Genomic DNA, 60,948 nt, shown 5'->3' with positions numbered 1-60,948 from the left:
AATTCGTTCTAAAATAAATCATATTAAATCTAAACGGCCATTAACTTAATTAAATTTTATTTTAGGGGTAATATTCGATTTATTAACTTTTAGTCGTGTTTTAAAATTTCGGAATATAACATCTACCATATACCATATAGGTACTGTGTCAAAGTCCATAATTCAATGGGAAATTTATTGTGTATTAATTTCATCTAGGACGACCCAGTCAAAGTCTTAGAAAATTGAAATGATCATGTGACTATCAATTTCGTGGGTCAGTTTTTCCCTAACTCAAAAGGGATACGACAAGTTCTTACGTTGAAACATGTACAGAGCTCCAACCAACTGATGTGATATGGCAGCTAGAAACCCTGTGCGGATATGATTTTTTCAATTTTGTTTTGCACGCGCAATCCGTTCCTTGCCAAAGTTGATTAAGTCAGTGCATACCAACTTCTATCTCATATTTATGTGAGCTTAATTAATTACAGCAATTATGGCTTGGCTTCAGTCCTTCGCAGAATATAATTTAGCTGAATAGTGAAAACCACCAATTATGGCTTGGCTTCTTTTATTCCCCCTTCTTCTAACAATGCTGTTAGTTCCCAATTCACTTGCCCAAGCACCCCAACCGCTTGGTTGCCAAACGATATGTGGCGATCTCAATATCCCATATCCATTTGGAATAAGCCAGGGCTGTGCGCTATCCAAAGAGTTCGAGCTGAATTGTACCAACGAAAATGGCATCTACAAACCTTATTTTTCCAATGCGGAGGTGGTCAGTATCTCACCGTTTCAAAGCCAAGCTCGGATAAAAACCCCGATTTCCCGGCAGTGTTACAACAGCACGGCCAATAATAATTGGTCTCTCAATTTGACTGGAACACCATTTAGATTCTCAAATACCAAGAATAAGTTTACAGCAATTGGTGCCAATACACTTGCTTATTTCGACCTCTGTCAAAATGGTACCATTGCATATACAACAGGGTGTGTCTCTGTGTTCTCAAATTTGCAGGGCCTATTTAATGATTCTTGCACAGGAATTGGTTGCTGCCAGATTCCTATTCCTCTGGGAATGAACTATTACGGAGTTCGCTTTGATCGTAACAACAATTCTTTTGTCTCGGGCGTCCGTGGGTGTAGCTATGCGGTGCTTATTGAAGCAGAAAGCTTCAATTTTAGCACCGCATACATCACAACCACTAACTTCTGGGATGAAAACAATGGCACAGTTCCTGTTGTGCTGGATTGGGCCATAGGCAATGAGACCTGCATGGTGGCACAACATAAGAGCACCATCTATGCATGTGTTAGCAGAAACAGTAGATGTGTCAATTCCCCCAATGGTCCAGGCTATTTCTGCAGCTGTGAGGATGGATACGAAGGAAACCCTTATCTCGATGGTGGTTGCACAGGTACTATTATCTGTTTTATTTTATTATTATTTTTTTAAATTAGGCACTAAATTGCTTGCTATAGTAATACTGATACATATGTTTACTTGTTTGCTATCAGTTCCCATGCAATCTTAGGATTTTATGAATCCTCTTAATTTCCGTCTTCTGATTGTCTAAGATATTGGTTAGCTGGTATGATAGGCAAAGGATAGTACATAATTCATTGCCAGAATCACGTAATACACCGGTAACATTCAGTAAGGTTTGATATACTGAATTAACAGGCAGATTCTGACAAATCCATCTCATTTTATCCGTCTAAAGTTGAAAAAGTCAAAGTGGTAGCCTCATGTTATATTCACGTCATGTTATACGTCATTCATGGTCCAAATTGTTTGAGTGTTCCATGCCATCTGCATCTTTTCAGTTCATAAAATTATCGGTTCATGCAGTTCTGGCTGGGGTTCTGGTTAGGTTTTGAGTCGGTGCAAGTGTTTCAAATTTACAAACTTTCAGGGTGGTCTGATTAGGATTTGTGGTGTGTGGGGTTGAAATTGCCAACTTCAGGTTCATTCATAATTTCTGTGATGATTGTTTTGCATTCCGAATCAGGTTAATTGTCAAATGTGTCAGCAGTCAAGATTTTCATACTTCTTGAGTTCAGGATGTAAAGATAGGTCCTGTAGAATGTAGATCATGTCGCAGGATTGTCAGAAAAGTCCACAAGCCTCCTTGGCCCAAACAACGTACACATCACAATTACTGAACATTTTTCGTAGCAATTAATATGTTCAGAGAAAAGGTTTAATAGTAATTACTATCATTCTGTCATCTGTGGGATTATTATTGGTACACGTCAAAATTCGGACTTGCCAGGCACAGCGAAGTACCCTGATTTATTGTTAAGACCAACCAAGATTATTCTCTCATCTGATGCGGAGAGTCGGAGGCTAATTTGATAATTTCCCATTTGTAATGATTCTTTTTTTTTTTCTCATTTGGCAGATATAGATGAATGTCAACAAAATAAATCAACTTGTACTGGGATTTGTGAAAATACACAAGGATCATTCATATGTTCATGTCCTCGAGGTATGCATGCGGTTAATAACAGCAGTCAAGTTTGTAACCATGACACGAGACTTCCATTGTGGGTCAAGCTGGTTATAGGTAATGTTCTCAAATATTACTATATATGTCATCTTGAATTTAATCTTCAAGAACTTTACTAATTGGTTCAGTAGAACTAATGTCTTTAATTGCTTGTTTACTTTTACAGGTATTAGCAGCTCCATCATGGTTATAGTAATTTTGAGCTCAATTTTTTATTTGGTGCACCAAAGAAGAAAAATTGCTACACTTAAGGAGAAATACTTTGAAGAGTACGGCGGTCAGTTGTTGTTTCAAGAGATGAAGTCGAAACAGGGGTTTGCTTTCACGATATTCAAGGAAAACGAACTGAAAGAGGTTACCAACAACTTCGACGAAAAAAATGTACTAGGACAAGGAGGAAATGGTACAGTATACAAAGGAACTCTCATTAATAATGAAGTTGTAGCAATCAAAAAGTGCAAGACAATTGATGAGAGGCAAAAGAAAGAATTTGGCAAAGAGATTCTTATCCTTTCTCAAATCAACCACAAAAATATTGTTAGAATCATTGGTTGCTGTCTAGAAGTAGAAATACCTATCTTGGTGTACGAGTTAATTCCTAATGGAACCCTTTTTGACCTTATTCATGTTAAGCATGCAATATGCATTTCGTTAAGGATGCGCCTAACAGTTGCTCAAGAGGCAGCCGAAGCACTTGCCTATTTGCACTCCGGGGTGTCCGCTCCAATTGTTCACCGTGATGTAAAATCTTCTAACATACTTTTGGATAAGAATTTTATGGCCAAGGTGTCGGATTTTGGAGCTTCCGTTTTAGCACCAATGGACGAAGACCAATTCATGACACTTGTGCAAGGGACGCGTGGTTACCTAGATCCAGACTACATGCAGACTGGTCAATTGACGGTCAAAAGTGATGTGTACAGCTTCGGTGTCATTCTTCTTGAGCTTCTAACTCGTAAAAAGGCATTCTACTTGGATGGACCCGAAGAGAGAAGTCTATCAGCAGCCTTTTTATCTGCTATGAAAGAGAACAAACTCAGGGAAATTTTGGATGTTCAAATTATGGATGAAGAGAGCATGGATCTGATCAATGGGGTCGCTGAGCTAGCAAAAGAATGCTTAAATATGGAAGGAGAAAAGAGGCCTGAAATGAGAGATGTTGCTGAAGGTCTTGATAGGTTGAGGAAAACCATGAAGCATCCTTGGGTACAGGATAACCGGGATATTGAGATTGAGCACCTACTTGGTGAACCCTCTAACAATCATTTGGAAATGACTTCATACCATAGTTTGGAAGAAGAGACAATGCTGGCTATTGATTCTGGACGATGATATATAATGCATCATTCTGCCTTTTTATTTACCATTTTATTTTATTTTCAATTATATATGTTCTATTGGGAGATAGGCAGAGCAACTTTGTGCGTTAAATTTATTGTTCTAGTTGTTTTTTTTCACTTTTTTTATGTGCTTAGTGTGGGATGAAGAGAGAGAGTATCGTATCTTATATTAATTTGTACTACAATAACGTGTTGACCGTTCTTGTTTATAAAATTTAGCTTCACAAGATTGGTCTTAAAGTAATAAAATTATTGTTGAACAAGTAAAATAGATCTCAGATTCCATTTTCATCATGGATCAAGGGTCTAGATCAAATGTAATAAGATAGGCAACGGTACAGTAAAATAGGTATCTACACATACCATAATTGTAGTAGGTACCAACAGTACGTGGCTAGTCCAAAGTCATATAATATAAATATAAAGATACAAACTGTACAGTAGGGGTGGCAACGAGCTGGCTTATGCTGGGTCCAGCTTGAACTCGTCACGAGCGAGCGACTCCGATGTGAGTCACGATGAGCCACGAGTTACGAGCTTTTTTGCCAGTCCTACTGTACAGACACACAAGAAAATACAATCAAATTTCATTATCTCCTTATTGTCGGTATACCCTCGTAAATAAACATGTCGCTAATAGAAAAAGCATCTTTCTGTTGGTATACCCTCACAGCAAGTCACTTTTAACCCTCGCGGATAGTGTCCCATTTTTGTAGTCGATCAGATTTTTTATATTCAATGATTATCTCTTTAGATGTTGACCAGAGAAATAGAAGTGATGATATTGTCCTGGATTGGAAAATCCCCCGCGAAACCTTGATGAACTTCGATTATTTGCCATGTACGAATCTCAAAATAATTATCTATTTTTCTGAATTGCTTATGACCAAATTTTAAGATAAACTGAACAGAATCAGTCAGGCCGGACAATCGAGTTAACGGATGAATGGATGATGTGAACCAAATAATCTGTATTAACTTTGATTTTGATTTTAGTTAAAATATAAGTATAAGAATTTGGCTCCCTGTTTATATCTTCAAAAAATTGTATTCGTATTATGGCATTTCTTTTGTGGATTTTCAAAACAGATCGACCGAATAATCCAAGACTACTGAATTAAATTCACCGTGGTTTGGTCAATTTGTTGGCAATATCATTTATGATATTTACCAGCACCAAACTTGATCATTTTTTTTTTCTTAATAGCTAAAGAGGTAGTGTCCCCATAGACAATACTTCAATTGTGTTATATGGTGTCTTTTAAGTTGTGCATCACGTGCCTACATTAGGAGAAAGAACTGAACGATTGCGGATTAAAATATATAGGATGCGGATAACTATTTTTGCACCTCTGTTCGCACTGTTCTTGTATGAAGGTCAATATGAAGGAAATAAATCTGCTGTGATTCTAAATGGATCGCAGGACCCTGTGATTCCAAATCTAGCCTTTTACTTTTTGGAATGCACAAATCTCAACAACATTTATTTTTTATGCACGAATCTCTAGACAGATAAATGGATGGATTTGAAATAACAGGTCCTGTGATCCCTTTAGAATCACAGCAGATTTATTTCCCAATATCAAGTATTAATAATTTAATATTTCATTTTGCAAGTATTGATATATATGAATTTACTGAAGAAATTAGATAAAGCATTATTTTCATCATTAATGATCTGTACTTTCTCCCCGGCCTACAAGATATTTAAAATTAGGTACCAGGTGCAGCATTATATGGCCGACATTTTTATTTTTACACCATTAAAAAATTATCTTAATAATAATAACCAAAGTTTAGTAATAATTTTAGAAATACTCCACCCGTAGAATTTTTTCACGGGTTGGAATTTTAATTCCAATTTTTTTTTTTATAAAACAGAAATTTATTTTTATTTTTTATTTTTTGTATTGAAATATTAGAAATATTGGATATATTTCTTTGAAAATAGATGGAATACAATATAATTTGATTTATTAGAAAGACTGTAATAAATAACCCAGATCAATATTTTTCAGGTCGGATTTTTCGCGGCTGTAAGAAAAATTAATATATTTCTTTATGTGTTATTGGAAAAAAATAAAAATGCTTAGATTCTGAGTTATTGATCCCGGTTCAAAAGTTACTTCTACGTAATCTAGAAAATATTGTGATCCTGTAGAACATTTAATTTATGAAAAGAAAGGTAAAAACCCCACAATATTTTTCAGGCATGTCAACTAATTGACAAGAGTGACGTGTACAGTTTTGGTGCGGTTCATCTAGAACTTCTTACCAGTAAGCCAGTAATTAATTTTGATGTCTCAGAGGAAAAAAAAGGTCTTTCTTGGCGATTTCTCTCTGCTATGAAAGAGAACAAAATGGCTTGATCCAGCCCAAATGGCTTGTGGGGTTTTTACCTTTCTTTTCTTTGGTGTGTTTTTTTGGGATTTCCATTTATTTTTCCTTTTTTTTTGTATTGTGGGTAGTTTAATGACAAAGAAACTGATACATCAACAAGAAGAAAGAAAAATCAAAGTCTTCCTCAAGACATGGAAAACTTCGTTTTCGTGTTACTAGAATTCAAAGTTGAGGCTCAATTGCATAATTAAGGACTTTACTGGAATCCAGTTTCTAACGCTCCCATATATAGGTTCCATCAATATATGAGATTTTTCAGATATGTTGAAGATATTTAATTTGGATCGGACTCCTTGATTGTCTGTGGCTTAGAATCTTACGGCAAATTTGAAAATTTTGTGAAATGAAAAAAAAAAAATATATATATATATATATATAGTGTGACTAATATGCATTCGGTAGCACTTCGGTCGAAGTGCTACCGATTCATTTTCTGATTTTTAAAGTCCAAATGATCGATCCAAACCGTTAAATGTCATCTCCATATTAAAATGTGCTTGGAGACCAAATTTTATATTTTTTGAAATTTTTTTACTATTTATTAAGCCACTTTGAAAATCGTTGATCCAACGGTAGTTCTGCTATTTACTGTTTGGTAAGCCACCGTTGGATCAGCGATTTTCAAACCAGCTTAATAAATAGTAAAAAAATTCCAAAAAATATAAAATTTCGCCTCCAAGTAGATCTTAATATAGATTAAACATCTAACGGTTTGGATCGATCATTTGGACTTTAAAAATCGGAAAATGAATCGGTAGCACTTCGGCCAAAGTGCTACCGAATGCATATTAGTTACACTCTATATATATATATATCAGCAGCATTTCAACCATGTACTACCGGTGCTATATTTTATTCTGTGATATTCAAACAACAAATCCAAACCGTTAGATGTTTAATCTATATTAAGATCTACTTGGAGGCCAAATTTTATATTTTTTGGAATTTTTTTACTATTTATTAAGCTGGTTTGAAAATGGCTTTTTTCAATGCTGTAGAAATTTACTGAAAACAACGGTTTTCAAACCAGCTTAATAAATAGTAAAAAACTTCCAAAATATATAAAATTTGATCTCCAAGTAGATTTTAATATAGATTAAGTATCTAATGGTTTGGATTTGTTGTTTGAATTTCATAAAATAAGATATAGCCCCGGCAGTACTTGGCTGAAATGTTGCCGGTAGCAATTTAGCCGAACTATATATATTGGATCAGGATCATTGAATCTGATCTAAATATTTGGATTGCAAGCGTTGGTCCTAATATTTATATAAATATTGTAAATCATACATTTTTTATATTTTCGGAATGTCTTATTTTATTAATTTCTATAATAAAAATATCCGCAAGACGTGTCCACTCCACACTATTCGTTGCACTAGATCTCATGCGGCAACTGTGTTGAAAAACATAAAAGTTATTCGATAAACACAAATATGCAGAGATTAATTGAGTAGAACTAGGGTGTTCGTAAGTTTATCAAGCTCTTTGGTGAATTCAAATTTAAAAGAGAAAAGGTAACGTCCTCGGACTACAGTCTCCCGAAAATCCCTGCGTATAAAAGCCTTTCTTTTTTAACTTAGTTCCAATGCGCTTTCAACTGCTATAATTTCAAGTACAATATGTATGTTCACAGGATAATATGTGTATGTTTACATGATAATATGTGTATGTTCACAGGATACTATGTGTATGTTCACAGAAGATGGTCCCCAACAGCTGTCACGCGTTTTTAACAGCTTTCACGCATTTTCATCTGGGACCACGCGGTTTTATCTGTAGAACATCCATTGAACTTGTTTATAGGATTGTTTTCATAGTATTACAGGATCTAATGAACTTGTTTATAGAATTAGTGTAAAATGTCCGGGGATTTTCGGGGGAGGGGACTGAGAGCCAGGGACTGTTAGCTGCTTCCAATTTAAAATCTATTGAATCGGTTTTATATGATGAATCTGAACCGTTGAAATTCTCATACTTTACAATTGATGCATCTACATGTAAAAATATTTAATTTTAAAATTAATTTTGCATAGTCTAGTTGTAAAAAAAACATTCAAAAAATGAATGCATTAAAATTAATTTATTAACCTGTATATTTAGACCGCTTACTTTATACTAAATTAATTTGAATGTTTAAAATTTTCATATGTAGACACATCACTTGTAAGATAAGCGGATTTCAATAGTTCAAATTTGTAATTTGAAGCTGATTTGATGAGTTTTAGACTTGAGTTCACCAAAAAACTTGGTGAACTTAAGAACACCCTAGTTCTACTCGAGATTGAGCACATCTATCTTCTAGTCAAAAGACATGAAGAGCAAATTTTGAGATAAAATCACTTCTATTCTTAAGATCGAACATCCTATTTCTATTCTTCAAATGTAGTACGCTTTTCGAAAAATCAGTTCAAATCCAATTTTCAGTCCTATCCGGACAAAAAATTGGATAAATCGGTCGATTCACACTAATTCCTTGGATTTTCACTTGCAATATTGTATGTACACCGGGGTGGCCGGGCCCGTTGTCAACCGATCCGACTTGGCCAATTTTACAGGATGTCTAAATATGGATGTGTTTTGAAGGTAGATATTATAGTATTGTCAAAAAATTTAAAGATTAATATATTGTTGTTAATGATTTTAAAAATCGTAATAAAAACAAAAAAAAATGTGAGCTTTGATCCTCTGTACTTACGTGTAGTTTTTATTTGTTACATCGATCTCACACCTTTTTGACTTGAAGATCAAATCCTACTCAAGCCTTCTCCTAATAAAGACGGTTAAGATCGAATTGATTCGAGGCAGCACTGTGGTGGCAGCGTTGAGCAAGTCAAATCCTAATTACGTCTATAAGACGAAGAAAAACTCAATTAAATGTCCTCTATTAACTATTTATTGAATTGGTAAACTTTTTAGTTAGAATTGACTTGTAGACGTATAGTTGAATATTCCTCTCTTCCATGATTCCATCACCGGTTCTTGTTATATCAGCTAATATATCCCTGTCCTCTATCACATAAAATAGACATAATAATTAAAATTTAATCGTTAAATTTTTGCTAGTCAAATATTTTTGTTGACAGACTTAGTCTCTAAATCAGAAAATTCCGAATTTTTTAAATATACCATTATACAAAAAAAAAAAAAAAAAAAATCAAATCACCACTTTCTCTCAAAATTTCAAATTTTGACATGGCCACATTCCCAAAATGCGGCCACTTTTCTGCGGGCCGCATCTAGGGGATGCGGCCACCTCTTTTTTTTTTTTTTTTTTTTTTTTTTTCTCTTCTTCATGCAGTTCAATTTGAATGGGAAAAAAAAAGAGGGGTGGCCGCGCCTAGGGGATGCGGTCATGTCAAAAATCGAAATTTTCAGAAGTTGTGGTTGTTTGGTTTATTTTTTTTGAAAGTATGGTATATTTAAAAATTTCGGCAGAAAATTCGAGTGGTGCATATAAATTAAAGAAGAAAAGGGTTTAAATGTCTTTATTTTTTATATCTTTGTCATGTCTTCATTTTTATAAACTTTAATAATTTAAAAATTGAAATTTAAAAGTAAAATAAAAACTGTTAGTTATGATCTATATTATTTTTTCTATACACGTGTAAAAAATTATGACATTTCAATTTTGTTTTGATTGTAATCAAGAGCTTGTAAAAATATACTAATGTAAATAATTTCTAAACTTTGACTTTTTCACTTATTGATTCACATAAAAACAAAATCGAAATATGATAATTTTTTATTAGCACATTGAAAAAATAATATAGATCACATCTAACTAGGGGTGTAAACGGAGCGGAAAAAAATGAAGAGGGAAGAAATAGAGGTAAAAAGGAAAGAAAATTGCGCTATGGTAGTACCATCATCAGCGAAAAATATATTAAATTGGAAACCATATCGTATTATCATTTATCACACAACCAAGACTGAAATGAATATGAAATAATATATAACAACTTCTATCCGGAGAAGTAAAGTTAGAGCCGGTTGGGAGCAATTTCGGATCCGGATAATTACAGATACGGATACAGATATTCACCTTCATAAAATTATCTGTATCCGTATCCATCATTATTTCACCATATACAAAAATTATCCGTATCTGTATCCGCAATTATCAGTATCTGTTTAATCCAGTTTCAGATGATCTCCGGATACGGAGCGGATTATCCGTATCCATTTACACCCCTAAATCTAACGGTTTTATTTTTCATATTTTATAATTAAAATTTTGAGTTATTAAACTTTTAAAAATAAAAATATAATAAAGTCACAAAAATAATGAAGACATTTAAACCTCCTCATTAATATGGAAATAAATCTGCTACGATTTCAAAGAATTGTAGAGACCCTGCTTTTTCAAATCCAACCACTTATTTGTTTTGAGATTCATGCATAAAAACTAACTGCTTTTGGAATTTCTGCATTCTAAAATATTAATGGTTGGATTTGGAAAAGGAAGTCCCTACAATTCTTTGGAATCGTAGCAGATTTATTTCCCATTAATATATATCGCATATACCGTATACCGGTATACGTACTATGTCAAAGTCCATTGTTCAATGGGAAATTTCTTGTGTATTTCATCGAGGACGACACAGTTCTTAGAAAATTGAAATGATCATGTGACTGCAAAATGAATATATTTTCTGCTCCTAAGCAAATTAAAGAAATTTTGGTTGACCAAAACTACATAAGTTGTACTTTCGGATTTAACTTTTTTCCCTCAATAAGGTCGGTGTATAGAAGATAGGTGTCATTAATTAATTTCTTATTTGTTCATTTCTACGGTGATAATATATAGTCGTCTCCCAGAACCTTATAAGGTTGTGCACCAAACCTTACTGGTCAATATTTAGGTCTGAATTCTTTGATCAGTATCAAGATCGGTGCAGATCTGAGTTACGAATCACCAAGAGACTTGATGAACTGAAGACTAGTGCTACTCTAAAAATAATATATCTGGGTCCCACAAGTCATTATCATCCTCCGTGATAATTTTTTCAATTTTGTTTTGCACGCGCAATCGGTTCCTTGCCAAAGTTGATTAAGTCAGTGCATACCAACTTCTATATCATGTATATATGAGCTTAATTAGCTGAATAGCGAAAACTACCAATTATGGCTTGGCTTCTTTTATTCCCCCTTCTTCTAACCATGCTGTTAGTTCCCAATTCACTTGCCCAAGCACCCCAACCGCTTGGTTGCCAAACAACTTGTGGCGATCTCAATATCCCATATCCATTTGGAATAGGCCAGGACTGTGCGCTATCCAAAAAGTTCGAGCTCAATTGTACCAGAAACCAAAATGGCACTTACAATACATTTTTTTCCAACGTGGAGGTGGTCAATATCTCACTGTTTCAAAGCCAAGCTCGGATAAAAACCCCGATATCTTGGCAGTGTTACAACAGCACGGACAATACTGTTTCCAATGAAAATTGGCGTCTCAATTTGACCACAACACCATTTAGATTCTCAAATACCAAGAATAAGTTTACAGCAATTGGTGCCGATACACTTGCTTATTTCGACCTCCAGCAAAATGGTACGATTTCATATACAACAGGGTGTGTCTCTGTGTGCTCAAGTTTGCAGGGCCTATATAATGGTTCTTGCACAGGAATTGGTTGCTGCCAGATTCCTATTCCTCTGGGAATGAACTATTACAATGTTCGCTTTGATGGTAACTACAACAATTCTGATGTCTCGAGCTTCGGTCAGTGTAGCTATGCGGTGCTTATTGAAGAAGACAGCTTCAATTTTAGCACTTCATATATCACAACAAGTAGCTTCTTGGATGACAACAATGGCACAGTTCCTCTTGTGGTGGATTGGGCCATAGGCAATGAGACCTGCATGGTGGCACAACGTAATAGAACCAGCTATGCATGTGTTAGCAGCAATAGCAGATGTGACAACTCCACCAATGGTCCAGGCTATTTCTGCAGCTGTGAGGAGGGGTACGAAGGAAACCCCTATCTCTATGATGGTTGTATAGGTACTATAATCTGTTTTATTTTATTTTATTTTTTAAAAATAGGCACTAAAATTGGTTGCTATAGTAGTACTGATACATATGTTTACTTGTTTACTATCATTTCCCATGCAATCTTGGGATTTTATGAATCCTCTTAATTTCCGTCTTCTGATTGTCTAAGATATTGGTTAGCTGGTATGATAGGCAGAGGATAGTACATAATTCATTGCCAGAATCACGTAATACATGGTTAACATTCAGTAAGATGTGATTTACAGAATTAACAGGTAGGTTCTGACAAATCCATCTCATTTTATCTGTCCAAAGTTGAAAGAGTCAAACTGGTAGCTTCATGTTAGATAGGAATGCAGATAAGCCCATTTCCTCCATGGCCCAAACAACGTACACATCACAATAACTGAGCATTTTTCGTACCAATTAATGTGTTCAGAGAAAAGGTTTAAGAGTAATTACTACCATTCTGTTATCTCTAGGATTATTACTGGTACACGTCAAAATTCGGATTCGCCAGGCACAACGAAGTGCCCTGGTTTATTGTGAAGACCAACCAAGATTATTTTCTCTCATCTGATGCTGAGACTAATTTCCCCTTTGTAATGATTCCTTTTTCTTTTTCATTTGGCAGATATAGATGAATGTCAACAAAATAAATCAACATGTACTGGGATTTGTGAAAATACACCAGGATCATTCATATGTTCATGTCCTCGAGGTATGCATGCGGTTGGTAACAGCAGTCGAGATTGTATCCATGACACGAGACTTCCAGTGTGGGTCAAGCTGGTTATAGGTAATGTTCTCAAATATTACTATATATGTCATCTTGAATTTAATCTTTAATTGATTAAGAACTTTAGTGATTGGTTCTGTAGAACTAATGTCTTTAATTGATTGTTTACTTCTACAGGTATTGGCAGCTCCATCATGGTTATAGTAATTTTGAGCTTCTTTTTTTATTTGGTGCACGAAAGAAGAAAAATTGCTACAATTAAGGAGAAATACTTTGAAGAGTACGGAGGTCAGTTGTTGTTTCAAGAGATGAGGTCGAAGCAGGGGTTTGCTTTCACGATATTCAAGGAAAGAGAACTAAAAGAGGTTACCAACAACTTTGATGAAAAAAATGTACTAGGACAAGGAGGAAATGGTACAGTATACAGAGGAACTCTCATTAATAATGAAGTTGTGGCAATCAAAAAGTGCAAAACAATTGATGAGAGGCAAAAGAAAGAATTTGGCAAAGAGATTCTTATCCTTTCTCAAATCAACCACAAAAATATTGTTAGAATCATTGGTTGCTGTCTAGAAGTAGAAATACCTATCTTGGTTTACGAGTTTATTCCTAATGGAACCCTTTTTGACCTTATTCATGTTAAGCATGCAATATGCATTCCCTTAAGAACGCGCCTAAGAGTTGCTCAAGAGGCAGCCGAAGCACTTGCCTATTTGCACTCCGGGGTGTCCCCTCCAATTGTTCACCGTGATGTAAAATCTTCTAACATACTTTTGGATGAGAATTTTATGGCCAAGGTGTCGGATTTTGGAGCTTCCGTTTTAGCACCAACGGACGAAGACCAATTCATCACACTTGTGCAAGGGACGCGTGGTTACTTAGATCCAGAATACATGCAGACTGGTCAATTGACGGTCAAAAGTGATGTGTACAGCTTCGGTGTCATTCTTCTTGAGCTTATAACTCGTAAAAAGGCATTCTACATGGATGGACCCGAAGAGAGAAGTCTCTCATCAGCCTTTTTATCCGCTATGAAAGAGAACAAACTCAGGGAAATTTTGGATGTTCAAATTATGGATGAAGAGAGCATGGATCTGATCAAAGGCGTCGCTGAGCTAGCGAGAGATTGCTTAAATATGGAAGGAGAAAAGAGGCCTGAAATGAGAGAAGTTGCTGAAGGTCTTGATAGGTTGAGGAAAACCATGAAGCATCCTTGGGTACAGGATAACCGGGATATTGAGATTGAGCACCTCCTTGGTGAACCCTCTAACAATCATTTGGAAATGACTTCATACCATAGTTTGGAAGAAAAGGCAATGCTGGCTATTGATTCTGGACGATGATATATAATGCATCATTAATTCTGCCTTTTTTATTTACCATTCTATTTTATTTTCAATTATGTTCTATTGGGATATAGGCAGAGCAGCTTTGTGCGTTAAATTTATTCTTCTAGTGGTTTTTTTTTTTTTTTCACTTTTTTTATGTGCTTTGTGTGGGATGAAGAGAGAGAGCATCGTATCTTATATTTGTACTACAGTAATGTGTTGACCGTTCTTGTTTATAAACACTTTGTTTAGATGTCAAAATTTAGCTTCACAAGATTGGTCTTAAAGTAATACAATTATTGTTGAAAAAGTAAAATAGATCTCAGATTCTATTTTCATCACAGATCAAGGGTCTAGATCAAATGTAATCAGATAGGCAACGGTACAGTAAATAGGTAACTACACATACCATAATTACAGTAGGTACCAACGGTGGCTAGTCCAAAATAAGTCATATAATATAAATATCAAGACACACACTGTACAGTAGGGGTGGCAACGAGCTGGCTCGTGCTAGCTAAGTCCAGTTTGAACTCATCACGAGTGAGCTGATTTTAGGGATCCGATCTGAAATCTCTGTTTGAAATGATTACGAGCTGGACCGAGCTAGCTCAAAAGTTGACGAGCTTGCTCGTTGGGTCTGGATGGATCTTGATTTAAGAAGAAAATAATTAGTTCTACAAACTTTTTGAACCGAGCTGAACTGAACTAGACAGTATAAAATGCACACACATTTATACAAATTCACAAATTGAAACCTAGATGAGCTTACTCACGAGCGGGTGAACAAGCTAGGCTCCAGCTTGAACTCGTTATTTATGGACCGAGCTAGTGGCGAGCTGGCTCGTTAACAGCTCGGTCCAGTGATGAGCGAGCGTCGACTCCGATGCGATTGACAATCGAGCCAAGAGCTATGAGCTTTTTTGCTAGCCCTACTGTATAGATACATAAGAAAAAAAAGAATGATAGAATTGCTTGTCTCGGCAAATTAATTATTGCTCCTTTCAAGCATAAGTAGGATTAATTGTAGACAAGTGATTAATTAAGAAGATTTCGCTCTTGGTCCAACCACCCCACCGGGAATTCAAGATCCTTAGTTTCTTTTATTTTCTTTATCTTGCCTGGCCTGCTGCTTCTTGGGCCTCCAGCTCTCCCCTATGGATTTTACAAATGCAATCTCTACTTTGGATTCGGCTATGCAACGAGTTTTGGAAGAGGTGAAGCGTCTCCAGCCTCAAACTCAGCCCCCCAGTGTTCACCCCCCCACCGCTTCAGTAAATCCGGTCAACCCTCTTAAGGTTCACGTGTCCCCCTCTGGCCAACTCCATCTTTCAGGCGGTGTTCTCTCCTCTCAACCCACGCCATCACCAGCCGTCCAACCAAATCTTGATGGTTTCTCTTCTTGGCAGCCTTTAGGTCATACGACTAGCCTCCGCACGAATCACCTCACAACCCAACCCTCCGTTCTGGCAACGTCCAAATCCACCGTTGAAGGACTGCGATTTCCTACGACGATTCTTGGTCCATCCGAGCCGCCTTCATCTCACCCTTCAATTCCTGATCCACGCCATCGCCCTCATCCATCTGTTCAGCCCTCTACCCTAATAAACCCTTCTTCTCTAGCCCAAAAGAAACTCACCTCTATATTTTTTTCTTTAGAAATTGATGGAACCACATTTTTTGACCCTGCTCAGCTCACAAATCACGTCACTGCTTATTGTAAATCTTTACTAGGGACGACAACTGAAAGGGAATCCTAACTTATGGCCTGACTCTGAAAGACTATCGGTCTCCCAAAGTATTAGTCTAGAAGCTCCCTTTTCTCTTGAAGAGATTAAAAAAACACTTTTTTCATGTAACCCAAATAAGGCCCCTGGGCCTGATGGGTTGTCCTTTTTATTCTATCAAACCTTTTGGGATGTGCTACAAGGCGATATATTCCAATTATTTCAGGCATTTTTTGATAACACTCTTGATTTATCCAAGCTTAATCTAGCCTCTTTGTGTCTCATCCCTAAGAAAGCAGATCCTAAACTTGTCACCAATTACAGACCTATTAGTTTAATCAACTGCAGCTTCAAATTAATTACAAAGGTACTTACTGACAGATTAGGAAGGGTTATTGATTCCTTAATTAATGACTCTCAAACTGCTTTTATTAAGGGGAGATTAATAACTGATAACATTGCTACTGCACATGAGGTTCTGCACACCATCCATAAGAAAAAAATAAAAGGTGTGTTATTCAAATTGGATTATGAAAAAGCTTTCGATAGAGTGAATTGGGACTTTCTTTTAGAAATTCTCCAAGCCAGGGGTTTTGGTAATCTTTTTATCAAATGGATTGATGCAATATTACACAGTGGACAAACATGCATTAATTTTAATGGAGCTAATGGTCCTTATTTTAAATGCAAAAGAGGGTTACGCCAAGGTGATCCCTTGTCTCCTCTTTTATTTAATCTTGTTGCTGATGTCCTTAATAAATATTTGCAATAGTTACAATTGAATGGTTTTTTGTCTGGCTTAGGTAATTTTGGTTCTTTAGGACCAGTTCTAAATCTGCAATTTGCTGATGACACTTTGATTTTTTTAAAGGATGATTTTCGAATGATTGAAGCTCTTAAACTTCACTTAATAGCCTTTGAAAATCTTTCAGGTATGAAGATCAATTATGATAAATCTGAAATGATACCACTTAACATCACATCTGATGAAGGGTCTGCTTTGGCAGCCATTTTTGGTTGCAAAACATCTCACTTGCCCATCACTTACTTGGATTACCTTTACATTTTAAAAAACCCTCCCTTAGGGATTGGCAATCTGTGATTGACAAAATTGAGTCACGAATCCAAGGATAGAAGGGTAAGTTATTGTCCTATGGAGGGCGGCTTACCCTTCTTAACTCTGTCCTCTCTTCTATCCCTATTTATTGGCTTTCTGTTTTTAAAATGCCTTCTAAGGTAAGGATGAGAATAGATCAGTTGAGACGAAGATTTCTCTAGTTTGGGAGTAACACAGTGAAGAAAAAATATTGTTTAGTCTCTTGGGATACTGTTAGTAAATCTAAAGCACAAGGAGGGCTGGGGATTATAGACCTAAAATGATTGAACCAAGCTTTATTAGCCAAATGGTGGGTCAGATTTAAAGACCCGAAAGTTACTGGTATGTGGAAAACTATTCTGCTAGCTAAATATGGCATTTTAGGCTTTTGAAACATACTGATGCTATTGAACTCTGTCCTCTTTCTGCTAGCTAAATATGGCATTTATAGCCAAATGGTGGGTCAGATTTAACTCTGTCCTCTTTCTGGTCTGGTGTCTTGAAACATACTGATGCTATTGAACTAGGCTTTACTAGACATCTAGGAAATAGTTCGACTATTTCCTTTTGGAAAGATAGATGGTGTTCCGAACTCCCCCTGTCAGCTCTTTACCCTAATCTCTTTATGTATACTTTAGATCCTGACCTATTGGTTGCGGAGGCTTTTGTCAATTCCTCATGGCAACTACTTTTTACGAGACAACTTACTGGAGTTTTGACTTCTGAGTGGCATAACCTGCACACTCACCTCCAGAATTTTGTTCCCAATTTCACTACGTCTGATACACTCTATTGGAGATGGTCTTTTGTTGGTAAATTTACAGTTCATTCTTTTTACCAATGGCTTGAGTTTGGAGGTATTAAAAATACAATATTCAAAATAATTTGGCTGTCCAAAATACCCCTTAAGATAAAAATCTTTTTGTACTTACTCAAAAGGGACAAAATTCTAACTAAAGGCAACCTTATTAAGCGAGGATGGCAAGGAGACCCTTCTTGTCCCTTTTGTGGAGAAGTTGAAACAACTGACCACCTATTTGTGCAGTGTACTTTTGTTAATTCTGTTACGTTACGAACTTTTTACAATTAAATTCAAATGAATTAAAAACAAGAATCAAGTTAATTGTGCTAATAAAATGGAAGTTTAAACCTTAATTAAGGTTCCCCTAAATAAGTAGGTTAAGTGTGAATCGAAACCGCGTCGAAATTTTGAGATTTTGGAATTTTATAGGCTTAGTGCGGATGGGATTGACCCGCAGTGCGGGTGGGTGCATCCGCACTCATGCAATTCTGTGTTGGTCTGAATTTTCTAAGTACTGAGTGCGGATGGATGGACCCGCAGTGCGGGTGGAAGGCATCCGCAGTTGGCTCAGACTTTTTCTGGAATTGTGTCTAAAATTGACTAAGTAGTGAGTGCGGGTGAGGGATCCGCAGTGCGGATGGGTGCAGCCGCACTCATGAATTTCTGTGTTAAACTTCCTGAAATCGGCTAAGTACTGGGTGCGGATGAGGTTGACCCGCAGTGCGGGTGGAGTTCATCCGCACTAGGCTCAGATTTTCTGAAATTTCTGTTGACAACTTTCCAAGTCTCGAGTGCGGGTCAAGCCACCCGCAGTGCGGATGGGTGCATCCGCATTCAGGGTAATTTTAACCCTAAAACTCAAATTGAAGCTTCTCTCTCTCTCTCTCTTCACCATTTCCCCATTTTTAAGTCATTTTCGTCCAAAGAGAAGGAAAAAGAAAGAGAGAGTTTCCCGTCTAACTTAAACCCCCGATTGTTGCGAGAAATCGAAACTGGAACCGAGTCAGCAGCCGTGAATCTCTCCTAGCTCTCCTGTTCGGTATTTCTTTCTCTTCCCATTTCTCTCTAAAATCTCGGATTTCTCGATTTTCTCAGATTCTCATTTTAAACTCGAGATTTGTGTTCGAATTGCTCGAGGACTAGTTCCTCTACACTCCTTACTAGTTTGTTTGTCAATCTTTTTCCCGATTTCTTCCGATTTGTGAAATCTGATTTCTAGGGTTTCGTGCCAAAATTGAAAGTTGGCATAATCGTGATTTGATTTGTTTAACCCAACCAATTAGACTTGTAATCGGTAGGGTTGCCTCCTGATCGTGAATTTTTAGAACATTTAACGGCTGATTTGAGGTTTTGACCAAATTAGGGTTAACCAAACGGTAAATTGAAATGAACCGAGAACCAAAGTAGTGAAACGGTGATTGATGGTTACCAAATGGAGAGTTGTATGGTCCAGAGGACCTAGATGAGATTTTGTGTGGTTTTAGAGGATTTTGGTAAGAAATAATGAACCGAACGAATTGATACCAAACACATAGAAATTGATTAGGGAAGGTATAAGCCCTAGAAGTAACTCGAGTAAACCTCTCGATCCTGAACCAATGTTAAACCAAGTATATGTATAATATAGGTGTAGGCTCGGTCGAGCAAGAACTTGCGAGACAATACGAGACGTCCGATCCTTAAATTAAGCGGTACGCTCGTCATACTAAGGTGCGGGATTCTTGGACTTGTTTGATACTTTATTTTCAGGAATTAAACTGTGTATTCGTTTGTCATGTTGAATATCATTGATTGCATCACTGAATTGTGTAGAGCATTTGCATAGCCCAATCAAATTAAACTCGAATTGATCTGAATTGAATGATTTGCATGCTGGTATGGTTATAGGTTATGTTGATCTATTGTGATCTGATCTTGATTGAAAGTCACCACGATTGGATTGAATATGTGAATGTATGTGAATGGATTTACGAAGTTAAGCACTTGGATCCAATGAATTTGCCAAGTCGGGCTGTATGCTGACTTGGATTCCCAGGATCCTAAATGGCCTTAGGTGAACGGCCCTCGATATTCCCAGTACCGGTTGGGACGAGGGAAGGTGATTATGTTATGAGATGTGAATGGAACTCGTGGGTGACATGTGTAACATCTGTGACTCGGTAGCATTCTCCTACGGGTTAATGCATTTTGAAGGTCAATTGAATATTACGACTATTGGAATGATTCCAAAGAGGATTTTCTTTATATGATTTGAAACAGACCGTAATAAACTGTTAAGCCAAGCGATTGCAGATGGGTGTCAGATAAAGGGTCCAGCGGTTGGCCATCTGTAGGCGTCTGTAACCCTACAGATGTGGGTTTGATAATGGTTCAGCTCGAAAGAACATCTGTAATTGCTACAAGCCCTATTGAATTGAGTTATTGAATTGAGTTAAGCCAAAATATATGATTGTGTTTGAAATTCATCTTGGAAATTCCGTAAACTGTGTTCAGGTTGATTAAACTGTTGTCGAGCATTGGCATTCTGTTATTTATGATTATATATATCTGTTTGAACTGTTATTATTTGGGTTTCATTGTTGAATATAGAGTTTGATTGCAAGTCCAATAGTCTAAACTGTGGCAAAATTCGCACTGAGAATTTATTCTTACCCCCACCCTCCCGGTTATTTTACAGGTACTGGTGCGACTGATTCCGGAGAGGCACGAGAGTAGTAGGCCTTAGTAGCTTACCACTTGATAACCCTAGATATGTTTGGTTGTATAGATTTAGGGTAGGCCTTATGGTTAGTATCCGGATGAGATACTTATGTTGTATTATATTCTGACCAGACTGTGTACTCTGATTTGTGTATCTATAAACTTAGTTTATATTATTATCTGTTGAATTGTTGAGTAAGATTTGAATAGCCTTGTAAGTATACACGGTGTTGTATGCTTACGGCGGGGGACTGTCGCATCCCGTGGCCGCGGGGTGTGACAAATTCTATTTGGCAGTGGATTGGTTCAAATAATATTTTTTTTTTTACTGGTACCACTATGGATGATATTTGGGTTCTAAATGCTTGTATACCATTAAAACACTTCCCATTAGTAGAATTTGTTAGAGGTGTTGTTCTTTGGATTATATGGTTAGAAAGAAATAAGCTTTGTTTTCAAGACACTTGTATCCCGTCTTTGAAATCAGTAGGTTCTAAAATTATTTCCCTTGTCCGCTTTTGGTGTAACCACACCAACACAGGTTCTCTCCTCCATTTATCTCTTATTCTACCTATGGACACTAATGAACTATATTCTCAGGAGCTGCTGCCCCTGATGTCAGAGGGAGAGGTCAATCTTTTAGAGGAGCATGTTGACCACGTGGAGCTGGTAGGGGAACCCACCCCAGAGGTACCAGCCGTTTCAATCCCTATGCATCGTTTAATCCAGGATACACGGACTGATATTTCACTTCCTTGAACACAAGATCCAAAGAAGTCTGAAGATTAAATATTTTTTTTAGATGATAGTATATGCTAATTTCTACTTTTTTGTTCATTAGTTCTACTACCTCTCTTATGGCTGTTTTGTATTAGGACTCAACATTCCTTTTGTTTAGCAGTGCTTTTTGTAAACATGCTAAAAGCTCTAGTTGTTTGGAGCATTTTTAGCATTTGACAGTTATGGTTTCTAATGAAATCGGTGGGTTGCACCCACTTTCTCAAAAAAAAAAAAATAGATACATAAGAAAATACAATCAAATTTTATCATCTCCTTATTGTCGGTATGCCCTCGATAGGCAAAATTACCGTCCATCCCCATTAAAATATGTTCACTCTACTTTAAAATTCGTACTACACTGCTTTAATTTCATGCGTAAAGATCTTAATACAAATAAGACGATTTTAAATCTCATTGAACTCAAATTAAGTAGACATGACACCTACTCCGTTCTCATCTCCGAATAGACACCTGGCCTCCTGCACTATCTCCAAATAAGCACCGACACGTCGATCACGCAAAATATGAGATATAAGAGCATACGCGGTCAGCCACAATCTCGGTCTTGAGATCCTGGATCTGATGCAATGTTTGATATATGCTTCTATTTTCTAGTAAAGCACACTACAATCCGATATATATTGATTGGCCCAAAACTTGCGTCAATATTTGTGTTGAATGTCAGAAAATACAATTCTAAGTCTCTGTATTCTTCAAACGACAGCCATCGCAAGCTCAAAATACCTTCTCTTCTTTCGAAAAATCGGCTCAAATCCAATTTTTGGTCCAGACAAAAAATTGGGTGAATCGGTTGATTCTACACCCATTCCTCATATTTTCACTCGAAACATCGTATATGCACGCCCGGGCGTCCGGGCCCATCGTTAGCCGATCTGACTTGGCTGATTTTACAGACCAAGTGTCTAAATACATTAGTTCAGAATAACTTGTAAATGCATGTGTTTTGAAAGTAGGTATAATAGTATTGTCAATTTAAAAAAATATATATATATATTGTTGTTAATGATTTTAAAAATCGTAATAGACAAAAACAAAATAATTGTGAACTTTGATCCTCTGTGCGTACTCCTAGTTTTATATGTTACATGTCACACCTTTTTTTGACTTGAAACAAGGTGGTGGAGTTGTGATTTTTTTTTTCCTTGGAAGGATATGTCGGAGTCGGATGTGTGTACTTGTGATTTGTACAATAACCACACCACATGTGTCGAGTTGAGCAAGTCAAATACTAATTAAGTCTATAAGATGCGGAAAAACTCAATTAAATGTCATCTATTAACTATTTCTTGAGTAGGTAAATTTTTTTATTTAGAACTGAATTATAGACGTATAAGTCACATCAATTGAATATTCCATTCTTCCATCACCGATCCATGTTATATGAGCTAATTATATAGAAAAGGGATCTATTTACAAAAATTTTAAAGTTACAACATCTCATAACAATTTAGTTTTGCGATTTTCAAAGTCCAAATAATCGATATAAACCGTTAAACATGATCTTTATATCAAAATATATTTTAAGATCAAATTTTCCATTTTTTTTGAATTTTTTACTTTTTATTAAGTATTCTACAAGACTGTTGTTTTTAAACAATTATGGACCACTAAAAAATAGCAGTTTTATAAAATGCTTAATAAATAGTTAAAAAATTCAAAAAAAATTGCAAAATTTGATCTCCAAGCGCATTTTAATATAGATATCATGTTGAACGGTATGGATTGACTGTTTAAACTTTGAAAATTACAAATTCGTATTGCTGTAAGATGTTGTAACTTTTAAATATTGTAAGTGGATGCCTCCTTAATTATATATCCCGTCCTCCTATCAGATAAAATAGATGTAATAATAAAAATTTAATCGTTAAATTTTCTTTGGTCACGTATTTTTGTTGATACACTTAGTCTCTAAATCAAAAAATTTGAGTGTTGTATATAAATTAACAAAGAGAAGAGAGTTCAAATATCTTTATTTTTTATATCTATCTTATATCTCTATTTTTACAAACATTAATAATCCAAAATTTAAAACTTAAAAGTAAAAATAAAACTGTTGAAAAAAGGTGGCAACTAAATTTCAAATTAGAATACCTTGTACGTTTATATACACAATGTAGAAGAAGCTGTCACTTTCATTATTAATCCATTCTAGCTACATGATGAAGAAAAAAGCTATTATGCTTATCACAATGTTTATAATTTGGAGGGAGCGCTATAGTTCAATTTTCAGAAAGAAGATATTACAGATAAACGAGTCATTAGAGCAAAGAGAAGATCAATATATGGAGATAGTTCGATGAGCGCAGAAAGATACATCGATCTCATGTTGAAGAAGGAAACATGATCATTGGCGTTGGAGCACAATTTCAAGCTATATTATTCTTCTTTTAATTTCTCTACTTTAATTTTCAATGTTACTTTGTCTTTAAAATAGCTCAATTGTTTTGGTTGAGGACGATGTCAAAGTCCATTGTCCAATTAATGGGAAATTTCCCAGTTCTTGTGTATTTAATCGAGGACGACTTATTCAAAGTCTTAGAAGATTAAAATGATCATGTGGCTGCAAAAGGAATATATTTTCTGGTGCTAAGCAAATTAAAGAAATATTGGTTGACCAAAACTACACAAGTTATAATTTCGGATTAACTTTTTCCCTCAATAAGGTCCGTGTATAGAAGATAGGTGTCATTAATTAATTTCTTCTTTGCTCATTTCTACGGAGATTTATTTGATCGGTATCAAGATCCGTGCAAATCTGAGTTCCGAATCAGACTTGATGAACTGAAGACTAATTAATGCTACTCATACATCGGGGTCCCACGAGTCATTATCATCCTCTGTTAATGATTTTTCCAATTTATTTTGCAATTGGTAGCGCAATTAATCTCCGTTCCTTGCCAAGTTGACCAAATCAGTGCTTAATTAGCTTCAGTCCGGTAACTTAGCTGAATAGTGAAAATTTGTATCTAAACCCCCAAGGCTCCAAGTTAATTCATTACTCTCTTTGTTCATGATTTTTGAAAATAATGCATCTGGGTCCCACAAGTCATTATCATCCTCTGTTCATGATTTTTCCAATTTATTTTGCACATAGTAGCGCAATCCGTTCCTTGCCAAGTTGACCAAGTCAGTGCATTGACGTTGACGTACCACTTCTATTTGATATTTATGTGAGCTTAATTAGCTTCAGTCCGGTAACTTAGCTGAATAGTGAAAAGTTGTATCTAAATCCCCAAGGCTCCAACATCATTAAAAGGAAAAACTGAGATGAAAAACTTCCAGTTAGGTACTATATATCATGAAAAACAAAAAAGAAAACAGTTAATAATACTTGTACATACTTAAAAAGAAAGTAATCTTAAATCTTACTTATTTCATATCATGAAGATTAGTGCTATTTTGATAGCTGCAAATCTGCAATTAGATTAGTGAGTGCATAGAGAGAATTTTCTCTTCATATCCAATTTACTCATCTTTAGAATCTCTTAATAATTGTAGAAACTTAATAAATGTTTTTATCAAATATTTAAAAGGAAACTATTAAAAAAAACAGTTAATTCATTACTCTCTTTGTTGATAATTTACTTCTTGGTGGCATCAATATTTGTTTATATTTACCAGATATAATTTTAATTCATTACTCAATCAAAGTAACTCTTGTTAATTTTAATTTAAGATATGAAGTCCTGCAATCATGGGGGCGTGTTGAAGGGACTTGTTTGCTTGTGTTTACCAAAGATACGGAGTTGCTCATCATATATATTTATCAAATACGATAAACGAATAAAAAATATTATTGACGTTAAGAATATATCTCATTGATTATCAATTTCGTCCATGGGTCAATTTTTCCCTGACTCAAAAGGGATATGACAAGTTCTTACGTTGAAACATGTACAGAGCTCTAACCAACTGATGTGATATGGCAGCTAGAAACCTGTTCTTACGTACGTTGTTGACCGTTATCTCAATGAAGTCTTGTGTTTTTTCATCAATGTTATATATATAATTTTAGAAAAAATAGTTATTCTTCGCCTACAGTAACTATTTTGTTTTCATCCATCCAATCTGTATCTAATTATATTCTTTTAGCGTTCTCTCTTCCTTCCATTTACACCTGTTCCTTTTTCCTTGTAAAATTTAATTTAACCAAATATTGAAACTTCAGAATTTGGACTATAGGCACCATATATATATGTAATATACTACTTGCATATGAAATCAAATTAATAAATTCTTATGCTTATGATTATGGTTATCATTATTATTATTATTATCGTTAGTATTACCAAAATAAATGCTTAAATATTAATTCTGAGATTTTCTGATAAGTAGAATTAGAATTTAAGAAGCAAATAAAAAATTTGATCATTTAACACAATCATCCAAATAAAAGACTATAGCATCGGTCACGTTTTTCAAGGAATAAAAATATATATATTTGTTAGCATCTACATACACTTTTGCAGGTAAATTTGGATACAAAAAATTGGTTGCGGATTAAGAACAATATATATGGGTTTCACAAGCTATTATCATAATCCAAGTCGACTAAGTCAGTGCATTGACTTTGACTTACCACTTCTTATTCCTATTTATGTGAGCTTAGCTTCGGTCCTTTAAGCAGAATAAAATTAACAAAAGTAAAACATAGGAGCGGTTTTCAAACCAGCTTAATAAATAGTAAAAAAATTCCAAAATATGTAAAATTTGGTCTCCAAGTAGATTATAATATAGATTAAACATCTAACGGTTTAGATTTGTCATTTGAACATCAAAAAATAGAAAAAACAGTGGCAGCACCTCCGGCTAAAATGTTGCCGGCAGCAAATTAGCCGGACCCTATATATATATATAGAGAGAGAGAGAGAGAGAGAGAGAGAGAGAGATGGGCTATGGTGCATTGCAATGCATGAACCCCCTTAGCTGAATATTTATGTGAGTTTAATTAGCTTCAGTCCGGTAACTTAGCTGAATAGTGAAAATTTGTATCTAAACCCCCAAGGCTCCAAGTTAATTCATTACTCTCTCTGTCGATAATTTACTTCTTGGTGGCATTAATTTCTTATTTGCTTTTGTTTACCGGAGATAATTTTAATTCATTACTCAATCACAGTAACTCTTGATAATTTTAATTAATTAAGATATGAAGTCCTGCAATCATTGGGGGGTGTTGAAGGGAATTGTTTGCTTGTGTTTACCAGAGACACGGAGTTACTCATATTTATCGAATACCATAAACAAAGATAAACGAATAAAAAATATATTATTGACGCTAAGAATATATCTCATTGTCTATCAATTTCGTGGGTCAGTTTTTCCCTAACTCAAAAGGGATATGACAAGTTCTAACGTTGAAACATGTGCAGAGCTCCAACCAACTGATGTGATATGGCAGCTATTGTTGACCGTTAGCTCAATGAAGTCCTGCGTTTTTTTCATCAATGTTATATATATAATTTTAGAAAAATTAGTTATTGTTCGCCTACAGTAACTATATTGTTTTCGTCCATCCCAAACTGTATGTAATTATGTTTTTTTAGCATTCTCTCTTCCTTCCAAAACCCAAAAATTGGGACGGAGACGACAAGGAAAAAAGAACAGATGTAATGGAAGGAAGAGAGAACGCTAAAGAAAAATAAAAAAATAAAAAAAGAACGCTAAAAAGAACTATAGCATCGGTCACGTTTTTCAAGGAATAAAAATATATATTAGTTAGCATGTGAATTGAGATTCGCTGAAATCCAGTTGGGATTTCAGGAACCAGAAATTCCTCTCTCTGTGTCTATCTCTCTCCTCTCTCTTCTTTCTCTCTCTTAAAATCTTTTGAAGAATTTCTGGTTCCTGAAATCCCAACTGGATTTCAGCAGATTTGGACTCGTTAGCATCTACATACACTTTTGAAGATAAATTTGGATACGAAAAATTGGTTTGCGGATTAAGAATAATATATATGGGTTTCACAAGCTATTTGGATACGTTAGCATCTACATACCACTTCTTTTTCTTATTTATGTGAGCTTAGCTTCGTCCTTTAACAGAAAACAGAGCAAGCTTAGCTAAAAACTACCAGTTATGACTTGTCTTCTTTTATTCCCCCTTCTTCTAACAATGCTGTTAGTTCCCAATTCACTTGCCCAAGCACCCCAACCGCTTGGTTGCCAAACAACATGTGGCGATCTCAATATCCCATATCCATTTGGAATAGGCCAGGGCTGTGCGCTATCCAAAAAGTTCGAGCTGAATTGTACCAGAAACCAAAATGGCACTTACAATACATTTTTTTCCAACGTGGAGGTGGTCAATATCTCGCTGTTTCCAAACCAAGCTCGGATAAAACACTCCATGTCTTGGAAGTGTTACAACAAAACTGCCAACAATGTTTCTTATGATCATAGCTATCTCAATTTGACCAGAAGACCATTTAGGTTCTCAAGTACCAAGAACAAGTTCACAGCAATTGGTGCCCAAACACTCCCTTATTTCTACCTTCAAAACGGTGATAACATTTGGTATAGAACAGGGTGTGTCTCTGTGTGCTCAAGTATGCAGGGCCTGGTTAATGGTTCCTGTTCAGGAATTGGTTGCTGTCAGACTGCTATTCCTCTGGGAATAAACTATTACACAGTTCGCTTTGATGCTAACTTCAACAATTCTGCTGTCTCCAGCTTCAGTCGTTGCAGCTATGCGGTGCTTATTAAAGCAGACAGCTTCAATTTTAGCACCGCATACATCACAACAACTGACTTCTGGTATGGTAACAATGGCAAAGTTCCTATTGTCGTGGATTGGGCCATAGGCAATGAGACCTGCATGATTGCACAACTTAATAAGACCAGCTATGCATGTGTTAGCAGCAATAGCAGCTGTGTCGACTCCACAAATGGTCCAGGCTATTTCTGCAGCTGCAACCAGGGGTACGAAGGAAACCCCTATCTCCTTGGTGGTTGCAAAGGTACTATAATCTGTTTTATTTTATTTTATTTTATTTTATTTTTTAAAATTAGGCAATAAAATTGGTTGCTATAGACCTATAGTAATACTCATACATATGTTTACTTATTTATTATCATTTCCCATGCAATCTTGGGATTTTATGAATCCTCTTAATTTCCGTTTTCTGATTGTCTAAGATATTGGTTAGCTGGTATGATAGGCAAAGGATAGTACATAATTTATTGCCAGAATTAATAGGTAGGTTCTGACAAATCCATCTCATTTTATCTGTCCAAAGTTGAAAAGGTCAAACTAGTAGCTTCATGTTATATTCAAGTCAGGTTATACGTCATTCAGGGTCCAAATTGTTTGAGTGTTCCATGCCATCTGCATCTTTTCAGTTCATAAAATTTTTGGTTCATGCAGTTCTGGCTGGGGTTCTGGTTAGGTTTTGAGTCGGCACAACTGTTTCAAATTTACAAACTTTCAGGGTGGTCTGATAGGATTTGTGGTGTGTGGGGTTGAAATTGCCAGCTTCAGGTTAATTCATAATTTCTGTGATGATTGTTTTGCATTCGGAATCTGGTTAATTGATTCAATTTAAACTCTCATATTGTATCGTGATTGTCACTGATTCATATCAAATGTGTCAGAAGTAAAGATTTTCATACTTCTTGAGTTCAGGATGTACAGATAGGTCCTGCAGAATGTAGATCATGTCACAGGATTGTCAGAAAAGCCCACAAGCCTCCTTGGCCCAAACAACGTACACATCACAATTACTGAACATTTTTCGTAGCAATTAATATGTTCAGAGAAAAGGTTTAATAGTAATTACTATCATTCTGTTATCTGTGGGATTATTATTGCTACACGTCAAAATTCGGACTCACCAGAAGTACCCTGGTTTATTGTTAAGACCAACCAAGATTATTCTCTCTCATCGGATGCGGGGACTAATTTGATAATTTCCCCTTTGTAATGAATTTTTTTTTTTTTTCATTTGGCAGATATAGATGAATGTCGACAAAATAAATCGACATGTACTGGGATTTGTGAAAATACACAAGGATCATTCATTTGTTCATGTCCTCGAGGTATGCATGCGGTTGATAACAGCAGTCAAGTTTGTAACCATGACACAAGACTTCCACTGTGGGTCAAGCTGGTTATAGGTAATGTTCTCAAATATTACTATATATGTCATCTTTAATTTAATCTTAAGAACTTTAGTAATACGTTCTGTAGAAGTAATGCCTTTAATTCAATGTTTACTTTTGCAGGTATTGGCAGCTCCATCATGGTCATAGTAATTTTGAGCTTCTTTTTTTATTTGGTGCACGAAAGAAGAAAATTTGCTACAATTAAGGAGAAATACTTTGAAGAGTACGGAGGTCACTTGTTGTTTCAAGAGATGAAGTCAAAGCAGGGGTTTGCTTTCACAATATTCAAGGAAAACGAACTGAAAGAGGTTACCAACAACTTTGATGAAAAAAATGTACTGGGACAAGGAGGAAATGGTACGGTATACAAAGGAACTCTCATTAATAATGAAGTTGTAGCAATCAAAAGGTGCAAGACAATTGATGAGAGGCAAAAGAAAGAATTTGGCAAAGAGATTCTTATCCTTTCTCAAATCAACCACAAAAATATTGTTAGAATCATTGGTTGCTGTCTAGAAGTAGAAATACCTATCTTGGTTTACGAGTTTATTCCTAATGGAACCCTTTTTGACCATATTCATGTTAAGCATGCAATATGCATTCCGTTAAGGACGCGCCTAAGAGTTGTTCAAGAGGCAGCTGAAGCACTTGCCTATTTGCACTCCGGGGTGTCCCCTCCAATTGTTCACCGTGATGTAAAATCTTCTAACATACTTTTGGGTGAGAATTTTATGGCCAAGGTGTCTGATTTTGGAGCTTCCATTTTGGCACCAACGGACGAAGATCAATTCATCACACTTGTGCAAGGGACGCGTGGTTACCTAGATCCAGAGTACATGCAGACTGGTCAATTGACGGTCAAAAGTGATGTGTACAGCTTCGGTGTCGTTGTTCTTGAGCTTCTAACTCGTAAAAAGGCATTCTACTTGGATGGACCCGAAGAGAGAAGTCTATCATCAGGCTTTTTATCTGCTATGAAAGAGAACAAACTCAGGGAAATTTTGGATGTTCAAATTATGGATGAAGAGAGCATGGATCTGATCAAAGGCGTCAGTGAGCTAGCAAGAGAATGCTTAAATATGGAAGGAGAAAAGAGGCCTGAAATGAGAGAAGTTGCTGAAGGTCTTGATAGGTTGAGGAAAACCATGAAGCATCCTTGGGTACAGGATAACCGGGATATTGAGATTGAGCACCTACTTGGTGAACCCTCTAACAATCATTTGGAAATGACTTCATACCATAGTTTGGAAGAAAAGGCAATGCTGGCTATTGATTCTGGACGATGATATATATATAATGCATCATTCTGCCTTTTTTTATTTACCATTTTATTTTATTTTCAATTATGTTATATTGGGAGATAGGCAGAGCAACTTTGTGCGTTAAATTTATTGTTCTAGTTGCTTTTTTTTTTCACTTTTTTATGTGCTTTGTGTGGGATGAAGAGAGAGAGCATCGTATCTTATATTTGTACTACAATAACCGAGCTAGCTCATTAGATCTGGTTGGATCTTATTTTAAGAAGACAATAAATTATACAAACTTTTTTGACCGAGATGAATCAAGCTAGACAGTATAAAATGCACACACATTCATTCAGATTCACAAATTGATACCTAGCAGAGTTAAATCACGAGTTGGCGAACAAGTTAGGCTGCAGCTTGAACTCATTAATTATGGACCAAGCTAGTTGCTAGTTAGCTCGTTAACAACTCGGTCCAATGAAGAGCGAGCGACTCTGATGCGAGTCACCATCGAGCCACGAGCTACGAGTTTTTTTGTCAGCCCTATTGTACAGACACACAAGAAAATACAATCAAATTCTATCATCTCTTTATTGTCAGTATACCCTCGCAAATACTCCTGTCGCTAATAGAAAAAACACCTTCCCGTCGGTATACCCTCACAGTAACTTATTTTTTATTTACGGCATTGATATTTACTGTATTGAGATTTCTTATTGTCCCATTTCCGTAGTCAATCAATTTTTATTGTCCCATTTCCGTAGTCAATCAGATTTCTTATTTTCAACGATTATCTCTTATTTTCAACAATTATATTTACGGCATTGAGATTTAGATGTTGACCTGATAAATAGAAGTGATGATATTGTCCTGGATTGGAAAATCCCCCGCCAAACCTTGATGAACTTCCATTATTTTTAATTTAATCAAAATATGCCTGGGCTGAGTTGCTCATCGTATATAAAAATGAGAGCACTTGGGCTTTGGGAAAGATTTCGAGTTTACTCTGTTGATATTATCTTCTCTGAGAAAAACTTGGGCAGGCCCAAACATACTTTTTAATTGAATCATGGCCTTGAAACAGCTAACCTATTTCCGAACAAACATTTTTGTTTCCGAATTAACGATATTGCCCTTGTACTCTACTTACACCCTGTTTGGATGGAGAGTAGAGGAACAAATGGGAGGTAAAGAATAGAAGAGAATTGAATGGAATAGAAAAGAAAATAAACATATTTAATCTCTTCCTGTTTGAATGATTAATGACAAAAAATAAATTTAACTTTCTATTAACAGATTAGGCACAAGGACAATCTTCCAAAAATAAATTTATCAGCAACAACCATTAAAATTATATGCGGTTAACATATAGTAAAATTAACAATTTGTATATACCTCTTTTATCCAACAGTTTCCATCATTTTGTATATACCTTCTTATGAGATCCACGTCTAAGTTCGAAATTCAGTGCCCACATTAATTAAAAATGAGGTGAACATATTTTACATATTAGTTGAGAGTTCCGCTAGTGTGATATGAGTGTCATTTGATCAGTCTATATAAAATTCATTTCAAAACCTATTGAATTGACTTCAAACGTTGAATTTAAATATTATAGATGATATTATAATAGATAAATTAACGTTAACTTTTTTTTTTCAAGTGAAGGTTTGAGATTAAGCTATCTAACTATTTAATACCATTGTTATTACAACAAAAGATTTCTTCTATCCGTGTTTCGAATTCATGACCTCTCACATAAAGACTATGTATCTTTGCTAGTAAATCAAAAACTGATTTTGATTATATCTTTTATTTTTCTGCATATATAAAAATTGGTCCTTGGAATGATTATTTCTGGTTTGTGAGTACTTTGTTTACAGCACACGAGAGGAGAGATTTCCCTTGGGTATTCGAATTAAGAGATGATACATGAGAGATTTGCCATGTACGAATCTCAAAATAATCTATTTTTCTGAATTGCTTATGACCAAATTTTAAGATAAACTGAACAGAATCAGTCAGGCTGGACAATCGAGTTAACGGATAAATGGATGATGTGAACCAAATAATCTGTATTAACTTTGATTTTGATTTTAGTTAAAATATAAGTATAAGAATTTGGCTCCCATCGGAACTGCCACTGAAATACTTGGGCCTACCGCTAACAACAAAGAAACTGTCACAACCCAGTTCTAATTTGGGGATAGCCGTTTGTTATTTGAACAATTTAAATAAACTGCGGGACGAGAAAGGAGGAGCGGGCAAAGAGGGCAGCAGTGCGGGCAATTTTATTAAAGATACTGTATCGCTGACAGTGGGCCCAGAAGTAAAGAATGGAGCAGAGAGACTACAACAACTGACAAGGGGTCCCAAGGATCAGTTTTAACTAAGAATATCAGTGAGAGCACGCAGAAGAGGCTAGAAGTCAGTTAGAGAATTTGTTAGTTGGTTAAATAAACGGGTCGGATCCTGAAGCTTAGGTGTCACTCTGACATGCATTAGCAAGATCCAATAGTTTGATTTTAGATCCAATTCTTGTAATTGTGTCGCCTATAAAAGGCAAATTCATGTAATGGTTTGGATTATCCAAGAAATAAAGAAATTCAGAGTTTCACTCTTTCTCTTATCGTGCGAGGCTATTTTCAGCTAAGTTCGATCTTACTTCTCTATTGTGCAATTGGAATTTTTTAGTTTCAATTGAGACTGGAATTCCATTGTCAGGTTTCAGGACTTGACAAATTGGTATCAGAGCGGTGATCTCAACTGGGGAAAGCTGGTGCGCGCTAAGAAGAAGCGGCCGATGGCTGGTAGAACAAGAAGCAGTGCCACAGGTGATGAAGACGACCACCTGGAGCTGACAGATATCACAGAGAGAGTTGCCAGGATGGAATCTAAATCAGAGGCATCGCAGCGAGAACTGAGTAAAGCTCAACGGGACCTTGCTGGTAGGCTCGAGGCTAATGAAGTGAAGATGGATCGTATGACAAAGATGCTGGAAACGATCATGCTGTCAAAAAACTGGGAAAAGGGAGAAAACAGCGCAAACACAACTAGACCAAACGAGGATAAGGCAAAGAAAGGCTCCGAAAAGCTCATTAATCTCGAAAAGGAGGATGATTCTAAGATCGATCAGCAAGGTGAATTCAACTCTCAAATTCAGAAATTTTTTCTTCCTCGTATGGACTTTCCTTCTTTCAATGGGGAAAGGGCAGTAGAGTGGATTGAGGATTGTGAACAGTTTTTTGAGCTGTATCAAGTTCCAGATGAGTACAAAACGAGAATGGCCACTATGAACATGATTGATGATGCCAAAGAGTGGTACAGATCTCTACAAATTGCCAAAAAAACCCCCCCTGGCCAAATCTGGTAGATGAAATACTGGAGTTCTTTACAGACAATTCGGGTAATCCAATCGACCAGTTCAAACAAGTCAAACAGTATGGCAAGGTGAATGAATATGCAAAGGAGTATATGAGAGCTAGATCCAGATTGATTTGTAGAACACAGATTTCAAATGAAGATTTCTTTGTAGGGTCTTTTATTAGTGGGTTGAAAGAGGAAATAAGAAACAACTTGGATTTGTTTGAACCTTCTACATTAAAGGTTGCAATCAAACTGGCTAAGAAAATAGAGTTAACTCTAGAAGGGGGGAGCAGAAGAGTACATTACAGCCAAAAACCAGTAGTTCAGCAGGGACAAAAGAGTAGTGAAATGATTGTGAAGAAATGGGATGGCAACCACAACAGAAACCAATTTCCTAAAGGCAACCAGTCCACCATGACCACTGAACAGAAAAAGAAGTTGGGGCTGTGTTTTAGATGTTTGGAGAAGTGGCATGTAGGGCATAAATGCAACCCAAAGATATTAAATACAATGGATAGTGAGGAAATTGTAATTGAACAAGAAGAAGAGATGCAAGAATCAATGGCAGTAGTGGGAGAGGGAGAAGAATCTGAAGAGGAAGAACAAGCCATGATAACTCTATGCACCCATGACAATCTACAAGCACAGATTGCCAAAACTTTCAAATTCAAAGGCTATATTGGTGAAGTACCAGTTTGTGCCCTCATAGATAGTGGGAGTACACATTCTTTTATAGATCCTGAACTAACATGTGCCTTGAATCTGACAACTACCCAAACTGAGCCTATGAGTGTAAATATAGCTAATGGCACTCAAATGAACTCAAATCAGATTTGTAAAAACCTCAAATTTTCCATACAGAAGCAGGAGTTCCAAATGGATATGAGAGTAATGAAGGTGCCTGGGTATGACCTTATTTTGGGCATTGATTGGCTTGCAACTACTGGTGAGATGACAGTAGATTGGAGGAAGGGTTTAATGCAATTCAACTACAAGGGCAATCCTGTGAAATTGCAAATTAAAGAAGAAAGGGCTGAAGTGAAAGTGTGTGAAAAATCTGTGAATGTGGAAAAAGAACAGAAGAAGAGAAATCAGGTTCTCATAGCACACCTTTTCTGTGTGAATGCACAAACGAAGGAAGAAGGACAAGATTGCCCCTTGGAAGTTAGAAGGATACTGGAGGAATTCAGTGGGGCTTTTGAAGAACCGGTAACTTTACCTCCCTCTAGAGAAATTGACCATAAAATTCCTCTCAAACCTGATGCAAAACCAGTATCTCTTAGACCTTATCGATTCTCTTATTTCCAAAGATTGGAAATAGAGAAAATAGTGGAAGAATTGTTAAGGAATTCTTTCATCCAACCCTCTTCTAGCCCCTACTCCTCACCGATATTGCTGGTTAAGAAGAAGGATGGAAGTTGGCGCATGTGTGTTGATTACAGAAGGTTAAATGAGAACACAATCAAGAACAAATTTCCCATACCGATTATCGATGATTTGTTAGATGAGTTGAAGGGAGCCCAATACTTCTCAAAATTGGATTTGAGGGCTGGATATCATCAAATCAAAATGTGTGAAGAAGATAAGTTCAAAACAGCATTTCAGACCCATGAAGGGCATTATGAGTTCAATGTGATGCCGTTTGGCCTCACCAACGCACCAGCCACATTTCAATGTTTGATGAACTCAGTTTTTTAAACCATTTCTCAGAAAGTTTGTTTTGGTGTTTTTTGATGATATACTCATCTACAGCAAGGATCTCCATTCTCATGCTTCACATCTCAATCAAGTATTAAGTGTGTTGCAAGAAAACCAGTTGTTTGTGAAAAGATCCAAGTGTGACTTTTGTGTAAAGAAGATTGAATACTTGGGACATGTGATCACCAAGGATGGGGTGGCCACTGACCCCCAGAAAATCAAGGCAATGAAGGAGTGGCCTGTGCCTAAATCTGTGAAAGGATTGAGAGGATTCCTGGGTCTAACCGGGTATTACAGAAAATTCATTCGAAATTATGGGGTAATCTCAAAACCTCTAACTGACCAGCTAAAGAAAGATGCATTCAATTGGAATTCAGAGGCTCAAATAGCTTTTGAACAGCTCAAAGAGGCTATGACACAAGCCCCAGTTCTAGCCTTGCCCGATTTTTCAAAAAAATTCATTGTGGAAACTGATGCAAGCAATGCAGGCATAGGTGCAGTTTTGATTCAAGAGAAAAGACCCATAGCCTTTATGAGTCAGAAGCTAGGAGAACGAAATAGAGCACTATCAACCTATGAAAAAGAGCTTCTAGCTCTTATATCAGCTGTGGTTAAATGGAGACATTATTTGATTGGGGGGCAGTTTGTGATAAAAACTGATCACATCAGCTTAAAATTCCTATTAGAGCAAAAAGTCAACACTAGCCTTCAACACAAGGGCCTCAGTAAATTGTTGGGTTTGGATTATGTGATTGAATATAAAAAGGGAAAAGAAAATGTGGTAGCTGATGCTCTTTCAAGAAGAGAGGAAAATATTGTAGATGGTGAAAAGGTAAAGGCTAGAGTATTAGCAATTAGTGAACTGAAACCGCAATGGATGGATGAGATACAAGTCAGTTATGAAAATGATGAATGGATAAAAAAGTTACAAAAAGAGATAAAAGAGATGAATGAGAAACAACAAGGAGTAGAAGAGGAAGCAGCACAACCACCTACACAACCACAGGCTCAACCACCTGCTCAACCACCTGCACCACCACCTATCCAACCACCACCAGTTCTCTCTCAACAGCAGGGCATTATTAGAAAGAATGGGAGGATTTGTGTAGGTAAAAGTGGAAATTTAAGAAGGCAAATTTTGGAAGCATTACACTCATCATCAGTAGGTGGTCACTCAGGTATCACAGCTACGTACCAACGGGTAAAAAGGTCCTTTTATTGGCCTAACCTAAAAGAAGATGTACATCAGTTTGTGAAGAATTGTGAAAATTGTCAAATTAATAAAGGTGAGCATGTGCACACCCCTGGATTGTTACAATCCCTTCCAATACCAGATGGAGCTTGGTCTAGTATAGGCATGGATTTTGTGTCAGGATTACCAAAATCTGGAGGGAAAGAGGTGATCATGGTGATTGTTGATAGGTTTACCAAGTATGCCCATTTTGTTGCACTATCTCACCCATTTACAGCAAAGGATGTGGCTCAGGTCTTCTTAGAGAATGTGTACAAATTACATGGTTTGCCACATACTATCATATCAGATAGGGATCCTGTCTTTACTAGCAAGTTCTGGAAAGAGCTCATGGCAAGGTTGAATGTCAAGCTCAACATGAGTACGGCCTATCACCCCCAATCAGATGGACAAACTGAAAGGGTTAATCAATGTTTGGAAAATTATTTGAGGGGTATGTGTTACAATCAACAGAATAAATGGGCGAATTGGCTATCTCTAGCGGAATGGTGGTACAATTCTTCTTACCACTCAGCCCTAAAAACCACTCCCTTTAAAGCACTATATGGCTATGATCCTCCACAACTGTCTTTGAGCAGTAATCCTAGAAGTCAAGTAGAGTCAGTAAATGAAATGCTGAGAAGGAGGCAGGAGGTCAGTGGCCAGCTGAAAGAGAATTTGAGAAAAGCTCAAGAGAGGATGAAGAAATTTGCTGATACTAATAGAACTGAGAGAAACTTTGAAGTTGGGGATTGGGTTTATCTAAAAATTCAACCCTATAGGCAAATCTCAATTGCTGGAATGCGAAATCAGAAGTTGAGTCCTAAATTTTTTGGACCTTATGAAGTGATTGCAAAGATAGGAACAGTTGCTTACCATCTCGATTTACCAAGTGATTCATCACTCCATCCAGTTTTTCATGTATCGCAGCTCAAGGCAAGAATAGGAGAATCCCAAGCAGTTTCTCCAACCCTTCCTGTATTTGGAATGCATTCTGACATTCCCAAACCTATCGCCATTCTAGGCAGGCGCATGGTGAAGAAAGGTAATGCGGCTGAGACTCAAATTCTGATTCAATGGGCAAATCAAAACAGTGATGAAGCAACGTGGGAGGATTACGGTGTAATGAAGGATAAGTATCCAGAATTTATTCTCGAGGACGAGATTTGTGTAAAGGGAGGGGGAGTGTCACAACCCAGTTCTAATTTGGGGATAGCCGTTTGTTATTTGAACAATTTAAATAAACTGCGGGACGAGAAAGGAGGAGCGGGCAAAGAGGGCAGCAGTGCGGGCAATTTTATTAAAGATACTGTATCGCTGACAGTGGGCCCAGAAGTAAAGAATGGAGCAGAGAGACTACAACAACTGACAAGGGGTCCCAAGGATCAGTTTTAACTAAGAATATCAGTGAGAGCACGCAGAAGAGGCTAGAAGTCAGTTAGAGAATTTGTTAGTTGGTTAAATAAACGGGTCGGATCCTGAAGCTTAGGTGTCACTCTGACATGCATTAGCAAGATCCAATAGTTTGATTTTAGATCCAATTCTTGTAATTGTGTCGCCTATAAAAGGCAAATTCATGTAATGGTTTGGATTATCCAAGAAATAAAGAAATTCAGAGTTTCACTCTTTCTCTTATCGTGCGAGGCTATTTTCAGCTAAGTTCGATCTTACTTCTCTATTGTGCAATTGGAATTTTTTAGTTTCAATTGAGACTGGAATTCCATTGTCAGGTTTCAGGACTTGACAGAAACCGGCTGACATTTTTTTTCAGCCTATCATTCGAGCTATTCAGAGAAGATTAGCAGGTTGGAAAGCGAAACTGTTATCCTTTGGAGGCAGGGTAACTCTTATTAAATCTGTTCTCTCGGCTATACCGCTACATTATATGCTGGTGGTTAAGATGCCGAAGGGAGTAGTCCAACAGATTGACAAAGTTAGAAGAAATTTCCTCTGGCGAGGAAACGAGGAGTGCAAAGGCATTAACTGTTTGGTTAACTGGGACCATGTGTGTGCACTTAGGATCAATGGAGGCATGGGAATAATTAATTTGGCCACCCAGAACGAACGCTGCATTACTGTCTAAATGGCTCTAGAAGTTGGAAAAGGAACCTCACGGGCAGTGGGCCAAGACAGTGAATCTCTTGTATGGTATCCAAACGGTCACGCAGTTATCGGCGGTAAGTGTTGACTCCTTCTTCATGCGATCCCTCCAAGAACTTGTACCAGTATTTGCCGTATTTGCAAGAAGGGCAGTGGGAAATGAACTGCTATGGTACTGGACAATGAGTGGTGCCTTCTCCACCAGTTCCGCTTACCGGCTTATGCACAACACGGGATTGGTGTGCATGTACCAAAAAAAGATTTGGAAAATCAAAGCTCCGTATAAGGTGAGAGTCTTCCTGTGGCTCATGATTCAAAATAAAATTCTAACCCAACAGGTTTTGGAGTATAGAGGGTGCCACATTGCTTATGGCTGCGTATTGTGTGGAGATCAGAGCCAAGAGACGAGAGACCACATTTTCTGCGACTGTACCTACGTAGGAACTTTTTGGAGAGGCTTGCTTCACCGTTTGGCAATTACAAGGATCACTGGACCGGACCATACGGTCATAGAATTATGGTTATCTACCAGAGCACTACTTAATGCGGTGACGGTCGTTAAATGGGATGCAACGTGGGTAGCGGGTGTGTGGGCTTTATGGCGGGAGAAGAATGGAAGGACGTTTGGCGGATATGCCAACGGCGTCGACCAACTCCAGCATGACACTATCACGCAGGTTCAATAGTGGCTCACTGTCATCTAAAAACTTTAGTCTGCCAGGAAGTAACTGCGCTTCTGCGTTCTCAATTTTTATTGCTGTCCTTTTTACATTGTAATTTCAGAGATTTATTTAAAAATACTGAGTTGTGTAATTAATTAGAGGGTGGCTTTGTAAATAATCATGTATAGCACCTTTTATTTTCAATGAATCTGTTGGTAGTAATTGCTATCTGACCTTCAAAAAAAAAAAGAATTTGGCTCCCTGTTTATATTTTCAAAAATTTGTATTCATATTATGGCATTTCTTTTGTGCATTTTCAAAACAGATCGACCGAATAATCCAAGACTACTGAATTAAATTCACCGAGTTCAAATTATCTCAAAAGATTTCGTATCGCGTGGTTTGGTCAATTTGTTGTCAATATCATTTATAATATTTACCAGCACCAAACTGCATCACGTGCCTACGTTAGGGAAAAGATCAAACAGAGCGAATGCGTATTAAAATATATAACTATGCGTATCCACATTTTATGCAGAGACCATGTTAGGATATTGAACAGATGCTACAATTCACAAGCGCATCTACTAAATATTATGAAAAATAAGCGCATCTACTAAATTTTATCATCTCCTTATTGTCGGTATACCCTCGATAGGTTAAATTACCGTCCGTCCCCATTAAAATATGTGCACTCTGCTTCAAAATTCGTACTCCACTGCTTTAATTTCATCCGTAAAGATCTTAATACAAATCAGATGATTTTAAAAGTAGACATGAGGCCTACTCCGTTCTCATCTCCAAATAGAAACCTGACCTCCTGTGCTATCTCCGAATAAGCACCGACACGTCGGTCACGCAAAATATGCGATATAAGAGCATACGCGGTCTGCCACAATCTCGGTCCTGAGATCCTGCAGGATCTGATGCAATGTTTGATATATGCTTCTATTTTCTAGTAAGGCACACTACTGCAATCCGATATATATTGATTGGTCCAAAACTTGCATCAATATTTGTGTTGAATGTCACAAAATACAATTCTAAGTCTCGGTATATTCTTCAAACGACAGCCATCGCGAGCTCAAAATACATTCGCTTCTTTCAAAAAATCGGTTCAAATCCAATTTTCGGTCTTAGAGCATCTCCATCAGCTTGCAACTACGCTTGCAAAGTCCGACGTGTCATTTCAAAAATACAAAGGCACCGATGTAGATTGAATTTCAGAAAAGAAAGCTTTCAGGATTTGCAAGCTTGCAAATCGCTGAAAATTCCCGTTCGCTCGCTGAAAATTCTCGTTTCCGCGCACTCAACGGAAACATATCTCGCTGCTCTTCCACCTACCCGTCCCCATTTCATCCTCCGCCAAGCTTCCGTCGTCTCTCATTTTCACCGCCGTTCTTCCCCTCTCCATTTCCTCGGCCCTCGGGTTTGACCTGACCCACAAAGGCTGCATGTGCGATTCGTCAACCCCCATGGATACAACGCTTTGGATGCTTTCTCTTGTTTCATTTCTATAAAACAATTGTCTTTCTTCTTCTCTTTTCTTTCCCTTGCTTCTCTGGTTAACTGGGATTTCGATTTGGGTTTCAATTAAAGAGTTGATTTGGTGCATTCATAGAGTTTTAAGGTACTTTTTTTAATGCATTTATTATCAAAATTGTTCTATTTTATGCTTTGAACAATAAAACAAATTGATTTCGTGGCAGGCAGGAGGTATTGGATTTGTTCTTAATGGAAATGGGGAATTGATTGCGTACCATTCTGCTGCTGTTCGTGCATGTTCTGCCATAGCTGCTGAAGCTTTGGCTTTACTGGAAGCAATTAGGCGGGTTATGGATCTTGGGATTGAAAGCTGCGTTTTTTACTCAGATTGTCTATCTCTGGTAAAATGGTGTATGGCAATTGGGCCTCCGATTGAAGCTGACTGGGATGCTTCCAGGGAATGTTTTAAGATATGGGAGATTGTTAAAAGAAATAAGGGTTTCATTTGTATTCATGTGCCTAGGTGCCAAAATAAAATGGCAAATTACTTGGCTCAGTTGGGACGCACACAGGGATGGAACTATACCGGTTTCACATTTCCAATGTTTGATTTTCCTGTTCTAGATAGCCTCTTATTTCAGTAATGTAATAGGATATTTATTTAGGTAGGATTTTTGTGCATCTTTCATTTGGTTTGCAAGCTTTAAAATGCTGTTTCAAGCATATCTCTGTAAAAACCTGCCTCCTTTTTATGGGGGTTGTATCAGTAAATTATGCCCAAGAGCTTTAAACGCAAAAAAAAAAAAAAAAATTGATTTGTTTTTGAAAATTGTTTATGGGTACAGTTCGTTTCCTAGGAATGACAGAACTTTTGGGGCAATGAAAATAGATAGTAAAGCTGATTTGAGTATTTAGAGGTAGATAGTTCAGTACCAGAAACCAGACTGGCAATATTTTGGATACTTGTTTTAGTAAGATTTTAATTGGTTTTTAAAATATATCATACTTCCTTTTTTTTTTTGCTTTCTTTATTGTCATGCCTGATGTGTCTTGTTTTGTAAATTTAGGTTTCATTTTCCTTTGTACCAGTTCTTTCATGTTGGTGTATTCAAACGAAAAAATCTTCTCTGGGTAAATGACTACAACGAGACTTCTGACAGACCACATTATATGGGAGATTGTGGCTGAAATATTGTAATTTGGGAACGTATAGAATGATGGGAACCAACTTACTGGCAGACCCGGATTGACTAATGGGTCTGTTAATGGGTCTGTGGGAGACAAGGGTGTTTTCGCTTAATTTACATTTTAATTTTTCAGAATTTTTGTTTTGTCGTTAGTTTAGATGAATTGGATGTGTTTAGTTTCCCTATAGCTATCTATATTTATGCATGGGGAGGTTTGCAAAATAGGGCTAAGGGAAATTATTTTTACTGGTAATGGGGGTTTTCTTTTCTTTCTGTTTAGATGTTTTGAATTTTAAGTTGTTTTGTGGTTGTAATTTGGATACTTAATTTTTCTAATATATGTATTGGCAGCCTCTGCCAATTTTTCAAAAAAAAATAATAATAATGGAGAGGGGAGAGAGAGAGAGGGAGAGGGTATCGTGGAGATGGGGTAGAGAGAGAGGGAATTTGAAATGCAATTGAAATGCAATTGCATGAATGTAGGGAATTTGAAATTAAGTTTGAAGATAATTTCATTTGACAGTTATTTTCTATTTGCAATTGCATTTCAATTGCACCAATGTAGATGCTCTTATCTGGACAAAAACATTGGGTGAATCGGTTGATTCTACACCAGTGTTATCAGAACCGGACCGGACCGGGTGGTTCAACCGGAATAAATCGGACTCGGTTACCTATCCGGTTCGGTTCTTTAGTTGGATCGCTTTAGGGAATGAACCGCTTGTAAATGGTTAAACCGCCCGATTTTTCGTAAAAAATCGCTGATTTAACCGGCGTAAAACCCGGTTCAAAACAGATTCTTGTAAATCTCCTTCTACTCCGATATCCACTGTGATCAGAACACTGTACATGGTAGAGTTCAATTGATTTCAATTCAATGGTATTCAATTGAAATTTGATGATCGGAATAAAAATAAAAAAGAATTGAATTCAAATCTAGTTTTTGATTGAAAAGTCTATATAATAGAAGAAAATGATTTCACTTAAATGAAAATGACACTTTTATCCTTGCTTGAGTGTTTCTTTTGTTGAAATAATTTGTAAGCTTAAATTAAATATGATCACAAGGCCCTTATTTTATTTTTATGTACTAATTCTAAAATCATTTTAAGCTCTTCTGACATTTTCGTATTAAGAATAAAAATTTTGTACACCTCGGGGCTAACCAGTAAGCAGTAGCCATCAAATTTAATAAATGCGATACAACATCACTAAGGCACCTAGAAAGAAATTATAAAAACAATCTCCTATGCTTTCCTGTTTCTAATGCACATAACAGTGCCATCCACTGATGCACTTGCACTGCTCTCTTCTGTACCAGCAATCCCGGCATAATATTGTACCAGCAATCCCGGCATATAATTATTTAAATTTACAATTTATAATTTATAATTTAAATATATAATTATTTAAATTTACAATTTATAATTTAAATATATAATTAATTAAATTTATAATTTAAATTTTTATTTTATAATTTATAATTTATAATTTATAATTTAAATATATAATTATTTAATTTATATTTGGAAGTATTTAATTTTTAATTATTTAATATATAATTATTTAATTTTATTAATTCTAAAATGATTTAGAATTGTTTTAGGAACATTTTTCCTTTTCGGATCCCTTACGGAGCTTTGACTGTCTGACCGATCGATTCTTCCATTGAGATAATTTTTTTTTTTACAATATTTGTCCAGAAAATTTAGAATTTTTTACAACCTTCCAAAATGGTTTAGAATAATTAAAAAAAAATCCAAAATAGTTTAGAATGTTGCCCTATTTAATTTATGAAATTCCAAAATAGTGTAAAATAATTATAGAATATTCAAAATTGTGTAGAATATTTTGTAGAGGCAACACAATTTTTAATTACTTATATGCTGTTATTTTTGAAACTGTCAAACCAATCAAAAGTAAAAAAGACAACTATTTGTGTGAAAATTTATATTGGAGGGGAAATCCAATACAATGATGACGAGGTCTAGTACAGTACCCGAGCTAAATACTCATTACCGCTAACCGTGAACCACAATTTTGATTATCTTCTGAATGAGATTTATAAATTAGTTGGGTACAATTCTAGCAATGCAAATCTGGAAATCCAGGCCAGATTTAACATGTCCACTGATGGTCAACATGACTACCAATTAGTACCGGTAATGAATCAACAATCATTCGAAATGATTTTAGGAATTGTATCGTCTTTTGCAGAAAGTTACCGGTTCTGGAGTTATATGTAGAATTGGAACCGAACTATACCAGTCATATACCTGAACCTCCATCCCGACCCAGTACCAGTCGGAATCCTGTGGATCCCGACCCAAAAATGAGTAGAACTAGGGTGTTCTTAAGTTCATCAAGTCCCATGGTGAATTCAAGTCTAAAATTCGTCAAATCGATTTCAAATGATGAATCCGAACCGTTCAAACCCGCTTAACTTACGAGTGATGCGTCTACATGTAAAAACTTTAAACATTCGAATTAATTTACTATAAAGTCAAGCGGTCAAAAAATGTTCAAAAAATGAATGCATCAAAATTAGTTTATTAAACTTCTAATTTTTGACCACTTGACTTTATATTAAAATAATTCGAATGTTTAAAGTTTTTACATGTAGACGCATCACTCGTAAGGTAAGCGGGTTTGAACGGTTCGGATTAGTCATTTGAAATTGATTTGACGAATTTTAGACTTGAATTCACCAAGAACACCTTAGTTCTAGTCTAAAAATGAGGAGGGTTCCAAACTTCCAATGCCTCGTGTCTTTCATATTTCATCATACCTCATATTTTATATCTTCATTTTCAAAGTCCAACTTGTCGTTATGAATCGTTCAACATGATATATATACTAAAATATGGTTAGGGATGAAATTTTATAATTTTGAAATTTTTTTAATATTTTTTAAGATGGGTAGAAAATCACTGTTTTTTGAACGGTTCAAAAACAGTGATTTTGTACCTATCTTAAAAATTAGTAAAAAAATTCCAAAAAAATATAAAATTTTATCTACATGCATATTTTAGTACAAATATTATGTTGAATGGTTCCGATCGACAATTTGGACTTTGAAAATAGAAATATAAAATATGAGGTATGATGAGATATGAAAAAGATAAGATATTGAAACCCTCCTCTCTAAAAAATATATATTAAGCAAATATTTGTCTCTCACGAAGATGTTCAATGCAAATATTTGTCTCTTAACAGTGTAATTTTACTGTCACCGTGGCAATGTTTTATTGGCTTATTTTACCTACCACGGAGCTTTCGTGAGAAAATGTATGTTTAGATTGTCACTATTGAATACACCAAGAAAAAAAAAACCTCGCATCTACAATTCAGACTATCAGTCTTGATAGTTAAAAAAAAAAGGCCTCGTAAATCTCTGGCTGTGATACTCCATTACGGCCCGCATTTTTTTAGCATTTCATTCGTAATGCTAATTGGTACAAATTATGTATTTTTCTTTTTGAAAGGTCTATTTAAGACGATGAACGAGATCTAAATATCAAAATCTTGTAAAACATCAAATTTTATTATTTTATATATATATATATATATATATATATATAGAGTACGGCTAACGCGCTTCCTCTAGCATATGGGCCGAAATGCTTCCGGTGGAAATTTGAAATTTCAAAATCAAAAAAGTCGATCTGAACCGTTCATCTTCTTCTCCATATTAATATCTGCTTGGAGACCAAATTTTACATTTTTCTGAAATTTTTTACTATTTATTAAGCCATTTTGAAAATCGCTGATCCAACGGTAGCTTCTGATTTTTACTGTTTGGTAAGCCACCGTTGGATCAGCAATTTTCAAAGTGGCTTAATAAATAGTAAAAAATTTCAGAAAAATGTAAAATTTGGTCTCCAAGCAGATATTAATATCGAGAAGAAGATGAACGGTTCAGATCGACTTTTTGGATTTTGAAATTTCAAATTTCCACCGGAAGCATTTCGGTCCATATGCTAGAGGAAGCGCGTTAGCCATACTCTATATATATATATATATATATATATATATATATATAGAGTACGGCTAACGCGCTTCCTCTAGTATATCAACAATATGCTTCCGGTCTCTAAAATCTATCGAATCGGCTTCAAATGACAAATCTAAACCGTTCAAATCAATGTCTTTAACGAGAGCTTCGTTTCCGAATAAAAAAATTTAAGTTTCGAATTTATTTACTATCAAAAAAGAAAAAAGAGTGAGTCTATGGTACTATGCATAGCATGGATGGGTCCATACTACGGATCAATATATACGTTTGAAAAATCCTAACAGTCAATTTGAACCGTTCAACATGATTTCCATATGAATATGTACTTGCAGACCGAATTTTATATTTTTTAGAATTGTTTTACTATTTTTTTAAGATAGGTAGAAAATCACTGTTTTTGGATGGCTTATCTTAAAAAATAGTAAACAAATTATAAAAAAATGTAAAATATGGTATGCAAGTATATATTCATATTGAAATTATGTTAAATGGTTCGGATTGACTGTTAGAATTTTCAAAACAAAAATATTGATATGTAGTACGGATTCATCCGTGCTATACAGAGTACCTCACTCTTTCTAATTTTTCTTATAAACATTTGGGTTGAAATAATTTTTTTTATCGATGTGAATTAATTTTAAAAAATTAACACATATTATTAGATGTCTGACGTCTTGTTGCGTGACATTTATGCCATCTAGGGCGTTGTGATATATATAAGTAATTCATCACATATTGGTGTAGGGTCATAATCTTTCACAGCAAAGACTCAATATCAAGTTTCAGAAACTGGCTTTGACTTTAATAAAACGAATAAAACTTGTCACTTTCACCATACACACACGCTTTAAATAAAAAAATAATAGCAACGTGGTATCAAATTTAGGGAATCCGGATAGGGGTGAAAACGGATAGGATATTATTCGACTCAATCCGAATCTCTATTTGAAAACTAAATATGATATCCGATATTCAAACATTTGAGTAGATACAAATATAATTTTAAATTTTAATTACTCATATCCACATATATATACCAAATAATTTAATATATATCTTAAAAATAATTACAGGATTAATCGTCTGTAAAAAAATTATTTCCATAGAATTTGTACTTTAGAGGATTGTTATGACGTTCACAACATATTAAAGAACATTTTAAGTTGTCACATATTGCACCCTCCGGTACGCATCTGTTTGATAATTTAAATTATTGCATTTAATATATTATCATTATACCTTTCAATGACCTTGTTTATTTGTTTTACTTATCCGTTCAATAATAACCCTAAAATAAGACATCAAACTTTCAAGAACTGTTCTAAATCCAGGGGTTCAAGAGAGGGATGGTATTTGACTGTGAAAATCATGTCTTTTCTTTTAGAATAATTATTAGAATCCTCCGTTTTGTATTCCCGTATTATCTCCACATCAACTTTTCTCTAATAATGTATTATGATATTCACTAATTATATAGTCCTCCATTTCTCATTCTCTGTACTTGTTTTCAGAGATGAAATTAGGATTTGAATATAGAGGGGGCTAAATATTATTTAAAAATAAAATTTATATAACACATGAATTTTTTTTATAATACTCTAATCAAGAATTTTTTTTGAACCAATGATATTGAAATCTATGGCATTGATTTCCTTGCCTTTTTCACATATTACATTTTATAGATTAGTCCCCTCAATTCAAATTTTCTAGTTCTGCATCTAGGACCGAAAGAACCTTATCTAGCCAAAACAATGGTTGTGCACCAAACCTTACTGGTCAACATTTTGGTTTTCCTATACTTCAATGTGCCTGCAAATCGTAATTCTTTGATCGGGATCAAGAATTGTGCGGATTTGTGTGTTGAATATCAGAGCCTGAATCACTTCAATCACCAAGAGATTTGACGAACCGTTCCACAAGTCATTATCATCCTCCATGGATGATCCTTTCAATTTATTTTGCGCTAGGAAGCGCAATCCGTTCCTTGCCAAGTTGACTAAGTCAGTGCATTGACGTTGTTGTACCACTTCTATTTGATATTTATGAGAGCTTAATTAGCTTCAGTCCTCCGCAGAATATAACTTAGCTGAATAGCGAAAACTACCAATTATGGCTTGGCTTCTTTTATTCCCCCTTCTTCTAACAATGCTGTTAGTTCCCAATTCACTTGCCCAAGCACCCCAACCGCTTCGTTGCCAAAAGACATGTGGCGATCTCAATATCCCATATCCATTTGGAATAGGCCAGGGCTGTGCGCTATCCAAAGAGTTCGAGCTCAATTGCACCAGCCAAAATGGCACTTACAAAACAATTTTTTACAATCCATTTTATTCCAATCCATTTTATTCCAATGTGGAGGTGGTTAATATCTCACTGTTTCAAAACCAATCTCGGATAAAATCCCAGATTTCTTGGCAGTGTTACAACAGCACGACCAAGACTGTTTCCTATGATGATTGGTATCTCAATTTGACCACAACACCATTCAGATTCTCAAATATCAAGAATAAGTTTACAGCAATTGGTGCCCAAACACTCCCTTATTTCTACCTTCAAAACAGTGATAACATTTGGTATAGAACAGGGTGTGTCTCTGTGTGCTTAAGTATGCAGGGCCTGGTTAATGGTTCCTGTTCAGGAATTGGTTGCTGTCAGACTGCTGTTCCTCTGGGAATGAACTATTACACAGTTCGCTTTGATGCTAACTTCAACAATTCTGGTGTCTCAAGCTTCAGTCCTTGCAGCTATGCGGTGCTCATTGAAGCAGACAGCTTCAATTTTAGCACCGCATACATCACAACAACTGACTTCTGGTATGACAACAACGGCCAAGTTCCTGTTGTGGTGGATTGGGCCATAGGCAATGAGACCTGCACGGTGGCACAACGTAATAGCACCAGTTATGCATGTGTTAGCAGCAATAGCAGATGTGTCAACTCCGCCAATGGTCCAGGCTATTTCTGTAGCTGTGAGGAGGGGTACGAAGGAAACCCCTATCTCTATGGTGGTTGCACAGGTACTATAATCTGTTTTATTTTATTATTATTTTTTAAATTAGGCACTAAAATTTGTTGCTACAGTAATACTGACACATACGTTTACTTATTTACTATCATTTCCCATGCAATCTTGGGATTTTATGAATCCTCTTAATTTCCGTCTTCTGATTGTCTAAGATATTGGTTAGCTGGTATGATAGGCAAAGGATAGTACACAATTTATTGCCAGAATCACCTAATACACCGGTAACATTCAGTAAGATCTGATTTACAGAATTAATAGGTAGGTTCCGACAAATCCATCTCATTTTATCGGTCCAAAGTTGAAAAAGTCAAACTGGTAGCTTCATGTTATATTCAAGTCAGGTTATACATCATTCAGGGTCCAAATTCTTTGAGAGTTCCATGCCGTCTGCATCTTTTCAGTTCATAAAATTCTCGGTTCATGCAGTTCTGGCTGGGGTTCTGGTTAGGTTTTGAGTCGGCACAAGTGTTTCAAATTTACAAACTTTCAGGGTGGTCTGATTAGGATTTGTGGTGTGTGGGGTTGAAATTGCCAACTTCAGGTTCATTCATAATTTATGTGATGATTGTTTTGCATTCGGAATCAGGTTAATTGAGTTAATTTAAACTCTCATATTGTATTGTGATTGTTACTGATTCATATCAAATGTGTCAGAAGTAAAGATTTTCATACTTCTTGAATTCAGGATGTACAGATAAGTCCTGCAGAATGTAGATCATGTCGTAGGATTGTCAGAGAAGCCCACAAGCCTCCTTGGCCCAAACAACGTACACATCACAATTACTGAACATTTTTCGTAGCAATTAATATGTTCAGAGAAAAGGTTTAATAGTAATTACTATCATTCTGTTATCTGTGGGATTATTATTGGTACACGTCAAAATTCGGACTCGCCAGAAGTACCCTGGTTTATTGTTAAGACCAACCAAGATTATTCTCTCTCATCTGATGCTGAGACAAATTTGATAATTTCCCCTTTGTAATGATTCCTTTTTTTTTTTCATTTGACAGATATAGATGAATGTCGACAAAATAAATCATCATGTACTGGGATTTGTGAAAATACACCAGGATCATTCAGATGTTCATGTCCTCTAGGTATGCATGTGGTTGATAACAGCAGTCGAGATTGTATCCCTGACACGAAACTTCCAGACACAAGACTTCCACTGTGGGTCAAGCTGGTTATAGGTAATGTTCTCAAATATTACTATATATGTCATCTTGAATTTAATCTTTAATTGATTAAGAACTTTAGTAACTGGTTCTGTAGAACTAATGTCTTTAATTGATTGTTTACTTTTACAGGTATTGGCTGCTCCATCATGGTTATAGTAATTTTGAGCTCCTTTTTTTATTTGGTTCACGAAAGAAGAAAAATTGCTACAATTAAGGAGAAATACTTTGAAGACTACGGAGGTCAGTTGTTGTTTCAAGAGATGAAGTCAAAGCAGGGGTTTGCTTTCACAATATTCAAGGAAAACGAACTGAAAGAGGTTACCAACAACTTTGATGAAAAAAATGTACTGGGACAAGGAGGAAATGGTACGGTATACAAAGGAACTCTCATTAATAATGAAGTTGTAGCAATCAAAAAGTGCAAAACAATTGATGAGAGGCAAAAGAAAGAATTTGGCAAAGAGATTCTTATCCTTTCTCAAATCAACCACAAAAATATTGTTAGCATCATTGGTTGCTGTCTAGAAGTAGAAATACCTATCTTGGTGTACGAGTTTATTCCCAATGGAACCCTTTTTGATATTATTCATGTTAAGCATTCAATATGCATTCCGTTAAGGACGCGCCTAAGAGTTGCTCAAGAGGCAGCTGAAGCACTTGCCTATTTGCACTCCGGGGTGTCCCCTCCAATTGTTCACCGTGATGTAAAATCTTCTAACATACTTTTGGATGAGAATTTTATGGCCAAGGTGTCGGATTTTGGAGCTTCCGTTTTGGCACCAACGGACGAAGATCAATTCATCACACTTGTGCAAGGGACGCGTGGTTACCTAGATCCAGAGTACATGCAGACTGGTCAATTGACGATCAAAAGTGATGTGTACAGCTTCGGTGTCGTTCTTCTTGAGCTTCTAACTCGTAAAAAGGCATTCTACTTGGATGGACCCGAAGAGAGAAGTCTATCATCAGGCTTTTTATCTGCTTTGAAAGAGAACAAACTCGGGGAAATTTTGGATGTTCAAATTATGGATGAAGAGAGCATGGATCTGATCAAAGGCGTCGCTGAGCTAGCAAGAGAATGCTTAAATATGGAAGGAGAAAAGAGGCCTGAAATGAGAGAAGTTGCTGAAGGTCTTGATAGGTTGAGGAAAACCATGAAGCATCCTTGGGTACAGGATAACCGGGATATTGAGATTGAGCACCTACTTGGTGAACCCTCTAACAATCATTTGGAAATGACTTCATACCATAGTTTGGAAGAAAAGGCAATGCTGGCTATTGATTCTGGACGATGATATATATATAATGCATCATTCTGCCTTTTTTATTTACCATTTTATTTTATTTTCAATTATGTTCTATTGGGAGATAGGCACAGGAAGTCAGCAACATTGTGCGTTAAATTTATTGTTCTAGTTGCTTTTTTTTTTACTTTTTTTATGTGCTTTGTGTTGGATGAAGAGAGAGAGCATCGTATCTTATATTTGTACTACAATAATGTGTTGACCGTTCTTGTTTATAAACACTTTGTTTAGATATCAAAATTTAACTTCATAGATTGGTCTTAAAGTAATACAATTATTGTTGAAAAAGTAAAATAGATCTCAGATTCTATTTTCATCATAGATCAAGGGTCTAGTTCAAATGTAATAAGATAGGCAACGGTACAGTAAATAGGTATCTACACATACCATAATTACAGTAGGTACCAACAGTGGCTAGTCCAAAGTCATAAAATATAAATATCAAGATACACACTGTACAGTAGGGATGGCAACTAGCTGGCTCGTGCTGGGTCCAACTTGAACTCGTCGCAAGCGAGCTGACTTTAGGGATCTGAGCTGAAATCTCAGCTTGGAATCGTCACGAGCTGGACCGAGTTAGCTCAAAAGTTGACGAGCTTGATCATTGGGTTTGGCTGGATCTTGTTTTAAGAAGAAAATAAATTATTGATAAGCCTAAATTTCATATACATTTTTGGTAGAATTTGGTCTCTAAAACTATTCTCTTTTTATTAGTTTAAAGTCGTTTTGTTTAGATATCGCACCAAGTTCAAGATACTGCTATATTTTTATGTGTTTTCAGGTATTAGAAGCAAAGGGGAACAATTTGGAGCAAGCCCGGACGCGATCGGAACCTAGACGACATGAAGAGGCAAGAATCAGAGGAAAATTGCGACCTGAAATTCCAGAACTACTTGGAACAGCTCACTGCCATAATTCTGCACTGAAATTACGACCCGCAATTTCTGCACAGTCTCTAATTTTTGGGCTGCTATGGGCCCAGAACAATATATATAGCCCATCTCTCCTTCCCCAAAGAGGGGGCCGCCATTTTCAGACTTCACCACAACTGGGAACGACCTCAAGAGCTAGGGTTTCAGATCTAGGGCGATTTGGAGAGGGAAAAGCTTGAGGGAGAAGAGATTTGTGCTTAGATTTGTATTCTCTACTCTATTTTCTTTTCTCTAGACTTTGGTAACAACTTGTTTATTACCTTTGTAACTATTTGCGCCCCTATGAGTGGCTAATCTCCTCTCTAGGGGCGATGGCATGTGAAACTCGAAACTAGGTGCACTCTATCTTACTCGATTTGTGGTTTTCATTGACTATTAGCAATTTACTCTTTTAATGCTTGATTTATACATGGATTGGGTGGTATAACCTTACTCCTCCGATACATGGATTTAGGTATTTATCCAATGAGTAAAGAATAGGTAATTAGGACGAAGTACTTAACCGAGAAGTCCTAAGTACCCTAAAAGTACGATATTAGCTCGCAAAGTACTTAACCGTGAAGTGTACGCTATTATGAATGACTAAAAATCATTTGTGTTAACTCTCTGAACAAAAAGAGTAAAGAATAGGTTATTAGGACGAAGTACTTAACCGAAAAGTCCGAAGTAACCTAAAGGTAAGATAATAGCCCGCGAAGTACTTAACCGTGAAGTGTACGCTACTATCACCTTAGACAGGACGCCCACGTATGCTTTAGAAACATGAATCGAGTAGATTGAGACCCTAGTGGATAGGAATGCCAAAGCCCCTAGAACTCCTACACTTGAATCAGACCCAAGACATTTATTATTTGCTCCTTTCAATTTAATTAGATTTAGAAACCAAACCAAACTCCGGTAGTCTACCTTAGTGCATTGGCGAGAACCAGTACTTTACGAGTTGTCCCTGTGGATTCGACACCCGAACTACTACTTGACAAGGTTGTATGCTTGCAACCAAATTAGGTGTATTAGGGTTCATAATTAGCTATAGAAAAACACCATCAAGCTTTTGGCGCCGTTGCCGGGGACAACGGTAAATATTGGTTGTAGCTTTAGTAATTAAGACTAGACATTTTTCTTTTATTCTATATTTTTTATTTCATTGGGTCACCTTCTTTTTCTCTTGCAGGATTCACTCTGGCCGATAATCCCAATCTTATTGTCTACCAAAGGAAGAGACTACGAGGAACTAGAAGGGTGACTTCTCTAACCCCAATCAGACCTCAGCGACTAGCTTTTGAGGAGCCGAGAATAGCAGAATATAATGAAACGCAGGACCGGCTCTTGTACGAGACGTGGTCCCTCACCCGTCGCATGCATGCTTGGCATTTGGAGCGAGGTGACTACGAGGATGAGGAGATGCCCGCCCAGCCGCCTCGACGTCGCAGCCGCACTCAACAGCACGACCCACAGACGCCTCATGCGCCCCCGCCACACGGGGGGTCAGATTGATTCAACATCCGCAACATTACCATCACCCATTGTAAGATAATCATGTCTCGTTTCTTTTTCTTCATGACTAGAATTGGAGCATTGAGGGCAATGCTCGGTTTAAGTTTGGGGGAGGGAAATTGAGATTGTATCTGCATTTGCACGTAGGGTTTGCATGACTTTCATTTGTTTTCTTTTATTTTCTTTTATGTTTTGGTGGATAATTTTGAAAAATCTGAAAAATTTTGAGGAAAAATTTCAAAGGAATTGATCTTGTTTGGGAATAAGAGAAAGTAACAAGGGAAATTGATCGACCATTTCTAAACTAACCCACGGTGAATGGAATTGGAGTTAAGGTTTTAAGGTTTGGTACTTTATGATATTCTTGGAATTAAAGGTTTTTGAATTTGGACTTGTCCTACAATTGGAACCGAACCCGCAAAAATCCAAAAATCAATGTGACTAATCAAGAGAGAGTGGTGTAGTAGCCGGTGGATCCAAAAATCTATAAATCAATGAATTCATTATTAGGATCCCACTTGGTTGCGTGTTGCACGCGAAGCTACACGCTCGACACACACACACACAAAAAAGTGAACTCTAAGCCTTAATAAGTGCTAGGACTTAGTCCACGGGCAAATATACCACATACGACACGAGGCAGCCTCAAGAGCGCAGAAATTTGCAAATTTCAAAAAATTTCAAAGGAATTCGAAGTCAATTCGAAGTAAAAAAGCGCGAGGTTCAGGATTAACATGAACTTTCTTTCAAACTTGGATAAATTTTTGAGTGACAGGTTCCATTTGTAGGGGTGAGAATTAAGAAACTTACAATCTTTTCGAAAATCATAAAATGCGGGGCAATGTGGAAAGAATGGATAGAAAGACACGCGTGGAGTGAATCGGAAATAATTGAGCATTGCTCTTTTTGTTAGAATTCCCAAAAATCCGAGCAAATGTCATGTGAATTTGAGAGCTTTTCCTTTAAAAGTTTATCATGACTTTTCAAAGCAAACACTACCTTTTGCATGTAGGATTAGGACTTTTCTTTAGAACTCGATTAGTTGAGAGACCAGCCCTTGGCTCTCGAACTAAGACTTGCTTAGGGACAAGCAAGAACTAAGCTTGGGGGAATTTGATAAGCCTAAATTTCATATACATTTTTGGTAGAATTTGGTCTCTAAAACTATCCCCTTTTTATTAGTTTAAAGTCGTTTTGTTTAGATATCGCACCAAGTTCAAGATACTGCTATATTTTGATGTGTTTTCAGGTATTAGAAGCAAAGGGGAACAATTTGGAGCAAGCCCGGACGCGATCAGAACCTAGACGACATGAAGAGGCAAGAATCAGAGGAAAATTGCGACCCACAATCTCTTAAATTGCGACCTGAAATTCCAGAACTACTTGGAACAGCTCACTGCCATAATTCTGCACTGAAATTGCGACCCGCAATTTCTGCACAGTCTCTAATTTTTGGGCTGTTATGGGCCCAGAATAATATATATAGCCCATCTCTCCTTCCCCAAAGAGGGGGCCGCCATTTTCAGACTTCACCACAGCTGGGAACGACCTCAAGAGCTAGGGTTTCAGATCTAGGGCGATTTGGAGATGTAAAAGCTTGAGGGAGAAGAGATTTGTGCTTAGATTTGTATTCTCTACTCTATTTTCCTTTCTCTAGACTTTGGTAACAACTTGTTTATTACCTTTGTAACTATTTGCGCCCCTATGAGAGGCTAATCTCCTCTCTAGGGGCGATGGCATGTGAAACTCAAAACTAGGTGCACTCTATCTTACTCGGTTTGTGGTTTTCATTGACTATTAGCAATTTACTCTTTTAATGCTTGATTTATACATGGATTGGGTGGTTTAACCTTACTCCTCCGATACATGGATTTAGAAATTTATCCAATGAGTAAAGAATAGGTAATTAGGACGAAGTACTTAACCGAGAAGTCCTAAGTACCCAAAAAGTACGATATTAGCTCGGGAAGTACTTAACCGTGAAGTGTACGCTATTATCAATGACTAAAAATCACTTGTGTTAACTCCCTGAACAAAAAGAGTAAAGAATAGGTTATTAGGACGAAATACTTAACCGAGAAGTCCGAAGTAACCTAAAGGTAAGATAATAGCCCGCGAAGTACTTAACCGTGAAGTGTACGCTACTATCACCTTAGACAGGACGCCCACGTATGCTTTAGAAACATGAATCGAGTAGATTGAGACCCTAGTGGATAGGAATGCCAAAGCCCCTAGAACTCCTACACTTGAATCAGACCCAAGACATTTATTATTTGCTCCTTTCAATTAAATTAGATTTAGAAACCAACCCAAACTCCGGTAGTGTAGCTTAGTGCATTGGCGAGAACCAGTACTTTACGAGTTGTCCCTATGGATTTGACACCCGAACTACTACTTGACAAGGTTGTATGCTTGCAACCAAATTAGGTGTATTAGGGTTCATAATTAGCTATAGAAGAACACTATCAATTATACAAACTTTTTGGACCGAGCTAAACCGAACTAGACAATATAAAATGCACACACATTCATACAAATTCACAAATTGATACCTAGCTGAGCTAACTCACGAGCTGGCGAACAAGTTAGGCTCCAACTTGAACTCGTTAATTCTGGACCGAGCTAGGGGCGAGCTGGCTCATTAATAGCTCGCTCCAGTGACCAGCGAACAACTCCAATACGAGTTACAATCGAGCCACGAGCTACGAGCTTGTTTGCCAGCCCTACTCTACATACAAACAAGAAAATACAATCAAATTTTATGATCTCCTTATTGTCGGTATACCCTCGCGGATAATCCTGTCGCTAATAGAAAAAGCAGCTTTCTAACGGTATACTCTCATAGCAAGTCACTTTTTACCCTCGCGGATATTGTTCCATTTTTGTAGTCAATCAGATTTCTTATTTTCAATGATTATCTCTTATGTTCAACAATTATATTTACGGCATTCAGATTTAGATGTTTACCAAACAAATAGAAGTGATGATATTGCCCTGGATTGGAAAATTCCCCGCCAAACCTTGATGAACTTCCATTATTTTTAATTTAATCCAAATATGCCTGGGCTGAGCCGCTGAGTTGCTCATCGTATATAAAAATCAGAGCACTTGGGCTTTGGGAAAGATTTCGAGTTTAATTACTCTGTTGATATTGTCTTCTCTAAGCAAAACTTGGGTAGGCCCAAACATACAGATTTACACCATACAGAATCTCATATCTTCACAATAAGTTTGTGGCAATTGGAGGTGACACTCTCGCTTATAACACTACTTTGTTTGGTTGCAAAAATCACGAGTACCGAACAGGCTGTGTGCCAGTCTGTTATAGTCAAGATAGCCTAACTAATGGTTCATGCTCTGGTATGGGATGTTGTGAAACTCCTTTTCCACCAGGGATTATTTACTATGAGGTTGCATTTGATAAAAACTTTAATAGTTCAACCGTGTCAGACTTTAGCCGTTATAGCTATGCGGTAGTAATGGAGACGGACAAATTCACATTCGGTACTTCTTATGTTATCGGATATTACTTTTGGGGAACTTACAATGGCCGGGTGCCTGTTTTGATGGATTGGTTCATTCAAAATGTGACATGTGAAGTAGCGCATTGCAATACAAGCAGCTATATATGCATAACCAGAGAGGTTCTCATTGCCGCAGTACAGGTACTGGGTGCTACATCCGGATGTTCTATGGCATATCTCATGCCAGCAGTCATCTTGCCTCATTAGTGACAGTAAGTACCACTGTACCAGAATATATCTGCAAAATGGTCCGGGACATATCTGTAATTTTTCGAAAGGGTATAAAGACAATCCGTATGTGGACAATGGGTGCCAAGGTAACTTGTACTTCTTTTTTATTCTTTTGGTTAATTGTTAAATTTTGCAATTTTGGTTGTTACAGAAAAAATTTACTTCTACTTTTGGATTCTGTTCTTCCAGTTTGGACATGATAGATTTGATTTGCATAGTAAAGCTGTATCCAAGGCGTTAGTAATTGATGATTGCCTGATACAGACTAAACCAGTACACATTATATTTTCAACCGTTCAAATACATTCTGCACGAATCTCAAAGCTCAAATATAGTGGCATCTTGCACTATTTTTGATAGCTAGGCTAAATTACCGTCCAATACGCATTACGATGTGTGGCACTCTGCTTTAAGTTCATACGTACAGATTTTAATACAAATCAATGTGTGGCACTCAAATTTCATACGTACAGATTTGAATATTCAATTGGTCACACAAATTATTACGCTATTATATTTTATGTGAATCATGGCATCGAACACGTTGGTCACACAAAATATGAGATATCTAAGAGGATACACGGTCAGCCACAATCTCCGTTCTGAGATCCTGGATGTGATACAATGTTTGATACATGCTTCGATTTTCTAACAAGGCACACTACAATCCGATATATATTGATTGGCCCAAAACTTGCATCAATATTTGTGTTGAATGTCACAAAATACAATTCTCAAAAAGGAAATTTGCTCTTCATGATGTCTTTTCTTTGAATATTCTTCAAACGACAGCTATCGCGAGCTCAAAATACCATGTCTTCTTTCGAAAAATCGGTTCACATCCAATTTTTTGTCCTATCTGGACAAAAAATTGGGTGAATCAGTCGATTCATGTGTCTAAATATATGAGTTCAGAAAACTTGTAAATGCATATGTTTTGATTAATAGGGCTGAAAACGGATGCGGATTTTCTGCTTCGAATTTGCGTGAGATATGTATCCAGATTAAACGGATCGGATAATTTTCGGATCCAGATTCGGATAATTTTCGGATCCAGATTCGGATATTTTTCCAATACAGTGAACAGGGTCCAGATTCAGATACGGAATATAATTCGTAAACAGATAATATCCGGTACTATCCGTATTGAAACAGAGCGGGTTTCTGAAGTGAACAATAGCATCTTGAGTCCGCTTTCTCCAAATGGTGACCTTTTTAACTTTTTTGAATCCATCTAGCTCTTCACGTGGGTTGAAAACTTGAAATGACTAGCTCAGCATCTCTTCACGTGGGATGTAAAAAGAAGTAAAGTTTGGTATATAAATGCCTCACATTAAGTTTGACTTTTGTTGTGGGACTAACTTCTTCTCTTGACCGGAGCAAATTTGTTATTCTTTCTCTGTTTCGAAAGAATGATAAATCAGAGGCGTTAATACTTCAAACAATAGGCATTATTAATGATTGCTAGTGTATGTATTTATCTTATATTTGATTTTGTTTACCTTGCCTTAATTGGGCTTCTATTTCTAATTGATTTCAAACTTTTTTGCTCCCAAGTCTGTATGACTCAATCATCCGACACGTATTCTTTTCATATCTGTATTCATAGATTATCCGTTCCGTATCCGTATCCGTTTAAAACGAATTTGGTTTTAAATTTTGAAATCCGTTTACTATCTGTATCTGTATTCGTATTCATTTATTGAAAGGCGGATACATATTTGGTATCAGCATTATCCGCTCCGTTTGCACCCCTAGTTTTGAAAGTAGATATTTATATATTATAGTATTGTCAAATTTTTTTTAAATTAATATATAGTTGTTAATGATTTTAAAAATTGTAATAAAAACAAAAAAATTGTGAGCTTTGATCCTCTGTGCTTACCCGTAGTTTTTATTTGTTACATCTCATACCTTTTTGACTTGAAGATGAAATCCTACTCAAGCCTTCTCCTAATAAAGACGATTAAGATCGAATTGATTCGAGAGGCAGCACTGTGGTGGCAGCGTATGACAACTTGTGTGTACTTGTTATTTCTACAATAACCACACCACATGTGTAGAGTACATTGAGACATATAGAACCATCAATTGAATATTCCTCTCTTCCATGATTCACATAAAATAAACGTAATAATTAAAATTTAATCGTTAAATTTTCGCTTGTCAAATATTTTTGTTGACAGACTTTGCTCTCTCAATCAGAAAATTCGAGTGGTGCATATAAATTAAAGAAGAGAAGAGTTCAAATGTCTTTATTTTTTATATCTTTATTATGTCTTCATTTTTATAAACTTTAATAATTTGAAATTTAAAAGTAAAATTTGAAGTGAGCGCGTTCTTCTAGTCTCCAACTGATGAAGCACTTTTCCTATGCTACTTGTGCTACTCGGCATCGCCACCAATCTTCCACAGAGACATCAAGTCTCCAACCAATGAATCTCAATTTTCCACGCTTGGTGGAAACATCAAGTCTCCAACCAATGAATCTCAATTTTCCAATCTCAATTAATACTTGCAGTCATGCTAACTAACTGACAAGAGTGACGTGTACAGCTTTGGTGCAGCCAGTAATTGATTTTGATGCTTCAGAGGAAAAAAAGGACTTTCGTGGCAATTTCTCTCTGCTATGAAAGAGAACGAAATGGCTTGATGCAGCCCAAATGGCTTATGGGGTTTTTACCTTTCTTTTCTATGGTGTTTTTTTTTGGGATTTCCATTTATTTTTCCTTTTTTTTTGTGTTGTC

At 36.4% G+C, this 60,948-nt stretch overlaps 4 protein-coding genes across 5 annotated transcripts; all 4 read left to right on the top strand.

The window, feature by feature from the left end:
• The first annotated feature begins 515 nt into the window (after positions 1 to 515).
• LOC144561721 (putative wall-associated receptor kinase-like 16) lies at positions 516 to 14,565 on the top strand. 2 transcript variants are annotated; one of them, XR_013513915.1, is made up of 4 exons: positions 516 to 1,400; positions 2,388 to 2,552; positions 2,662 to 3,916; positions 14,402 to 14,565. XR_013513915.1 is itself a non-coding variant. In XM_078310788.1 (3 exons), exons 1-3 carry the CDS (start codon positions 539 to 541, stop codon positions 3,825 to 3,827), a joined length of 2,193 nt encoding a protein of 730 aa, XP_078166914.1. In that variant the 5' UTR covers positions 516 to 538; the 3' UTR covers positions 3,828 to 4,011. The 2 variants fall into 2 exon arrangements, 1 of the variants encoding a protein (XP_078166914.1); XM_078310788.1 differs by lacking the exon at positions 14,402 to 14,565 and having other exon boundaries at positions 2,662 to 4,011.
• LOC144561718 (putative wall-associated receptor kinase-like 16) lies at positions 11,342 to 14,330 on the top strand. The gene is made up of 3 exons (XM_078310785.1): positions 11,342 to 12,242; positions 12,868 to 13,032; positions 13,150 to 14,330. Exons 1-3 carry the CDS (start codon positions 11,363 to 11,365, stop codon positions 14,313 to 14,315), a joined length of 2,211 nt encoding a protein of 736 aa, XP_078166911.1. The 5' UTR covers positions 11,342 to 11,362; the 3' UTR covers positions 14,316 to 14,330.
• A 12,900-nt stretch (positions 14,566 to 27,465) lies between the features above and the next one.
• Positions 27,466 to 30,996, top strand: LOC144561719 (putative wall-associated receptor kinase-like 16). Its single transcript, XM_078310786.1, has 3 exons — positions 27,466 to 28,381; positions 29,373 to 29,537; positions 29,646 to 30,996. Exons 1-3 carry the CDS (start codon positions 27,502 to 27,504, stop codon positions 30,809 to 30,811), a joined length of 2,211 nt encoding a protein of 736 aa, XP_078166912.1. The 5' UTR covers positions 27,466 to 27,501; the 3' UTR covers positions 30,812 to 30,996.
• Positions 30,997 to 48,864: 17,868 nt separating this feature from the next.
• LOC144561722 (wall-associated receptor kinase 5-like) lies at positions 48,865 to 52,260 on the top strand. The gene is made up of 3 exons (XM_078310790.1): positions 48,865 to 49,529; positions 50,549 to 50,728; positions 50,846 to 52,260. Exons 1-3 carry the CDS (start codon positions 49,121 to 49,123, stop codon positions 52,009 to 52,011), a joined length of 1,755 nt encoding a protein of 584 aa, XP_078166916.1. The 5' UTR covers positions 48,865 to 49,120; the 3' UTR covers positions 52,012 to 52,260.
• The last annotated feature ends 8,688 nt before the right edge of the window (positions 52,261 to 60,948 follow it).

This window comes from Carex rostrata, chromosome 11 (genome assembly GCF_964058835.1).
Source record: "Carex rostrata chromosome 11, lpCarRost1.2, whole genome shotgun sequence".
Classification (NCBI taxonomy): domain Eukaryota; kingdom Viridiplantae; phylum Streptophyta; class Magnoliopsida; order Poales; family Cyperaceae; genus Carex; species Carex rostrata.
The sequence above is the reverse complement of the archived record's forward strand: the minus strand, read 5'-3'. Positions and strand labels throughout refer to the sequence as shown.

What these genes read in the sequence shown, in the direction of transcription:
- LOC144561719 (XM_078310786.1), top strand. Translation starts at nt 27,502, where the DNA reads ATGACTTGTCTTCTTTTATTCCCCCTTCTTCTAACAATGCTGTTAGTT. An exon ending in TCTCCTTGGTGGTTGCAAAG is followed by an intron (nt 28,382 to 29,372) that starts GTACTATAATCT and finishes TTCATTTGGCAG; the next exon opens with ATATAGATGAATGTCGACAA. An exon ending in GTGGGTCAAGCTGGTTATAG is followed by an intron (nt 29,538 to 29,645) that starts GTAATGTTCTCA and finishes TTACTTTTGCAG; the next exon opens with GTATTGGCAGCTCCATCATG.
- LOC144561721 (XM_078310788.1), top strand. Translation starts at nt 539, where the DNA reads ATGGCTTGGCTTCTTTTATTCCCCCTTCTTCTAACAATGCTGTTAGTT. An exon ending in TCTCGATGGTGGTTGCACAG is followed by an intron (nt 1,401 to 2,387) that starts GTACTATTATCT and finishes CTCATTTGGCAG; the next exon opens with ATATAGATGAATGTCAACAA. An exon ending in GTGGGTCAAGCTGGTTATAG is followed by an intron (nt 2,553 to 2,661) that starts GTAATGTTCTCA and finishes TTACTTTTACAG; the next exon opens with GTATTAGCAGCTCCATCATG.
- LOC144561718 (XM_078310785.1), top strand. Translation starts at nt 11,363, where the DNA reads ATGGCTTGGCTTCTTTTATTCCCCCTTCTTCTAACCATGCTGTTAGTT. An exon ending in TCTCTATGATGGTTGTATAG is followed by an intron (nt 12,243 to 12,867) that starts GTACTATAATCT and finishes TTCATTTGGCAG; the next exon opens with ATATAGATGAATGTCAACAA. An exon ending in GTGGGTCAAGCTGGTTATAG is followed by an intron (nt 13,033 to 13,149) that starts GTAATGTTCTCA and finishes TTACTTCTACAG; the next exon opens with GTATTGGCAGCTCCATCATG.
- LOC144561722 (XM_078310790.1), top strand. Translation starts at nt 49,121, where the DNA reads ATGCAGGGCCTGGTTAATGGTTCCTGTTCAGGAATTGGTTGCTGTCAG. An exon ending in TCTCTATGGTGGTTGCACAG is followed by an intron (nt 49,530 to 50,548) that starts GTACTATAATCT and finishes TTCATTTGACAG; the next exon opens with ATATAGATGAATGTCGACAA. An exon ending in GTGGGTCAAGCTGGTTATAG is followed by an intron (nt 50,729 to 50,845) that starts GTAATGTTCTCA and finishes TTACTTTTACAG; the next exon opens with GTATTGGCTGCTCCATCATG.